General features: G+C 38.4%; 1 protein-coding gene and 1 pseudogene across 1 annotated transcript; one reads left to right on the forward strand and one right to left on the reverse strand.

The window, feature by feature from the left end:
• Positions 1-6,836: 6,836 nt before the first annotated feature.
• Positions 6,837-38,713, reverse strand: LOC131848797 (protein transport protein Sec31A). Its single transcript, XM_059198734.1, has 25 exons — positions 38,645-38,713; positions 38,226-38,446; positions 36,207-36,343; positions 33,728-33,897; positions 32,806-32,888; positions 32,567-32,683; positions 32,149-32,293; positions 31,785-31,928; positions 31,388-31,641; positions 30,810-31,016; positions 29,025-29,137; positions 28,092-28,168; positions 26,638-26,728; positions 25,592-25,702; positions 22,215-22,412; positions 21,537-21,733; positions 20,876-21,274; positions 20,435-20,528; positions 19,252-19,392; positions 17,448-17,956; positions 13,035-13,259; positions 11,840-11,950; positions 10,588-10,659; positions 7,173-7,357; positions 6,837-7,038 (listed from the first exon to the last, which is right to left on the reverse strand). Exons 2-25 carry the CDS (start codon positions 38,426-38,428, stop codon positions 6,837-6,839), a joined length of 4,185 nt encoding a protein of 1,394 aa, XP_059054717.1. The 5' UTR covers positions 38,429-38,446; positions 38,645-38,713.
• A 1,706-nt stretch (positions 38,714-40,419) lies between these two features.
• On the forward strand, positions 40,420-56,538 carry LOC131848799 (golgin subfamily A member 6-like protein 22; annotated as a pseudogene).
• The last annotated feature ends 339 nt before the right edge of the window (positions 56,539-56,877 follow it).

Here is a 56,877-nt window from a genome sequence, read left to right on the forward strand (position 1 = left end):
CAAGCATTCTCTAAATATAATGAAAAAATTACATATATCTGCCTTAAATGGTGCCCCGCCAGCGTAAGACAAGGGGAGAGGAGCATCATTCCATGTTCATTCACTAAAAAAAAACCTATTTAATAGAAATATTATCTTAGTTTTATATAAATCTATTGTTATATTTTTCAATATATCTGCTTTTAATGCTAGTGCATTAAAGCATTATAAATAAATAGAATATATATTTGTCCAAAAAAAAACATCTATTAAAAAGAGCAACACACAAGTTTCTTGCTCATTCTTCTTGTGATGAATCTGCATTGGTTAATAGTAGTTATGAATTTCAAAATATGACTATTCAAAAGTGCTTGTAATGAGTTTATTTGAATAAAGATTATTTCTATTTCTATTTCCAAACACTCATGTTATTTTGTCAGCATACCACAGTTGCCATTGTTTGTATGGACAGGTTCTTGTAAATATACAAAATATTATACTGCCATAATTATAAAAGGGTCATGCGAGGGTCAAGGGTCATTGGAGGGGGGAAGACGAGATTGGTAATGGTGACTAGAGAACTTATTACTAGTTAATAAGATTCCGTGTCGTAGAGTTGGCGCAGATGGATGTAATCATTACATAGTATAAAACAAAGTTGCTGTCGCTGTCTGTCCGTCTCTATGTTTAAATCTTTATAACTACGCAACGGATTTTGAAGCAGTTAACTTAATAGATAGAGTGATTCAAGAGGAAGTTTTATATGTATAATACATGTACCGTGCGAAGCCGAGGTTGGTAGCTAGTCAATCAATAAAAAAAAATTGTCACATTAATAAATCCACATACAAACTGACATACACATAAGATGTGGAATGGGGAAAACGTAATTAAATACTTACGTACTTTTTATTTTACAATCAATCTGCAGTCCTAAACGAATTAATATTAAGTATTAAATAATTTGTCTTTCATTTTTCTCCAATACGCCGGTAGGAATTGACTTGATTGGAGAATGCACAATTCTGTCGGCGTTTGAGTTAATTAAAAGTGAGACGATGGATAGCTTTGTAGCTGGATAATAATTAATGAAATCAATAACCTACCTGACCAATACAGAAATGCACAAACTCAAAAGTACCCGCTGGAAATTTGAACAAAAAAACGAAAACTGATTGACTGACAGAAAATCAAATTAAAATGTCACAATGACAGAAGGGACACAAAACATTGACATTTCTAAACATTTAAACTGCCATCTTTATTTCATTTCCTAAAACAAAAAAAACAACACGTAATGAAATATTATTAATCGATTTGTTAAATAAATAACATGTTGATTCTAATAGTAGTAGTAGTAATACAGTAAATACTGTTCTTTATTTTATGGCATACCTAAATAATATAAAAGTATTATATTAATTTTAAGTTTTTAACGGACCTAATATACTGTCTATAAAAATCTATTGAACGAAAAATATCACGTATCATATTCTTGTTTACAATATAAATGTTTTATGATGACATAAAATAGAAAATATTGTAAGTATACGTCAGAAATATAAGTATTTACAATTTTTTGGGTCAATATGGAAAAATTGGGAACAATCACTTGATTTTAGCGGTTGATACTGCAAAAATATTGGTATATTAATTAAAAAAATTATGATAAGATCTCATGATTGTTCAAAATACAGAGGGCGCTGTTACGACTTGAATTAAACTTTAATTTAAAGATATCACTTATCTGAATTTCAAATTTTGATTGATAATTTAAATAAACCTGTTTGGTGTCCGTAAGCTCAATTTTGCTGAAACTTAAGCATATTATCACTACGTCTAATCTGTACATATAAATAAAATTGAAGTGTCTGTTTGTAATATTGAAATAACCGTTTTTTACTACATACATATGAATATAAATACGGTACATACACCAAAATAACATTTTTTACTATTTTTGTCTATCTGTTTTATTGTTCCGACTAGCACGATGTGCTAACTGGATCATGTTCATCTTACCATCCACTGGTGCCCCGCCAGCGTAAGTGAACCTGGTGTTTAGCGCAAGCGGTAGCCGTTTACCATTCCGTATGCTTGTCATCAATGTATAAAAAAAAAAAAGTACATACACCAAAATCATTTTTTTCTATTTTTGTCTATCGTTCCGACTAGCACACATCTGATTATGTTCATCTTAGCTGGTGCCCCGCCAGCGTTAAGTCGTCATCGATGAAAAAAATTTCCTCAGGCACATCTGTTCTTTAGTCGTTCATTTCAGTTTTCTTTAGGTCGTTATTGGTAAAGGACTGTAAAATAAGTCTTCCTGTAACCTAGTGTAACTGATAATCTTATACCTATATAAAATTCTCGTGTCACAGTTTTCGTTCCCATACTGCTCCGAAACGGCTTGACCGATTCTCATGAAATTTTGTGAGCGTATTGAGTAGGTCTGAGAATCGGCCAACATCTATTTTTCATCCCCCTAAATGTTAAGGGTAGTCCACCCCTAAATTTTTATTTTTTATTTTAAGCCAAAACAACGTTTGACGGGTCCGCTAGTCATATATAAAATTCTCGTGTTACAATGTTAGTTACCATACTCCTATGATGCTGCTTGATCGATTTTTATGAAATTTTATATACATATTCAGTAGGTCTGAAAATCGGCTATTTATTTTTCATACCCCTAAGTAATAAGTGATATCCACCCCTAAATATATTTTTTTATTTTTTCGACATAATATATTATTTTCATTGTATTATTATTTAGGATTGAAAAATACATACAACGCTAAATTTTCACCCTTCCATCACCAACCCCTATTTTTTATAGCGTTATTATTTTACATAGCATAACAACATTTGCCGTGACATCTTGTAATAAAATAAAAATCCAAAATACAAGTTTTTATAAATTTATTCCATAATAATCATAATATATTATTCTATAATACATTGTTCATTATCATATTAATTCAAAATATATTAATGTATAGTATATTTCAGCGAGTGAACATCAAACTACAAGACATGTTAAAATATTATTTATAGTACTGATTACTTCACTGCGACAGTAAAATATACAGCATCCTATGTTTATATCAATCGAGTTATCTGTCTGTACCTATCCACCTCATCTTTGGAATTTAATAATAAAAAAATCATAAGATAACCAGAGGTATGATTATGTAAAAGTGATAGATACAATATGATATTTGGGATCGTTTCCTGTAATTCCTTCCTTTGAAGGTATCTATGTGTAAAATATGTTCATTTGTGTTGTTGTATTATTATACGTAGGATCGTAAAGGCCCAATTCCTCATAGTAACATTCCCCCACCCTCCTCTTAACAACTGCATCAATATTGCCCCTTATTAGAGTCGTATATGCCATTTAATTTGGTAAATATAAAACTTAATATATTTATTCTTGATTCATTTGAGTTGACTATCAAAAAGATGATTAGAACTATCATTTCTGTTATAAATTTATAACAGGCAACAGACAACGTTACATAATCAGGCCCCTGATAGCAGTCAGACAATTTAGAAAATAAACTATTTAAAATACAGAGTTTTAATCATACTTCAATTCGGTTTTACTGTCCCGGCCGAATACAAGAAGGCACTCCATTCTATCTAAGAACCCGACCCGTCAATTCATATCACTCAACCACCTCTGATCGATCCCCGGTCCAATTCAAACGGGAATCGAACTTACGACGGCCTGAGTTGAGACCTCAGACTAAAGTCATATCCGTCAGGCAGGTGTTGGCCTTCAGCCGCTCCATAAGTCCTTCCGCGAGTTTGTAGTGCCATCTGCACTCGTCGCCTAACGTTCAGTGAAGCTATAAAGTCCAGCTGCGGCCAACAGTGAGAATAGTTCGAAAAAAGTCACTCAGTACGGATGTGCGGACCCTGACATATAGCAAAATCGTATTTGTAGGGCATATATAATGTAGTAGGAATGAATTTTCCCCCGATTGCTAGCAGTATATAACATCAGCTGACCTCCACACGATCACCTTTTAAAACCATCGTCAGTAATTCCTGATGAATTCATCACAATGTACAAACTGATTGCTGATCCTATCATCTTCCAGTGGTGCCAGCGTATACTGCAAGCATACAAAAGATGGAAGTACCAATTCCAGCCTTCTTTTTTTATGGCTCTTTCATGAAAAAAAAAGAAGCAGGATAAATAAGCTGATAACATTGTGCAACCCCCTCCCCCTGCCCCTGTACGTCTGTCTCCCAGGAGTGGACCGGAATTGACGGGTTATAACTTATGACAATTTATATATTAAATAATACCGCACAATGCATACATGCAAAAAAACTCAACTTGAGAAAAATTTAAATTAAATTAAAACTCAAAACAATTTTTATTTCATCATTGTGCGGCAAAATACGTGTAGGTAAGTACTGATATGTTACCAACTTAGTACTTTGCCACATTATAGAAAATAAAAAAAAATACATTAATTATACAAGTATGCACTCAGAACAAGGGCATATAGAGATGGTATAGGAGCAAATATCCTTGCAACTGCACTGCGTGAGCCAAAGAACTACCCAAGGGGGCCGTTCAAGTATTACGTAAGCAGATTTATTACAATTATCCCCCCCTCCCCCAACCCCCTTAACAGCAAAAGTGAGCAAAGCTCTTACCCCCTCCCCCAATGCTTACGTAAACATATTACAATTAACGTATTGGTATTTTCAGCTAATATAACGTGAAGGTTGCAATTCGTGTAAACTAGTAAATAACTACGATGACGTAATCATCATGTAGACTCCCTCACCCCCCTGCCCCCCCTTAGTGCTGATGTAATACTTGAACGGTCCCAAGGCTTAAAAGTCGGTCAACGTACAGCCGTCAGCATTTTACATGGCTCCGCATCCATACAACGTCCACACATACCATTTCCCCTTAAGTACACCAGATACTCACGAGCAAGCATCAGTCCACACTCACGCATCGTGTACTCAATAAATAAAGTTGGAAAGCAGTCCAGAACTTATCTTTTTTACAGCATAACATCCAGATTGTGTGGGTCACAGAGTCACAGCAGACTCATACACGTGAGATTTTGTTCACTAATGAGAAAAAACCTAGTTATATATAATAATACAGTTTCCTCACTGGATGTACAGTTCTCCCGTCAACAGATTACTACAACAAATCTGCTAAAGGTTTGGTGAGTCGATTGCAAGATATGGATATGAAAAACTAGTAGGTACTTGTATAATTAAAGTATTTTTACGTTATACAAGTAAATTATATTATACAAGTACTTATGTCATCAGAATGTTTACATTGTATTACAAACTAATGTACTTACGACCTATGATATTTATAATGGCGTGAATATATTTAAGAGGTATATATATAGTACAAACATTTATAGGACTAGCTGTTAGCCGCGACTCGTCTGTCTTTTTAGATAGAAGACAGCCTACGTCTGTCCTAGTAATACAATATATATATTCACGTTAAACGTTAGGATCCGTTCAGTTGTTTAGTCGTTGGAAAGATAAAAAATCATTATTTAATGGATTGAGCACCGCGGAATTAAACAAAATAATATAAATACATACATAAACTTCCGCAAGATAACGCATAATTCCATAAAATAGCTAACAAAAAATAGAGGCAAAGGCGTTGTTGCTTTTATAATTTTAGTACTGATTAAATAAATATATAAAATAATTGTATGTATTGGTCTGGGTGTTTTCTAAGTATATTATGTATTTACAAAACATGTATTTCAGTTGTCTAGTACTCATATTACAAGCTCTGCTTAGCTTGGGACTAGATGGCGCTGTGTGAATTGTATAGGGTCATAATTATATTAATTTTCTAAACTTAATTCCTAAATGTCAATTTTGTAAAGCCTCTATTGACAAATGATTAATATAATTTTTTATCATATTTTTAAATATTAGCATAAAAACTGTTTTCATTAATATTATACTCAAATCAGTGTTAAATATATTAAGTCAACATAATTTCATTACAGTAATTCACACGTTAAACAATAATAAAATAAACAAATCTATATTAAATTTTATTGATTAAAAAAAACATAACTTCGACTATAATCATAGATGACACAGTCAGAGGCAATTGCTGTTTATGTTTTTTTATAACAATTTACACTTGCAAATAAAACAATTTATATAATTAAACTAATAGTATGATACGAAATTATTTCTTTATTAATTGCAATGTAAGTATGAAATGGAATTATTTATTGCATTAGTAATGTAACTAAAAAAAATTACTCAACTGAGTTATTTCTTTCATTTATGGAAAGCTACAGTTTCAGTGAGTAAATGAAAAACCCCATTTTAAAAATGACATTTTCTATTCGCGTGCGCTGTGAGGTCACGAGAGAGATTGTTGTCGAGCCCCGCTCCGGTTATTCTAGTTACAAATTTATGAAAAAATCACGCGCCGGCGCTCAACACCAACACGCTCAGTGAGGTCACGGTGACCTACGCGGCGCAAAGATTTAGACAATACGAGGTCACCGGTGACCTACATGGCGTTTAATGTGTTAATTGCAGATTCCTATAATATTATTCGCTAGATTAATCTCGACAGAAAGTCGAATTTGGTTTAGGTTGTTGCAAAAATAACCGAGTTTCATGTATAGAAAAGTACAGTTTCAACGAGTGCACGAGCTGTATTTTTTTTTAAATTGGAGTTCCCAACAACAATGCAGAGTACCTCATATGTCTCCCATACTACAATGCACCCGTGTAGGTACAAGCGCGTTCAGGCCACGTAGAGGTGTAAGAGGCGGGGCGCGGGGCGCGGGGCGCGGGGCGCGGGGCGCGGGGCGCACTCAGCTGGGCGGGGCGCGGGCGTGGCGGTGCGCGGCGAGCTGCAGCAGCGCCTTGAGCCCGGGCAGGAACGAGGCCACGGCCGCGAAGTCGGGCCCGGTGGCCAGCGCCGCGGCCTGCTGCAGCGCGGGGCGCGGGGCGCGGGGCGCGGGGCGCGGGGCGCACTCAGCTGGGCGGGGCGCGGGCGTGGCGGTGCGCGGCGAGCTGCAGCAGCGCCTTGAGCCCGGGCAGGAACGAGGCCACGGCCGCGAAGTCGGGCCCGGTGGCCAGCGCCGCGGCCTGCTGCAGCGCGGGGCGCGGGGCGCGGGGCGCGGGGCGCGGGGCGCACTCAGCTGGGCGGGGCGCGGGCGTGGCGGTGCGCGGCGAGCTGCAGCAGCGCCTTGAGCCCGGGCAGGAACGAGGCCACGGCCGCGAAGTCGGGCCCGGTGGCCAGCGCCGCGGCCTGCTGCAGCGCGGCGCCGTACTGCTGCGCGGCCGCCTCCTCCGCGCACTGCTGCAGCGAGCCCAGCGCGCTCGCAGACAGCTGCGCGTCACATACGACCAATATTAGCGGTACTCGATAATCGTCACGCGTCTCACCTACTTGCAAGCTGCGTATGTTAAACATACTGACAAACGTGCATGGCAATAGTTGTTCACGCACGTGATTTTCAATTAGTGTTAGACATAGACATAAACTGGAGTCTAAAAAAGAGACTTTCAGTTAAATTTTGTTTTTTTTTTATAACACAGGGGACAAACGAGCATGCGGCTCACCTGATGGTAAGTGATTACCGCCGCCCATGAGCACCCGCAACACCAGGGGAATTGCAAGTACGTCGTCGGCCTTTTAAAAAGGAATAACTCGATTTTCGTGAAGGTTTCAACATCGTATCGCGTATGTTAAAATACCATTGCTGGAAGGTGTTCACAATGTGGTTTTCGAAAAGTGTTCATAGAAAAACGTAAAAAGAGACTTTGTTGGATCTTGCCAATACACTTGGACAGTAGAGATATATATTAATATAAAATAAATTTAAATATACATTTCATGGTGTTTTCATTTAATTTAAACATAAATAACAAACATTTTATTTGATTTATATGATCAAAAAAAATACAGATTTGATAACAAATTTACGACTTATGTGAGAAATTATTCAAAAATTTTCAAGCAAGTTTGTATTGCAGCTAAATCTAATTATATAAATAAACAAATTAATCAGTCTTCTGACAAAATTAAGACCATCTGGGGAATTATAAACAAAGAAACTGGAAGGTCTGAAAAAGCCAGCAATCAATTCTCAATAATTATGACAATAAGTTAATATCAGCAACAAAAGATATAGTTCATATTTTCCAAGATTTTTTTGCTAATATTCCGATTGATATTACATCGTCTCTCGACCCATCTCCAATTCGAGCAAAAACATTACTAGAGGCTAATGTCAGCCCTTGCTCTTTAACATTTATATTTTCACATGTCAGCCCTTTTCATGTCATAAAAATATTCAAACAGTTAAATTTAAAAAATACGGAAGATCTCTGGGACAGTTAAAGTAGTTAGTTCATTCATAGATATTGTTGCTCCTTATCTAGCTACTATTTTCAATAAATGTGTTGATAATGGCGTGTTTCCTCAATTAATGAAATTTAGCAAATTAATTCCCCTGTTTAAATCAGGAGATAGATTTGAGCTATTACACATATACCATATACCAATTTCTATTTTGCCAGTTCTAAGTAAAGTATTTGATAAGATTATGTTTAACCAAATGTTAAAATACTTCAGGGATAACGGACTGCTTCACAGTCAGCAATATGGTTTCGCTGCCGGCACGTCTACTACTGATGCAGGTGTAGCGCTTTTTTCACATATATTCGAATCATGGGAAAACTCACAGGATGCTCTCGGCGTTTTTTGTGACTTATCGAAGGCGTTTGATTGCGTAGATCATAAAACACTTAAAAATTTGTATAAGCTCGAACATTATGGTATTAGAGATAATGACCTAAGTCTAATGAAAATATATATCTAGAGGATAGTGGTGCAAACTGTAGATATTGATGGTGTAAAGTCTAAGGAACTAATATAAAAATGGGCGTTCCTCAAGGTTAAATCTTAGGGCCATTTCTCGGATATATTTTAATTTATATAAATGACCTTAACTACATGGTAGAGAAAGTTGCAGATATAGTATTATTTGTGGATGATACTTCGTTAGTGTTTAAAATAGGTCACCAATGTAGACGATGTAAATTATGCTATCTCTGCTATATTAAATTGGTTCACATGTAATAATGTATTATTAAACTCCAACAAAACTAAGTGTATTAAATTCACGCTTCCTAATGTAAGACAGATAAATACGCAGCTATTGCTTAATGATGAAATAGTAAATTTTGTTAATGATACAGTTTTTTTAGGAATAATAGTGGACTCGAAGTTACAATTAGGGCCCCATATTTCAAAATTAGCCAGTAGACTTAGTTCTGCTGCTTATGCAATTAGAAGGATAAGGCAATTAACAGACGTGGCGACGGCAAAACTTGTATATTTTAGTTATTTCCATAGCATTATGTCATATGGCATACTGCTGTGGGGTAAAGCTGCCGATGTAAATACTATATTTATTTTACGAAAGAGAGAGTCAATGCTTTAAACAATCAAATATCCTCACCGTTGCCTCTCAGTATATTTATGAAAATATTATGTATACATGGAAAAACTTAGATAGTTTCAAGAAATTTAAAGACTGTACAAGTAGAAACCTACGCAATAAAAATAAGTTAATTTTACCTAAATGCCGTCTACACAAAGTTAGTAATTCATTTTATGGTAATTGCGTAAGATTCTATAATAAACTGCCAGAATCTACGCTAAATCTGACAGAGAGGCAATTCAAACTTTATATTAAACAAATGTTATGTAAAAAAGCCTATTATAGGATAGATGAATTTATAGATGATAGCAATATATAGCAAGTATAAGTTTATTTGCGGACAACGTTATAATTTATTTTTCATACTGCTTTCTGATATATGATAGCGTAGTGGCTTTTGTATTGATTGCCGCATGCATCCTCATGTAAAGTGCGAATACTGTAACTACCATATAGTACTTTTTGTAGCTGTGACGTGGTCGAGTGGAATGAGTAGTCATGCTCACTAAAATGTCCAGATATGTGGCGGCGTGGTGGGCCGGGTCATTGGGCTCCATAAAATATGGTCGAGCGCAGTGATGGCTGGCACATCCGTCATACTCGTGAACGAGTGCTGCTTGTAGGGACTGGTCTGCTCTTATCACTACGACTGATTTAATCTTATTGTGTTTTTATATTTGAGCCTAAATAAATTAGTGCTGGTTGGTAGTTTGTATTCACACATTTCGACTTGTAAAATGTGAACTTACAAGGATTGTTTAAAAGAGCAACACACAAGTTTCTTGCTTATTCTTCTTGTGATGACACAGCTTTCCGAATAAGCGGTAGATTTAAAAAAAATGTTGACTATTCAAAAGTGCTTAAATTAAGTTTATTTGAATAAATGATTTATTGTATTATTCTAAATAAAAACTATGAAATAACATTCTGACATCGTCATGCCGTACGTACTTCTCCTAATGAAAGAATTACATATTGTGTAACTAAACCTTCAACAGTTTAATTCCGAAAAAGATTATATTTCCATTATTTTTTTCTCGAATTCTTATACATATTGGATCTATATTTATTTTAAGATAACATATTTGAAAACTAAACTATAAAAACTCACCCTATTTTCACGTAACATGTCGTATAAGGTTTCTAATCGCCTTTGTACATCTTCTAACTTTCTCTTCACTTGCTGCAAACAAATAAATAATATTTAAGATCTCATACACACTGAAAATGTTATACACCAAAAGCTACTTTTAGGTACAACGAAAAAAAGTAAAAATCACAGAGTATAGTACACAGAGATAAATACTAGTTTAAAATAAAAATCAAATTAAATTAAGACTCTAAGAGAAAGCTACAAAGAAATAACAAACAAACAAATTAACTTTTCTATATTACATTATATTACTTGTGTATATGTGTGTGTCATATATTGCGTAGAAATAGAGAAATACTGTTATGTTTCTAAGAAATTACTAGAAGTCGTGGTCGTACATCATCATCATCATCATCATCGCAGCCCGGAGGACGTTCATTGCTGGACATAGGCCTCCCCCAAAGATCTTCACGACGATCGGTCCTGCGCTGCTCGCATCCAATGACTTCCAGCGATTTTGACCAGATCGTCGGTACATCTTGCTGGAGGCCTTCCCACGCTGCGTCTTCCGGTTCGTGGTCGCCACTCGAGGACTTTACTGCCCTAACGTCCATCTGTCCTACGAGCTATGTGCCCTGCCCATTGCCACTTCAGAGTCGCAATTCTTCGGGCTATGTTTGTCACTCTGGTTCTTCTGCGGATCTTCTCATTTCTGATTCGATCACGCAGTGTAACTCCGAGCATAGCCCTCTCCATTGATGCTTGTGGGGCCCATAGTTAGCGACCACGTCTCTGTTCCGTAAGTTATCACTGGCAACACACATTGGTCGTAAACCTTCGTCTTGAGACGTGGTCGTACACTGTTCGAAATTTGACGATTTTTATTTAACACTCAGTAAGACTATAGCCAAATAATATTAATTTATTCTAAATTTGACCAAAGACCAATAAACAAGAGAGTATATATTCGCGTGTGTCAAATAGTGTGTGTAATATTTTTTATTTATGTAATGTTTTTTTTATGGATATATTAAAAAAAAATAGCATTCTGATCGTCTTCTCATTATCTCTTCTCGCACAAGTTTGTCGGTCGTTCTTCTTGTGATGAGTCTACGTTCCGAATGAGTGGTAGAATAAAAAAAATATGTGACTACTCAAAAGGGCTCCATCTATATCAATTGAAATATATATCTATAGTATCATCGTAATGACAAAAAATGTTATCAACAGACAGATAGAGTGTGTAATGAATATAAGTGCGTATAGTTACCGGTGTGGGCGCGGCGGCGGCGCAGTCGGCCCGCAGTGCGTCGAGCCCGGCCTGCAGCCGCGCCTGCCACCCCGACAGCGGGGGCTTCACGCCCGCCGCGGGGGGCTCCGCCTGCACACACACGCACACGCACCGTGCTCTACGTCATCACTACTCATACATTTGGCGGGGATTGACATTACGACGGCCCGAGCTGAGGTCGAACCCCTAGCGGTGCCCTCAAACTAAAGTCGTATCCGTCAGGCGGGAGTCGGCCTTCAGCCGCTCCATAAGTCCCTCCGCGGGTTTGAAGTGCCATCTGCACTCGCCCCCTAATTACTCGTCGTATTGTATGCCACCATTGTAGTATTAAAAGAAAACATGCTTTGTTAGTATGTACACAAAGTATTTTTTTCATGTAAGTAGAATAGTTCTTCTCTAGTAAAGAACCGCTCGTACCCTTAGGTCGTTCGTCTGAACGACCTAAGGGTAAGAATGACCTAATTATCATATGTCACTACGGGATACCACGCATGTGTTGCCATACTAACGAATTTATTATATTCATTAACGAAGATGTCATGCTTCTTAACCCAATAATATCACTGCTTAACTATATCCTACAACAGATATAGAGCTTACTTAAAGCAAGCTACTTGTCGCCTAAAACAAAATAGAGGAAGAGAATGGTAAATCGTAAATACACGAAGACTACTCATTACAATTTCCCACTAGTAAATCTACCACAAATAATTATATAAAAATATATTTATTCCCAACAATAATACTATTACTTAAATATACAAAGGTTATATAAAAAACTTCACATCTCCACTCGTAATGTCGGTAAATTATTTTATTTATTTATTTTAATTTTAATTCGGATTCATCCATATTGTGTTAGTAAAAAAATGTAACTTATAATATACAGATACGTAGATATATTTAATTCATATATCTGTGTCCACGTCTAGAAGCACTGGGTCCACAAGGCAATGCCTCTGGAGCGTACCAGGTATATTCGCAATAGTTTTTAGGATGCTGTTTGAGCTCAATGATGCAGCTCTTCTACGCATTATGGCTTCAAATTATGGATTTCCGAGTAGATTATTTTATTTTATTTTATTTATTTATTAAAGGAAAACCAAGGCTTAATTATAAACCAAGAAAGATCCATAAGATGTCAAGTGAAATATAAGTAAGTTTTTAAACTAACCGGTTGAGAGAACCCGGGCGGCGGATTCACGTATTGTTCTGGTTGGCGCGCGTACTGGTCGGGATACTGCGCGTACTGCTGCTCGGGGTACTGTCCGTACTGTTGATGCTGCTGGTGCTGGTGCTGCGACTGAGCAGGCCCGGCCAGCGGCACGTGCTGTGGCTGCTCCACGCCGAATATCGGGTGCGTTATTGGCGCTTGGGGCGCTGATACCTCTGGCTTTGGCTGGGGATATTTACCATACGTGATAATATTATTTTATTGAGTATTTTAGTTTAGGCTATTCTTTTTTATGGACGATAATGAAATGGTGCACCCGACTGCGCTACCAGTTTACGCTGGCGGGGCACCAGTGGAGGATGCTAAGATGAGTATGAAGTAAGGTCAGTTAGCCCATCGTGGCAATTTCACCAGGAATTTATCACGAAGGTTTCCAGGGGGAACCGCGTGGAGGTCAACCTAACATGGTATATTGCTAGCAATAAGATCAACAGACCATATTATTAACAATCCCTTTCCCTCTATTTTACCGTACTGTGGGTTCAACTGAAAATCAGCCCTGGAAACTATGTTTCCAGCATTATGCTGAGTTGTGGTCCACATTGACTCTGTTAAAGTGTAAAGTGTTCCTTGTATTTCTTAAGTTGTTACTGTATAAAATGAGTTAATAAATTATATTCTATTCTATTTTAGACTATTCTTAGGTGCTAAGACATGTAGCACTGCGACCTACATAAATTGTGATCGCCCTATTTCAAAGTTCGCTATATAGACCCGCCAGAATTGAAGGATATTAGGAGGAGCCTAGGAGCGATGGTTTGTTATCTCCTCATGATAATTAAGGAAATATTTCGTTTATGCATGAATGGGTTACGAATATTTCGTCTATACGAGACAGTATTATTTTGCAATCCTAACATTTCACTTAAATTTCTGGATCGTGTAATGTAATGAATTATTGTATAGAAATAAAAAATAGTTGTATGTTTATCGCACAAAAATTATATTAAGGATATTTATAGTCCCAATTGCGGTAGTCTATCGAGTGTAATGTGTGTGTGGATTATGTTTGTGTATTTAAACGGTTGTCTTAATTTTGAATAATAAAACAAGAGAAAATATAATATTTGTAACATTTCTCAAACATTACAAAAATTAGTTCAAATACAAAAAAAAACACTCAACAAAGGTTAGATATAACGGATAGAATTCTGAATATCAAATATAAGGAATCAATCCATATAACACACACATTGTAAAACATAAGGTCGAAATTCCAAACTCAATGAAAGCATATAAAATAGGTATGTCTTTATGTAACACGAACATAAGACTAAGTGTTTTGACCAACTTTAGCATGCTAAAATGTGTTTAAGAACATTCACATAGAGTTCTCATAACGTTTGTATTAAATGCCAAGTTATTAAAAATATTGAATGATTTATAATGACGTTTGCAGAAGCACGGATTGATGGGCCGGGACAATGTGCTCCATCTAATATGATTGAGTGCAATGATGGCTCGCTCAACCATCATACTCGTGAACGGTTGCTGCTAGTGGGGACTGGTTTAGAATATCTCCCCACAAATCGTATTGTCTAAGCTCATATAATAGTTTATTCCTTATGTTTTAATTTTTATGTTATGTATTCAATTCATTATAAAAATGTATTCGACTGAAGGACTTGTATCCATGGTCATGAATAAAGCATTATTAAAAAAAAATTGTCTCACAAAAAAAAAGAAATATAGTTTGGAATGCATGATTGTTTTTAAAACTTGACAGATAATGCATACGTTACAGATTTGTTTATGAATGCTCTGACAGAGTATGCGTGCATGCTACCTCGTCCACGTGCCGCCTATGGTCAATGATACCGCCCCATTGTCGGGTGCCCGCGTGTAAAGCCGACATCTCGCACTGCGTTATGTGCTACACATACACACAAACATTTTTATAAACTACCCTCCGATCGATCCCCCACCCAATTCAAATGAGGATCGAAATTACGACGGCCTGAGCCGAGGTTCGAACCAGGGATGTTGCGGATGGAATTTTATTTACATCCGCGGATGCGGATTTTTTACGTTCACATCTGCAGATGCGGGTGCGGATTTAGATTTTGTTTACAAAAAAATATACAGGTGCAGAAATAAAGTAACGTAAAAATAGAATGGTTTTTCATACACGATACATCAATAACATCAATAACAAACGCGTCGAAACTTCGCTCCTATTGGTCAATGAGCATGCGCTGATTGGCCCCACGCAATTTCTTTCTTGTAGCAACTTGTGCAACATCCGCATCCGCATGCAATTCCGCATCGATTATTGCGGTTGTCTAAATTGATGCGGAAGTTCCGCATTTGCGAATGCAGATGCGAATATTAGATATCCCTGGTTCAGAACCCTAGCGATGCCCTCAGACTAAAGTCGTAACCGTCAGGCGGGAGTTGGCTTTCAGCCGCTCCATAAGTCCTTCCGCGGGTTTGTAGTGATATCTGCACTCGCCCCCTGTTGTTCTAGCTATAAAGGCCAGCTGCAGCCAACAGCATTAGAACAGCTCGAAAGAAAAAATATAACTATTACCAATAATTGTCAAAATTTTACCTCCACATACATTAAGTAGTTTAAGCAATCAGTTGAATCATTTAGCCGTCATTCAATAATGAACTCAATCTATTATAGCTTGAGTTCAGTATTGAATGACTAATCATATTTGATGTAACATCTTTATTATATCTTCTTTAGGCATATAGAAGAAACATTCCTAAAAAAACTTGATTTTTACTACAACAAAAACGTAGTACAACCTTCGGTTGAGTTATATTTTTTTATCGAATTAGTTGATATTATGCGGAAGTTCATTTCGTTACTTAATGCATTAATATAAAAATATTTATTATAGTTTTTATTATAAATGTCATACAAATATACATAATTCCTCAATATCAATTTTCCTAGTTGATGAATTAGGACACCATGGTCTCTCTTGTATGAGAAGTGCTGGTCGAATACCTCGTCATGCCATGATCAACACTATTATACATAGAGCATTGGCGACGGCACAAATACAGGCAGTACTAGAGCCTAGTGGCATTGTCTGCGAAGACGGGAAACGGCCTGATGGTATGACCCTGGTCCCGTGGAAACTCGGAAAATGTTTAGTATGGGATGCCACGTGTGTGGATACATTGGCACCAAGTCATGTGTCTGGATCGTCCTCTCGTCCTGGCACGGCAGCAACACAGGCGGCAATTTTAAAAGACGAAAATATACGAATCTGGAGGGGTCGTATTGGTTTTTACCATTTGCCGTGGAGACGTTGGGCCCATGGAGCCCGGAAGCCAAATTGTTTTTGACATATATTTCAGCGCGGCTCCTTGAGGTTACTTGTGACCCGAGAGCTGGTAGCTATTTTGCCCAAAGGCTAAGTATGGCCATTCAAAGAGGCAACGCTGCCAGTATCTTGGGTACGCTGCCTCGATGTGCCGCGTTGGATTACAATGATTGTTTTTTGTAATTGTTTATATAGAAAATTGATATTGAGGAATTATGTATATTTGTATGACATGCATTAATATTATTTTGTTTAATTCCGCTATCATTAGCATGTGTGGGATCACAAATAATTTCAGTGCGGATGTCTGACCACCGCTACGAAGCGATACAACCTTCTCAATCAAATTGTGACCGTTATTAAATCTACTTTTATAGCAAGACGTGTTTCACCTCTCTCTTCTTACTATACAACTACCATATGGTAATTATTAGTAGTTATGACGTGTCGAGTGGATTGAGTAGTCATGCTCACTACAATGTCCAGACATGTGGCGGCGTTATGGGCCGGGTCATTGGGCTCCCTAATATATGGTCGAGCGCAGTGATGGCTGGCTCATACGTCATACTCGTGAACGAGTGCTGCTTGTAAGGACTGATCTGCTCTAATCACTACGACTGTTTTAATCCTATTGTGTATTTAATATCTGAAGCTAATAAATTGGTGCTAGTTGGTGATTTATATTCACTCGTTTCGAATTGAAAATGCAAAATTACAATGATTATTTAAAAGAGCAACATGCAAGTTTTTTGCTCGTTCTTCTTGTGATGAGACAGCTTTCCGAATGAGCGGTAGATTAAAAAAATTATAACTATGACTATTCAAAAATGTTTAAATTATGTTTATTTGAATAAATGATTTTGTATTCTATTCTATTCTACTTCCATATAGCAAAACGTGCTTCGCCTCTGAATAGGCATCATCAGTTATTGAATAGACTTCCGATATAACTTGAAAGCCTAGTGTTGACTGTTCGGCGGTCTGTTTGGTCGTCCATGCTAATGGTAGCGAAATTAAACAAAATAATATAAATTCATTAAGTTGGTAATACGGATTAATTAAATTAACTGACCTTAGGTTTAGCCGACAACATCGGTGGGTCGTTCCATCCAGGCGCTACGGGTTTTTGCACTGCTTGTTCCTGGTTGTTGTAATACCCGCCGTTTATAGCTGGATTAACCTGGTTAATTGGATTCGCTGGATTTAATTGGTTAACCTGATTATATGGGTTAACCGGGTTTAATGGGTTAACCGGGTTCAATGGGTTAACCGGGTTTAATGAGTTAACCGGGTTTAATGGGTTAACCGGGTTTAATGGGTTAACCGGGTTTAATGGGTTAACCGGGTTTAATGGAGTCATCGGGTTTGAGGGGTTTGTAATATTGGGTGGATTTATGGAGTTGGCAGGATTTACAGGTGCAAAACTGGATGGCACGCTAGCGGAGCTGTACTGGTCGGGCAGGGGAGTGTTGTAGTTGCCGAACGAGGACTGCGCGGGGTTGTTGAAGCTGTACTGGTTGTACAGCGGCGCCGACTGTACCGATGGGTCCACTTTGTATTTCGACCGAGATGTTATGCCACCTGTAAAATATATTATATATTATTTGTATCAATCTGGGAGTTTATTATGTATTAATATACATATGTGTGTATTTACAAATACTATACGATACTGCAGGTGGGTTACAAGTGAATTGGAATATGCTTGGTAGATTTAGAATCCTAAATACAAAACCCGGTAACTAGTCGGAGTTTCCCTCTCTGCTAAACGATGGACCCGGTATACAACCTCTGACCTAATACACTTGTCAACCATTTCGCAATCTGTTAAGATTGGCAATACCAGTGGCGTGGCGACAGCCTTTTACCACTGGTTAAGGTTGGCAATACTGGTGCGCATATGCAATCCGTGAGAGAGATATTGCATCATCCCGCTGTACGCGCATTATTTTTTTGTAATTTAAATTTGTACTGCCATATAAAGTAATAATAATAATAAAGCGAATGAGAGGTTGCCGTACTATAAATACGAGCCCCATCCGGTCCTCGAAAGCGACAGCGTCAAGCTCTACTGGGCCGATCCATCATCACGGACAGGACCGTTCTTGCGAACAAACCTGATATCGTGGTGATGGATCGGGCACTTACGAGGGTGTTTTTGGTGGACATCACCATACCGCATGACGGGAACCTCATGAAAGCCGAAACTGAGAAAAAGAGAAAGTATCTCGACCTGGCTCACGAGGTGACCGAAATGTGGGGGGTGATGTCCACCGAAATCATTCCAATCGTTATGTCGGTGAACGGTCTTATCCCAACCAGTCTGGAACAACATCTCAGACGGTTGGGATTCCGGGGCGGTTCACTCCCGGGAAAGATGCAGAAAGCGGTGCTGTTAGATTCTGCCCGCATTGTACGCCGGTTTCTCTCCCCGGGGCCCTGAATCCCGGCCGACTGTGCTTCTGCCGGGGGTATGTTGCCATCTCCTCTCCTTAAGAGGGGAGATGAGAATTTTTGGGAAAAAAAAAATGAATAATAATAATTCAGCATTACAGTATTCTTATTTAATATACAACTTAAAAGTTAAAACATACTAGTAACGCTGAATGTGACTCCCACTCAGCATTTATACTGTAGTATAAATATCACAGCGCTGATTTTCAGTGGGGCCACCACACACAGAGAACGTAAAAATAACAAAAGAAAATAAAACGTTAAGATTAAAACCATTTTATAAATTGTTAATATCCTATTGTAAACTTGTGCATAAAGACAATATACCTGTCTTATTCAGTCTACGCAACGATCCCACTCTGCACATTAAAACTGCAAATTTAAAAAGAATTGATAGTAATGTAATTAAAATAGAATCGAACCGGACTGCGGGCCCACGCTGCCCGGACGCGGCGGCTGAGTCGGTTGGTACTGCGAGTGTAGCGGCTGCGGCTGCGGCGGCGGCGCGCTGTGTGGAGAGTAGGCGGCCACGGACGCCTGCTGCCACGGCTGCGGCTCGTACCCTGAGATCCAACTCTCCATCAATTACCCTGCCTACATACTAGCCGTGCATATATATACGCTATTTGTATGTATATGTATTTAGTATTCATATAACATCTAATTCGCTTTTTATAGTGCGCCACCTACCTTTCTCTTAACCAATATTTCTATCTCCCTGGTTGTCTGTAAGAGATTGCTTTGAGCGATTAGGCCGACTTTTGTTTGCACATTTTTCTTTTTTCTTTTTTTGTAATTATCTGTTTCTTTTATTCACAGCTTAAACTGGTGTTTAGTACCGAGGACGGGACATGCCAAGTCTGTCGTTACTTTATTATTATTATTTGTAAATTTACTGCCATAGCTCAGCTTTGGCTTTAAGCCAAGAGACTTCTAGATTTTGTATAAGTAAAAAAAAGGAAATGATCTCTAACTAATGCTAATTCATAAGAGGCAAAATATTTAATACTCAACTATCGAATTATATATATCCATTCCATAATCATAATCCAACCATTAAATTAACAAGGATTAGGCAAGCAACGATCACCATAGAAACCGTTACGCACTCAATCTTTGTGCAATCAGATAATCAGCGAAATTTTAAGTTTTTTTCTACTAATATCTCAACTGAGGCACATGTTTTATGTAATTACTAGCTGTACCAGCGACTTCGTCTTTAAGTTAACAAATAAATTAGAGAATAGAGAATTTAACTAAAATAGCCTAAGTTAATTACATCATGTTTTTCTAACCTGCCAATAAAAATCCTATCAAAATCGGTCCAACCATTTTATAGATTAGCTGGAACAAACTGACATAACAGACTTGTTTAAACAGACAGACAAACAAATTGACGTTAAAAAAATGTAAAAATGTTATTATATAAATATATGTATATACGTTTTTCAAATTATCATTATTTCAATATTACAAACAGACACTCCAATTTTATGTATGTATCGATTATTTAGAAAGCAAAATCTCTTTATATTAAACTTTGAAATGAGGGCTGGCTTCCGGATATGAACATTAGTACGTACGTAATGGGTGCGCGATACTGACCTTGTGCGTGCGAGTACGCGTGCGTGACGTCACGGTGCGGCAGCGAGCCGCGCTTGTGCAGCCCCCGCGCCCCCGCACCCGCCCCCACCCCCAACTATTATGTATCTGTGGTAAGTTAACCGAGGGCCCCCGCATTTTTCTTTCGCCGCGCGCGCGATATTTACCCGCATCCCGCCCTATACTCCAGTTTTTTTGAATATTCCTCATGTTGCTGCGGGGGACGAATGTACACTATGAGTTTTTCAAATTCATGATATCTTTATTCATGTAGGTCTATTACAGACTCTTATGATATGTTAAATCTACCATTACTTCGTTCATATACTATACTGCTGGTAGACTACTGGTAAGCATCTACCAGTAAAGTTTTTAAAACTGTTTTTAAATCCGCCCCTGGTATCTGGTATCTGGTATCTGGTATCTGGTATCTGTGGGCAGTACCTGCGCGAGCCCGAGCGCGGTCCGCAGGCGCCCCCGCAGCGGCGCCGCGCGCGCGCCGGCCAGCGCCCGCAGCGCGGCCTCCAGCTGCCCCTGGTATCTGGTATCTGGTATCTGGTATCTGGTATCTGGTATCTGTGGGCAGTACCTGCGCGAGCCCGAGCGCGGTCCGCAGGCGCCCCCGCAGCGGCCAGCTGCCCCTGGTATCTGGTATCTGGTATCTGGTATCTGGTATCTGGTATCTGTGGGCAGTACCTGCGCGAGCCCGAGCGCGGTCCGCAGGCGCCCCCGCAGCGGCGCCGCGCGCGCGCCGGCCAGCGCCCGCAGCGCGGCCTCCAGCTGCCCCTGGCTGGCGAGCCGCAGCGCGTACTCGTTCAGCACCGACTCCAGCTTGCCGCCCTCCTGCACGGTATCACGTTCATATCTCGGATGTACTTTTGTAATTAAAAACTCATTTAGATCACTATTTAGCAACATACGCGAGTTATGTGATATTGACAGATAAATGCTTCAATCGACAATTACAATTGTATGTATTGTATGTATTGAAAATAAGATAATCATCTATTATAGGACTTAGGGACTGGCACAAAATATCTGTTATATACACAAATCAAATTATGTTTGACACGAATAATGAATAATAAAGAGAATAAATAATGACCTGCACGGGGCGGCCCCTGACGGCGGCGGCCCGCTGCACGAGCCGCGCCAACTCCGGCAGATTGTCCGCACCGGCAGCGCCAGCTCGCGCCCAGCGAGCAGCTAGCGCGTCCGCACTCATTCCGCACAGGTAGCACACCGTCGCAGCCTCCGCCAGCGCCGGGTCCTGCTCCGCCGACAACTTGTCACCTAACATTTCTGTGTACACATTCAAACATTTAGTTCCCTTATTCCACCAAATTCATTTTTATACTACAGAATGGTAATGATAATTTAAAGGGTTTAATTTAAATAGTGTATTACATATGAATGTGGATGGTTAGAGCACCGAAAAAGAATTGAATGGACTGTGTTAAAGAAAATATCACAAAAAAGAGGGAATAAATATGAGATGAATGCGAACACTTATTAAAGAAAAAGTTAAACATTCAAACTCAAAAGAATGCGATAAGATAGGAGCAGGTGATGATGAAATAGCAATAGTGGCATATATTATTAAGGTAATTTAGACATCTGCGTATGTAGGGAACCTGCAGAGATGGGGTCCAGTAGTCGGAGTAGCGGTGGACCAACATCGATCGCGTGACTCCGGGTCATGGCGTTCGACGAGGGACATTTTGGATTTTATGTGAGTAGGAGTCTCACAGTATCCGCTATCGCTAAGTAAAGAAAAGGATACCTGCGTAAGTAGCGAGGTCGTCTGGGTCGCAGTGCGTGAGCAGCGCGGCGAGGGTGGCGCGCCAGCAGGCGGGCGCGGCGCCGCGCACCAGCCGCGCCCAGCGCCCGCGCAGCACGCCGCCCGCCACCGCCGACACCGCGCACCGCGCGCCGCGCCGCACGTACGCCGCCTGCACCGCCGCCACCAGCCGCGGGCTGCCTGCGCACCACAGTGTACACGGGCGTGACCACGACGGCGCTCCCGATATTAGGGGGGAATTGATATGGACTCAAAAGTTATCCGTGCTACTAGAGCCGGAGTTGGAGCGAAATGTAGAGTTTGCAGTAGTCAGGGAATTGTGACTACTACGTCGGCCGATAGTCCGGCTAGTAGGAGTAGGCAAATCTTTCTCTTCGACTTTGTCTGTCTTCGTCTTTTCTTTTCTTTGTCTTCTTCTTCACTGTCTTTCTGTTTTGTTTCCTTTCTCTTCTTTGCCTACTGGAAGCCAAGTCCGGTGGGTGCTTAACTGCGCAGCCGGACCGCACTTCGGTGCAACTGGCTTCAAACCATAAACCTGCACTGGGTGTCGGTGATCACGTCTATCGACCCGATGTAGGAGCGGGGGCTTGGCTTAATCGCCCGGGGGTGCGAGGAGCTAACCTCTATAAAAAACCTCTTGTTTAAGCTCGGTGCCCGGCGAGGGACAGGTCGTCCTGTAAAGCACGCTGCTGGAATTCATTTCGGCTAGCGTATTCCCCAGGGCGTTTGGGTCGGAGGAGTAACTTCGGCTGCGAGGGCACCACTTTCTGAGAACTAGCCGCACTCAGTCGTATGAGGCCGCAGTTAGGTATAGAAGCTCTGCCTACTGTGCAACTTTCTCCACAAGTCGTGGCATCAAGAATGGAATGTGAAAAAACAAAAACTTATGATGAGGTGTCCGAAAAGGACGTAGCGAAGATGGTGTCCTAGAAGGACGGCGTTCAGAGTTTCCGAGAAGGACGTCATTCAGAGTGTCCGAGAAGGACGGTGTTACTATGAAGGAGTGCGCGGTCGTGTTGACACGGACGAACGGAATGAATTAGGGGAGGCAGGCCCCAGCCGGGAAGAAATCTCGGATTTGGAACTATGGGCCAGAACGGACTTAGCGGCAGACCAACTTGGCCGTAGGGCAAGATCTAAGGCTCTTCGTGGGATCGACTGCGGTTCTTCGCGGGCGAGCTCGTGCACAGGCCTGTCAGATATGGATCTAGACGAGACATTGCCACCGAGGCGCAAAAGGTGCCTCTCGGAGGCCAACTCGGATGAGACATCGGCGTCGGAAAATCGCCCACTGAAGGAAGAGAGAAAGAAGGCAGCCGGTCCCAAGTCGTGGATGTCGGAGCAGAAAAGAAAGGAACTCGAAGCCTTCCGCCACGAGTTCTTCGACGGCGGAAAAGATGCGCGGAAGGAGGAGGCTGATAAGGTAATCGGCTTGCGGTTCTCGACCATACGGCGGACATTGAAGATGTAATCCGGAGCTCCGGAAACTTGAAAGTCCTTTAAAGTCCATGAAGGAGGGACTAACAGCAAGAGGTGGCTTCGCAAGCTTCGCACCGCAAAAGCGGCCGGGCCGGCGAAAATGGCGGATGCACCCCAGACCGAGGAGGTGGGCACTTTTAGAGCCCAAATTATGAGGGACGTCGGCGGCACTGTCCGCACAATGATTGGGAATATGATGACCCGATTTATGGAAGAGGTGAGGAAAATGATAGACAGATCCCCCCTTCCTAGCGTAGTCCAAACCGCACCAGCGGCACCAATCTTGGCACAGTCCCAAGACGCAGTGGCCTCTCAGCCCGCTCCAGAAGTAGGAGGCCGTGATTCTGACCCCCAAGACCAAAAAAGCGGACCCAAGGCCCAGACCAAGAGGGTGCGCAAAACTGTGCCCCAGGGACAATCCCTCGCGGTGGATTCCCCGGCTATTCCAGCCACATAACCCGCAGCCGGGAGCTTATCATGGGCTAAGGTGGTGAGGGGAAATAGGGGGAAGATAATCACGGTCCCCCAAAATCAGGAGACGGCCACCGCCACTCAGGCGGCAAAGAAGGCTAAGGAGACGCTCAGGAAGAAGGTAAGTCCGCCGCTCCCTGCAAAGTTACGGCTACCCCGCTCTGCGGCGGTAGTCATAACCATCGGGGAAGCGGCTGAAAAAGAAGGCGTCACTTACGCCAACATCCTTCGAGATGCCAAAGACAAAATTGATCTCCGCCCCCTCGGAATAGACGGCTTGCGGATTCGACCTGCGATAACTGGGGGGCGGATACTGGAAGTTTCCGGCACCGCCAACGCTGAGAAGGCTGACGCTCTGGCGTCTAAACTCCGGGCTCTAATCCCGGAGGATGTGGCCAAGGTCTCAAGGCCCTCAAAGACCGCAGAAATGCGGCTCATGAGCCTGAATGACTCAGTGATGCCGGGGGACGTCGCCGCCGCCATTGCGCGTGACGGTGACGGGGCCGAGGATATAAGGGTCGGCGAATTGATAAAGAGCAGTCCTCAAGCCCTGGGGTCTTGTTGGATCCGCGGCCCAGTGGCGGTCATTAAGGTGACCACGGAGCGGCAAAGACCGCTGCGGTGTTTCCGGTGCCTGCAGAGTGGGCACCCTAGGAGCCAGTGCACGCAGGTGGAGGACCGAAGCGATCTTTGCTACCGATGCGGCGAAATGGGCCATAAAGTCGCGGTGTGCGCCGCAGCCCCAAAATGCGCTATTTGCGCGTCGCAGGCCCGCCCGGCCGAGCACTGGGCGCGAGCAACAACTGCACCCCGACACAAGGGAAGGGAGGGAAACGGCCCGCCTCACAGGCTCCAGGCCGTAGGAGTGGCGCAGAGGAGGTTTCCCTCCTAGCGAGCAAGGAGGCAGCTCGCTACCGGGCCGGGTGACCCCCGCGGGGGAGGTCCCACCCCACCGCACTAGGCCCGAAGTCGCGCGCATGTCCCCGCGCGCCCTCCCCAGGGAAGACGGGATAAGTGGTGGGTTCCATAGGGAACCCGCAGAGATGGGGCCCGCTATACAGTGGGCCACCGCTGTCGGAGTCGCGGTGGACTAAATTCGATCCCGCGACTCCGGCATATGACGTCGAATGAGGAACATCTTGGAGTTTTTAGTGAGTAGGAGACTCACAGTACCCGCTTGCCGACAGATGTTGGCCGATTCTCAGACCTACTCAATACGCTCACAAAATTTCATGAAAATCGGTCAAGCCGTTTCGGAGGAGTATGGGAACGAAAACTGTGACACGAGAATTTTATATATAAAAAGATTAAGATATATAAGACTGTTTAAATAAGAATGTAGAAACTTGTATTTTTAAACGTACAAGTCTGTAAATCAATTGTAAACACATAATTGTAATACAGCTTACCCAAAGAAGCGATTATGAGAGCATCGGCCATTCTGTCAGCTTCCAGACACAATTCCGCTGCTTCCTCCAAATTACCGCAGATGAGAGCACGACAAATTAAACTAGTAGAATCTGTAACAACGGGTATAATAAATAGAGATTACGTATGCGAAAGAGACATCGAAAAACTCTCTTTTTTAAAGAATATTTAGATAAGATAGAGAGAGAAATAATAAATACGAAAGTGTCTAATGAAACCTCGCACGTTTAAATTTTGCGTCTCATTGCGATCATATGTACGTGCCTACGAAGTAGTTTTGTAAGTACGAAACGAAGTAGAAATATTCTCAATTGGATAATTCAAATAAAAAGCTACTGTCGTCCAAACGCAATACAATACAATTTAACTTGCGTCTTAGATCGACGTTTTCGTCATTACAAAGATATAGGTCATATGTGTCGTATCATTTCATGTCTAAAGCATTTTACTACAAAAGAAAAAACTTCAAATTATTAACAAAAAATTATTAACACTTCTTATGTTTTTGAATCTAACTATAATATATTGTGCTTAATCTAATGGTAAGTGATTGTTGCTACTTATGAGCCTAAGAGAACTACAGGTTTACTGGCCTTCTACGAAGAAAGGTAGGTAGAGGAGGATAACAAAGATTAAGACCCTATTTTTCCTTCTACGGTACACTTAAAGTGCTATCACTTAGCGTAGGTATTCTGTGGAAGTGTGGTATACCCTGTATTTTTTTATGTTTTTATGATAATAGAACGCCTGCGCTAACGGTTTACGCTGGTAGGGGGCACCAGTGAAGGATGATAAAATAAGCATGAGGTTAAGTCCATCCCATCCCCATCGTGACAAATTCACTAGGAATTTATCACGATGGTCTCCAGGAGAAACCGTGTGAAGGTCAACCTACCATGGTACTTTGGCAATGAGATATCCTGCATTGAATCGGCCTATTCCATAGATATAATAAATGTTATTCTATTCATCTTATATAGAGTAGTTCTAGCACAGTTTATTAATTCTACAAATTGAGATAACATACCTTCACCATTTGGTATAACAACATTCTCAACAGTGGGTTCGTCATCCAGATCCACGTTCGAAAGTTTCCTCTCCAGAAGTGTCTCATTATCCTGCAAATATATTTTGTAGTACATATATTCACTACATATGTACATACTTCATAGTACATATATTTTAATATAAGAGAATTCATTTAACGTATCGTATATTGTCAAAAAATAAATTCAAATAATTTATTCGACGACCTCGGTGGTCTAGCGGTCTAGCACACCGCTTTACGTCCGATGGTCGCGGGTTCGATTCCTTGCACGGCACAAACATTTGTATTTATGAGTATGATTGTTTGTGTCGGTCTGGGTGTTTTATATGTATGATATGTATGTATTTAAGAAAAAAAAATGCTATGTATTTGTATCAGTTATCTAGTACCCATAACACAAGCTTTAGCTAGCTTAACTTGGGTCTAGATGGCGCTGTGTGAATTGTCCTGAGATTGTTATTATTATTATTATTCATACATGAGTGTGCCTGCGCTTTCACCCACTTTCAATTTATAGACTATATCAGCGGTTCCCAAACTTTTTTGTGTCGTAGACCCCTTGCCATATTTTTCGGTTTTGGGTAGATCCCCCATTCTTACCTAGTATTGATTTTTTATAAATTTCTACCTGTAGTAAAGTTTAGTGTTAAAAACATAAAGTAAAAGCAACAAAGTGACCACTGTCTAGACCACTTGCAGTTTGTCATAGACCCTGGGGGTCGATATAGACCACTTTGGGAATCACTGGTCTATATGTTATTCTGATCCATACAGTAGTTTTTGCATGAAAGAGCAACATCCATCCATCCATCCATACTCCATATTCATTCATAATTTAAGAGCCACGCTCTTGTCGGTGGAGCTCTTGCCACTTTCCACCATCTTCCATCATGCTCTTTAAATGTCGACACGACACGAATACAATTTTGTCTTTCATTTGCTTGATGTATACCTTGGTTTGCCCCTCCCTCTCTTTCCTTCTATTTTTTCCTCAATAATACTTTCATAAATTAATTTCGTGACGTATCAAGTGTCCTATCTGCCTTTTGTATTCAATGCCTTTTATTCACCTTGTGTAATACAATTCAATATGTTTCTACGTCTTCTTTACAAGTCGATAGGTTTATATTTACTACTAGCCCTTCCCGCGACTTCGTCCGAGTGAAATTTAACTTTATTTTTCTAAAATAGAAGTAGCCTAAGTTACTCCTTACTATATCAGATACCTGCCAAAAAAAAGTCCCGTCAAAATTGGTCCAGCCATTTCAGAGATTAGCCGGAACAAACAGACAGACAGACAAAAATTGAAAAAAATGTTATTTTGGTGTATGTATCGTAATTATGTTCATATGCATGTAGTAAAAAATTTTATTTCAATATTACAAACAGACACTCCAATTTTATTTATATGTATAGATTTGATCACCACCCACCTGACTGGAGTCGAGGTCCTGCGTGGAGTCAGGCTCTGCGCTCTTGAACTTTGAAGGTATCTCATCTTGTCTGTAACCTGTATGGTAAAAACGAAATATTTATTTATTATTCACTAGCTACACCGACGGTTTTACCTGGACGAATATTATAGCCAATGTGGCATCCTTATCTATAATCTACATTACTGTAATGCGACTTCAATTAAACCTTTAATAGCAGTTTGTCCGTCGGTGCAACTGGAGCCTAGCGAGTGTGGGTGTTATACCAATTTAAATTGGATTATTCCTACTTCATATTCAATATTATGGATGGAGTTGAACAATTGATTCGATGAACTTTTCTTTTCGGACTACTCTAATGCTGTTGGCCGCAGCTGGACTTTACAGCTTCACCGGACGATAGGGGGCGAGTGCAGATGGCACTCCAAACCAAGGAAGGACTTATGGAGCGGCTGAAGGCCAACTCCCGCCTGACGGATACGACTTTAGCCTGAGGGCACCGCTAGGGGTTCGAACCTCGGCTCAGGCCGTCGTAATTTCGATCCCCGTTTGAATTGGACGGGGGATCGATCGGAGGGGGGTTGTTAGAGTTTCAGTAGATAGTTATCTATATTATTATTTGCGTACAACATCAAATAGGGGATTGTTAGTAATGTGGGATAACCCCTGTAACGCGAAACCATCGTGATAAATTCCTGGTGAATTTGTCACGATGTTCTCGCTCATCTTATTCTAGAAACCGTTAGCGCAGGCGGGTGCACCATATATATATATAGTTTTTATGTTTCGTTTTTGAAACTTCATATATATTTTATCACTTTATTTTTTTGTACCTAAAATTGAAACCGATCAGTAAACCTAAAATACACGAGTGTAATTTTGGTTTATAGTTAGTTAAATTAGTTGTGATTTTATAAGCGTTGCAATACTTACCTAACAAATTGAGTGCTTCAGTGCGGAAGGTGGGAAGGAAGTTGGCGCGCAGGAAGAACCACGTGTAGCGCTCGTGCTGGTCCGTCGCCGCGTCACCCTGCTGACGGCAGTACCTGCAGGGAGGGGGACATGTAACATCCGTGGAAAATCCAGAAAAGTAAGATATCATGCCTCTATTTTGTAATTTCACTGATCACTGCACCCTACAAGCGAATACAGCTTACAAAGCAAGCTGTTTGGTGGCTGAAGTAGGTACAACTGAGATACCTACGAAGTTTTTAATATATATTAAAAACTTTTGTGTTATATAATATATATTCTTATAAACGAATAATTTTAATGCAAATGAAGTTTTTACCTCTTTGACGTTTTGACTCGTGACTACGACTAGTGTAACTTAGTTGTGGCAAATACCTTATTAGCCATAAAATTATTTGTGTTAAGACCCGGTTAATTATGTAAATAATATACATAAATTGCATAAATAACTATGTTTGTAAATAGCCTTGGTTTTCCGAAAATAAATAAAAAATAAATAAATAAAAAAATTATAATATACTTTTGTATACAAATTTCGTATAGTGCGAAGAACTGAATCCGTCACCATCCGAAGCCGTTAGCCCACTGAACTGTCTGTACGCAAAAGTGACTGACATAGTGATCTATCAACGCACAACCACTGGACGGATCGGGTTGAAATTTGGCATGCAGGTAGACATTATGACGTAGGCGTCCGCTAAGAAAAGATTTTGATTAATTCTACCCCCAAAGGGATTTATCCCTTTGGGGGTAAAATCAAAGGGGATGAACTTTCATCCCCTATTTTAATAGGGGATGAAAGTTCGTATGAAACTTTGTCAATTTCAAACCGATCGGGCTGAGACTTCACACGCATAAACTACTACGCATACGCTACTATGACGTGAGCATCCCGTAAGAAAGGATTTTGATAAATTCCACCCCTAAGGGGATAAATTAATGCGAGCGAAGCCGCAGGCAAAAGTGAGTATGTAAATATTTAGATAGAGTGCTCACTCAGCGAGCGCGTGGTGCGCGGTGTCGGCGGCCAGCAGCGCGGTGAGTATGTAAATATTTAGATAGAGTGCTCACTCAGCGAGCGCGTGGTGCGCGGTGTCGGCGGCCAGCAGCGCGGTGAGTATGTAAATATTTAGATAGAGTGCTCACTCAGCGAGCGCGTGGTGCGCGGTGTCGGCGGCCAGCAGCGCGGTGAGTATGTAAATATTTAGATAGAGTGCTCACTCAGCGAGCGCGTGGTGCGCGGTGTCGGCGGCCAGCAGCGCGGTGAGTATGTAAATATTTAGATAGAGTGCTCACTCAGCGAGCGCGTGGTGCGCGGTGTCGGCGGCCAGCAGCGCGGTGAGTATGTAAATATTTAGATAGAGTGCTCACTCAGCGAGCGCGTGGTGCGCGGTGTCGGCGGCCAGCAGCGCGGTGAGTATGTAAATATTTAGATAGAGTGCTCACTCAGCGAGCGCGTGGTGCGCGGTGTCGGCGGCCAGCAGCGCGGTGAGTATGTAAATATTTAGATAGAGTGCTCACTCAGCGAGCGCGTGGTGCGCGGTGTCGGCGGCCAGCAGCGCGGTGAGTATGTAAATATTTAGATAGAGTGCTCACTCAGCGAGCGCGTGGTGCGCGGTGTCGGCGGCCAGCAACTCCGGGAGTATGTAAATATTTAGATAGAGTGCTCACTCAGCGAGCGCGTGGTGCGCGGTGTCGGCGGCCAGCAGCGCGGTGAGTATGTAAATATTTAGATAGAGTGCTCACTCAGCGAGCGCGTGGTGCGCGGTGTCGGCGGCCAGCAGCGCGGTGAGTATGTAAATATTTAGATAGAGTGCTCTCTCAGCGAGCGCGTGGTGCGCGGTGTCGGCGGCCAGCAGCGCGTCGAGCATGGCGCGGCGCGCGCGGCGCAGCGGGCGCGCGCGCACGCCGCGACGCAGCACGCGCACCGCACGCACGCGCGCGCGCCGCCGCCTCCGGCCCGCTCGCACAGAACGTCACCAGCTTGCCGCCGAACTGTTGACAACATATTGTTTTATTTATTTATTTAATTCAGCCTACGTGGCCCATCGTATCGGTCGGCGGTGAAGACGCTGACGCGACAGTCGCAGCGGGCGCGCGCGAGGCATGCTCGGGGGCACGACATTGGACACCTTGGATTCATACTAGGGTTCATTCGAAATCGTTGGGTTTTGTTCGCGCGCGGCGCGGCGCGGGGGGGCGGGGGGCGGGCGTACTCACCGCGAAGCGCGCCGCGACCGGCCGCCGCAGCCAGGCGGGCGCGCGCGGGGGCAGCGCGGCGCGGGCGGGGGGCGCGGCGGGGGGCGGGGGGCGGGGGTACTCACCGCGAAGCGCGCCGCGACCGGCCGCCGCAGCCAGGCGGGCGCGCGCGGGGGCAGCGCGGCGCGGGCGGGGGGCGCGGCGGGGGGCGGGGGGCGGGGGTACTCACCGCGAAGCGCGCCGCGACCGGCCGCCGCAGCCAGGCGGGCGCGCGCGGGGGCAGCGCGGCGCGGGCGGGGGGCGCGGCGGCCAGCGCCGGCAGCGAGCCCAACTGCGCGCCGCCGAATGACTCTAGGATGCTGCTCTGTGCCGCGCTACTCTGTACAAACAAAACACTCACGTCACAAAGAGTCTTAAAATATTTGCGTCACTAGTTGCAACTGAAAAGATCGCTCTCCAATTGCAACGAGTGACGTAAACATCTACCGAGCCTCCGTACGTACGACACAGGAAGGTACCGACCGTGGCGGGTGCCCGTCCGCCCAGCAGCTCCAGCACGGTGAGGTCAGCGCCGCCGGCGGCCAGCAGTGCGGGCGAGCGCGGGCTCCAGGCCGCCTCCAGCGCCCACTGCTGCTGCTGCCACACCTCCGTCGGCTGCGCGCCGCCCTGCACCCACAAGTTTACTTACACCATCAACATTACAACAATCCGCTAACTTTATAGTCTGCGAGCCAGAAGTCAAGACTTCTAATAGGGTTAAAAGTTGTATTATGGAACGAAACCAACAGAAATAGACTTTAAACAGCAATTTAAAATCTATTTCTGTTCTTCTGTTGGCAAATCACAAATGTAAGAGCGTGGTATATGAATGAACGAGGTATCTCACGGCTTGCGTGTCGTTGGGGTCCCAGAGCAGCAGGCGGCCGTCCTTGGCGGCGGACAGCAGCAGCGCGGGGTCCTGGCGGCACCAGGACAGCGCCAGCACGCCCTTGTGGTGCCCCTCCAGCGTCGCCAGCGGGGACGCCGCCAGCCTGCCCCCACACAATCACACTTCTAAACACAACCCACACAGCATCATCTAATCAATAACACCTATCAGAAACTTTTATAGTTTCGGTACAACACGAACATTGATCCTTCGAGCCGGATCTGAACCAACGACTTATGAATTTACAGTTTCGGTACAACTCGAAGGATATTACATTACATATATAAGTTGCAAAATATTGCACGGTAAGTGACATGAGGTACAGGTAGTGCATATATAGAGGAGAATGAGATGAGTAGGTAGTAGAGTATATTACCTCAAGTCCCAGAGCTGTATGACGGGCGCGTGGTCGTCCTCGGAGGCGATGCAGAGCTGCGTGGCGACGGACGGGTGCCACGCCAACGTGCGCCAGCGGCTTCGGGACTGGGTGTCACTGTAACATCCTCACTCATTACCTACCTAACTTTCCTTTACTTAAAAAAAAATAACTTCCCTACAATAATTATGTCATGTACTAATACAACAAGTATTGATATATAGTAAACACACACATACCTCAATTTCATGATTGGTTCATTCTTCCGTAAGTCCCATACGACGCATCGTGTTGTGAATGTCGAACCAAGAATGTGTTGAACCTAAAATGTATGAATAATCAATTAGTATGCATTACTATAGACATTATAGAAACGATGTATTTACAACAATACGACTAGGTTTGAAACAGCGTCAAAATATCGGGAGATATTCACGCATTTCAACTTAAAAATGTAAAATTACATGCAAGTTTCGTGCTCGTTCCTCTAGTGTTGCGACTTTTCAAATGAGCCGTAGATTAAAAAAAAAAGGACGATTATTCAAAAGCGCTTCGATGTAAGTTTATTTGAATAAGTGATTCTCTTTTTCTATTTGTTCTTGAATAATATTGTCACGGTACATATCCCGTTTACAATAATAATTGTTATTATTATACGACTCGAACGAGTATCCCTGGACAATTCACACAGCGCCATCAAATCTCAAGATAAGTATAGTGTTATAGGCACTAGACATCTGGTACATAAGCGAAGTGACCGTTAATTATATACATAAAGTATATAATTAACGGTCACTTCGCCGGGCCGTCAAATACTTCACCATTATAATTACATAAAAAAACGTCAGTACAAATTTGAATTCTAATGGATTTTTTTTTGTTTTCCATGACTTGACATGACTTTACAACAGTTTAGCACAGCATTAGATTCCCTCGAGAAGGCTGGTCAGGCATCTTGAAACAATTTATGAATAAATAATTAGCTTCGTACTCAGAAATTAAGAGGTTTAAATTAATTAATTATTGAGTGTGCGGATTAATGAATGAGTTAGTGAATGAGTGTGTGGATTAATGAATGAGTTAGTGAGTGAGTATGTGGATTAATGAATGATTTAGTGAATGAGTGTGTGAATGAATGAATGAATAAATAAATTGACATACCTGTTGATTCCATGCGAGCCCCTGCACATGATCATACGGCTGGCTTCTGTTGCCCGGCGGCATTGGCTGACTGATGTGGTTTAGGTCCCACACAAAGATCTCACTCTCAGACGCTCCAGATGCGAGCAGGTTCTTCTGGTATGGATTGATATCCAGTGCTGATACATTGCCTGTTAAATTACATTCAAGAACTATAATAATATATCAAGACAATTCACACAACGCCATCTAGTTCAAAGCTAAGCAGAGCTTGTGATATGAGTACTTGAAGACAACTGACAGAAGCACATAGATTCAGTTTTTTTGTAAATATGTACATAATATTTCCAAAAAAAACTATTACTGGTTACTAAAAAACTGATATAAAAACGTATTTTTTTTTTTACATACATAATATACTTTGGAAGCACACAAACCAATACAAAGAACCAAACTCATGAATATAAAATGTTTGTACTATTTGAGGAATCGAATCTGCAACCATCGAAAAGTAAGGTAGTGTGCTAAACCGCTAGAACACAGAGGCCATCAGCTCATATAAAAGCAGCATTTTCTAATTTCCCACTTTATAATGCTAAAAAATACTTATTCAGGTTTCTTGCATTATAAGATATTCAAATACAAATAGCATTTATTCATGTAGGACATTTTAACCGCTTATGAACGTAATTTTTTTTATATTTTAATTTTTTCCCTACCGTCCAGTTCAGTCCAGACCCAATTGAGAAGAACTGGCTAGAAACTCAATTGAATTTTTTTAAAAGCCAGTTCATTTACAATTTCTCTATATAGGTAGTCTATGTCTAATTAATTGAAAATCCCGTGCATGAACAACTATTGCCATGCACGCTCGTCATTACGATACTGATCATTTCTAGTAAAAACAAACTATAGAAACACATTCATAAAAAAATAGTACAATGTGGGAGATAAGGGGTTATCAGTAACTGGTAACTGAATAAGTTATTGTACATACATAATAGAAATAGAAATCATCTTTACGCAAATGAAATTAATATAAACATTTTTGAATTTAAAGTCATATTTTTTTATTCTATCACTCATTATGAACGTAAGACTCATTGGAAGAAGAATATGCAAGAATAATAATCTAACTAACCAGCAACCAATTGGTAACTGAATGAGTTAATGTACATTCATAATAGAAATAGAAATCATCTTTATTCAAATAAACTTTACATAAATACTTTTGAATTGAAATAGTCATATTTTTTTTTATTCTATTACTCATTCTTTGTTTTTTTTAATATGATTTATTTATTTCTCCTCACAAACATAATGGCAACAATACATGTAGTATTTTTTATAGTAAAATACTTAAATTTATTATTTTAATTGAATTAATAAATCATATTAAAAAAAAAATTCTGAAAGACTCATCACGAGAAGAATGTGCAAAAATAGTAAACTAACTGACCAGCAACCAATTATCATTTATATATATGTATAAGTAAATAAAATTGATGTCTTTTTGTAATTTACCGCTTTTAAATGAATGCTAATGAAATTATATTATTATATCTGCATTTGGATAGTGCTTATATTAAGTTTTTATTTCAATAAAGATTATATTTATTTATATGTCTAGGGTTAATTAAAAAAAAAAATATATATTTGTCTATATATAATCTCTGAAGCAGCTAGATTCTTCTGACAAGACTTGCACTATATAATGCAATATATTTATTTTTCTCCACAAAAACATAGATAATATAAAATGATGCAGAGCCTTATAAAAAAATTTAATAAGCTTTCAAACTAGCCATATTTAGCATAGTACACCCATATACCGCTAAGACCGTCTATGCTGAGCCAGTAAGTCAATCAACAAATGTTATCCTTTATGCGGGTAGTTGCCGCTTACATTTTGCTACTCCACTGTGTGCATTATATGTATACCTTCTTTTATATTTTCACTACTGTTTAATTTTGTATACGTTTATATTTTTATTTTCTGACGTTAAGTGAATTATTTGTAATTCTTAATGAGAATAAATATCTAAAACCTAAAACTTCTAAGGATAGAGAGCAGTATAAGGAGTAACTTAGGCTACTTTTATTTTAGTTATGTTATATAGCAATGGTCATGAGCTGACTCTGTCAGGTATATCAGTCATTCATGTTAAAACATTTTTATCTGTATTAATAACTAGCTGTGCCCACGACTCCGTTCATGTGGTTACCCCGTTTTTGCTTCCACAACATTTTTCACCGATGCTTCTCTTCCATTGGTTGTAGCATAATGTTAAATAATGATATATAATGCTTAAAACCTTCCTCAACAAATGGACTATCCAACACAAAAAAAATTCAATTCGAACCACTAATTCCTAAAATTAGCGCATTCAAACAAAAAACAAACAAACAAACTCTTCAGTTTTATAATATTAGTATAGATGTGTATATATGAGGTGCATATATATGATATGGTAAATATAATACAATGAAAATGTCTCACCATTGTGTTTTGTGATACTGCCGAGTAAGGCATCACTGCTATTTTTAAGTAGTTTCTCCGCATTGTAGAACTCGAGCAAACCACCATCACAACCCCCCACTATGACCCCTGCACCGGACCATACAATCTTCTGGAATCTAGAAAATAAGTTATTATATTATAGCTTTAACATCCACATAACACATATTTTTCAAAAATATAATTATTATATAAGCAAAGCCTTAAAGAGAGTTAGACTCTCTAATAACTCACTAAATGATTACTTGAATGACGAGCGTGCATGGCAATAGTTGTTCATGCACGGGATTTTCATTTAATGTTAGACATAGACACCTTGTACATTGTAAAGAACTGGCTTATGAAAAAAAAGTAATTCAATTGAGTTTCTTGCCAGTTCTTCTCAATTGTATCTCTATACTAAACTGTATGGTAGGGGAAAACTTATAATGTAAAAAATTTGACAATCCTAAGCGGTAAATATACATAGTGTCCTACATGAATAAACGATTTTAATATTTAATTTTAATATTTATTTATAAGTATATATATTTATTTTCCATATTTTAAGTTCCATTTTTATTTAAATGAATTATTATTGTATAAAATGTGGTACATTGAGAGTGTTATATTAATTCTTAATAATTCCTTCATTAATTAATGTATTTATAAATAACTAGCTAACCATGGGAACTCCATTCCACCTAAAATTAAATATGTCAAAGGTTTTTTAAGTTTATGCAATAAATTTCTGAATGCAGGGTGCATTCAGAAATTTATTGCATGCAGTTTGATAGGTATGAGCAGTTTGTATGGGAAAATAAAATTGTTCTTTTTTCTATTTTACATATAATTTTCTAATCAATTCCCTGGACTTCCATGAATATTGTAAGACTAAAATTAGCCAAATCGGTTGAGCCATTCTGAGTTTTAGCGACAACAAACAGCAATACATTTTCATATATATAGATTAATTGGTCAGAGATGTCTAAATGTGTGGAACATTTAGTCATTTCTGATATGGAACAAATTCACTTACTTAAGTTTTATTTTTCCATATAATTTCAAGTATGTTTCAAATTTAATTTTATTTCTATATGGTCCCATTTGGATAAATAAATTCCTTAAACAATTTTAATAGTATTGTGGTGGGTACAAAGACCATAAAATGTAAATAAATAAAAAAATAAATAATAAAAAAACTTATACACAATGTATAAAATATTCTGGAAAACCACAAATTACAATATATCCACTCTAAACCATTAATTAATAATTCACATAGCACCATCTCATCACTAGTTAAGCAGTGCTTGTGTTATTGGTATTGACAACTGATTATCTATCTGTTGTTTAATACCTTTTTTTTCTAAATACTTAAATACATTATTTTTGTAAATATGTAATATACACAGAAAACATCCAGACCAATACAAACAATACATACTCATGTATATAAATGTTTGTACCATGTGAGGAATCAAACTTATACCCTTTAGAAGTAAGGCAGTGTGATTAACTGCTAGACCACCAAAGCAAAGTCAGATAAATTAAGTACATTTCATTATAATTAATTCCTGAAAAATCCTGCTAAGAATAAATAATTCTTCAAGACATTATATGGAATAAAAATAAGTAAAATCATCTACAAAACTTCTATTATAGGACACTAGTTTTGTTTATCTACATTCCAGACTCACAGACCTAGAGTCTGAGTTGGGAAGTAATATTTTATTACAGCATCATCAAATAAGAAACGGTACAATAGTAATGTTAATAATAATTAGTATGTAATTAAAATAACATTAAGAACTGTCTTTTAAAATAACATATACAGATGATAAAAAAATAGTATTAGATTAATATTAAAATTTTAATCTTCTATAATTTTCTGTCCAAAAACAGGAATAGATGTATATCACAAAGTGTATCACTACATTTATTCTCATTGTTTTAGAAAATAACTAAGAAATTACAAGCATCAATGACATGTAATATTCTTAAATAGAACAAACAACTTACTTGTTTTGTGTCTGTAAACTGGACTTCAGTTCCAAATCAAGTCCAGGATCGTCCAGATTCAAGGAGTACAGCTCCAAACAAGAATTGGAACTAAAAGAAACATCAACCTGCTGTGCCGCTGAGCCGGCCGCCAACAATATGGGATAGTGTTCCGCTGGCGACCAGCTAATGTTCACTGCTTTCTTCAACTCTTTCAACTTCATCTTAGAGCCACTATTTCACTGTAACAAGTTTAATAACCAAGAAAAACTCACTAAATCGGAGTATTTACCAAATTATGTCACACTTTTCTTACGAGTACAACTAGCAAACTATGTCGAGTTCCGTTTGAGTATATTAACTTTACGATAGAGGAAATTTTGAATTTTTATTTTTACACTCAATAAACAGCATTTTAATTAGAAAAATGCAATATTTACCATAAAAACACCGAGTTGGCACTTCCAACGTGGCTGACGTCAAAACTGGTGAAAAACATACAATGTGACACTTCACATTTTGACATTGACAGTTATGAACATTGTTCATGTATATAATGACATTAGGATATTTAAGATGTAATCTTATGTAATGAATTATTGGTAAATTTGTTTGAATTTTCATGTTATTTATATGCATTAAAATGTTTAATTGAAGTTCTTGTGTCCGTGGTCATGAATAAAGAATTATTAAAAAAATATATATTGAATTTCTATTCAATATTTTTCTTAAGTAGTTTTTAATAGTTATGAATTCAATTGTATCGTACTTAAATAATTAATTATAATGCTAACATAATAACTCTCGAGTATAGAATAATGTCAAGTATGAGACGTCTTCAAGCACATTAGGGATTCTGTGGCAAGAACTGTTTTTATATTATTATTTGAACATGAAATAGGTGCCTACATCGAAAGCATTTTGTTTCCATGCCAACAACAATGCAAATCAATGCACTGCTTGCAATGCAACATCTTTAAGAGACTATAAAGCATAAATACTTATTTATTTACTGATTTCAAAATTATTCTTTTATGTACCTATAACATAAACGACCATCTACTTTAGAACAAGAGCAGCATAAAAAGCAAAAATAGTAAGTTATACAGCCTAAATAATCAGGTAGTTAGGTACTTATGCTCTAATAATTAACATAGGTTGGATAGAATTATAACAAGGACTCTTAAACAATGTCAGTGAATATCATAAAGAAAGAAAAAAAGCAAAACAGTGTCAACTATTATTAGAAAACCCTTTATTTGCTAACAATATTAAATATTAATAATAGATTTTATGAAATATAACATCAAACAGCAATTTTTCATAATTATTTATTGTTTGACAGACACGGTAAAATTATATGAACAATATCTCTTACTTATATCAAAAACTATTATATTTAGGAGTTTAATATTAAGGTAAAAAGTACAACGCCTGCCGTTTACCTTCACGCAAATGTATTACGTACTTTTTTAGTGTTTTATGTTCATTCTTTAATGAGCATAAATGTAATAATTAATAATATTGACAAAATAGAACTTATGTACAAAGATGTAATGGTGTCCATAATACCCCATCAATTAATGACAAATCGGTAGTTTAGAGGTATAACACAACACATTACTTCGATGTTGCCGTGTTCTATTACTCGCACGGTGCAAATATTTCTATTCATTAGCATGATTTTGTTCCGAATCAGCGATACATTAAAAAAATAAGTATGACTATTCAAAAGAGCTTATTTACTTATTATTCTGGTTAAAAGAATCATATCATTATTCTATGTAATTTGTATTTATTTAATAATACTTAAATAATTGTTATGGCCCGACCGGACACAGTCTAATCACTCCTCTCCATCCTAATGATACGTTTACATTCAGCCGCTTCCCCTGCCACTCGCGCTGCCAGTCCTTTGACTCGCGCACGAAAAACCGGGCAGCGCAAAGGGCAGCGCCAATAGTATGGGAAGTATCGTGTTTAAACTCTTGCGCTGCTCACATCCCTGCCCACTCGGGCTGAGTGTAAACGTAGCATAAGGTTGCCTAGAAGGAATCTCTATTTAGCGATAAGGCCGCCCATTGTTACTTCTATAATGTTATTGTTGTTTTTTTTATGTACTATATTAATGTATGTAATTGTTATTTTCTTTCTATGAGAGGAACAATAAAGAGTTTTTCATTCATTCACACATTCATCTTTGTCATTAACAGCAATGCCTATAGCGCTAAGTAAAGAGGAGTGGGGCCGCATCACCCGCTGCAGCGAGCTGGATCGGGAGGATCCAGATACTGTCAGGCGGCGAGAGTATGTTAGATACCTCGACACCACCTCCAGGGAGATGACTAAATCATGGCCCAACTCCGTTGAGGTACGTAAGATGGTAGAAAGAACATATTTGAACTAGTGGTGTACATACAGACACTCATTTGACGGCCTCGGTAGTCTAGCGGTTTTTTTAGGGTTGATAATGGAATGGTGCACCCGCCTGCGCTAACGGTTTACGCTGGCGGGGCACCAGTGGAGGATGATAGGATGAGCATGAGGTCAGGTCAGTTAGCCCATCGTGCAAATTCAGTTTCCAGGGGGAACCGCGTGGAGGTCGACCTGACATTGTACATTGCTAGCAATGGGGTTTTTTTTTTTTTTTTATATTTAAATACATTTTTCCACAGACATATTCGTCCGTGCCTTTTTTAATTTACTTTAATATTATAATATTTATTTAATTTCCATTTTTGTACAACTCCAGCCGAGATGTTACAATTTGCCTAACAGTGACACCTAGGCAGACCTTATCCGTCTGGCCCAGAACCACCGCTGGCCGGCCGGGTGAGTTGACAACATGCAGTGTCACCCATCTTTATTTGAAAGATTAGATTTATCAATATGCATATACAATTATATAAATCTTACACTACTACTAATTTCACTAATGTAAGAATTCATAATGTAACAATACACATTATGAATTCTTACACTGCTTATACAATTATATGAATTCTTATTTTAACACTATTTTCAAAGTTCACTATTTGTTATAGTCCAGGTTTTGTTTAATTATTGATTGTTTAATTTCACAGTTCACTTTTTGTCGTAATTCGGCAATTTTTTTTTTTCCCTTTTTCACTTCCCTTTCCCCTTTTTTCCTTTCTTCCTTCTTTTTTCCTTTCCTTTCTTTTTTTTTTTTTTTTTTATTTATACTTTTAGCGAGCATGTTCCGGCCTTTCCAGTCCAAAGCGCCCCGACGATGCATCAGCTGTTCTGGTTTTCTATGTGCTGATTATTTTAGCGCAATCAGCGCATCAACAATCGCCCTGTCTCTATTTTTAATCGCCATCTGCAGTGAGTACTCACGAATGTCCGAGTGAGTCGCGCCTTCGGCCTCTTGTATAAAACGAGCAACTGCGTCTTCTCGATTTCTCGTATAATATACGCAGTCGCCTGTGTGCCTGGTGATGGCTACCACGGCATGAGAGTAGCTGCCATGCACTTCCAAGGGTTTACTTCTAGTATTGATGATAATAACCCTCTCCGATGTCAGTCCCTGGGCCTCATGAATCGTACTTTAACTCCTCGTCCATTCCATATCCCTCGGATATTAGCTTTGCTTTCTCCGCTTGGGTATGAACCAGGTATAGAGTCCTGCTTTGGTCCGATGGTATGACTTTGCTGTCGTATTCCATGAGCCTCAGCGACCTAATCCGGAGGTTGGTCGAGTATATCCCGTTGTATATATACATCCAAGGGGTTTCTGTGAGTACATAGAAACTCCCTAGTAATACCTGCTGATTTGTTAGGTCGCTCATAGGTAATTTCAAATAGGTTATGCCTATCTTGGCTAGCAATGGGGTTATCAATCCACATTACTAACAATCCCCTTCCCCCTTTTAGCACACCGATTTACTTCCGATCGTAAAAAGTATATATATATATATATTCACTAATATGATTTGGGTTTGCATATAGCATCGGTTTGGGTGTTATCTATGTATATGCTTATTTACAAAAAAAGAGTATATAATAATAATAAGTTTATTGTGCAAAAAAAAAACAGTTACGAAAATAGACTTAGCTAAGGTTCTATATCTACTATATATACATATAACTTCACCTTATATACTAATTTAAAATTTTTATGTAAACAAATCGATTGTATATTAAAAAGTATATATATATATTAGTTGTTTATCTAACAACTGATATCCCATCAAAAACATAAATGTGAAATGATAGCCGAGTTTAATATTATGATATATGGCTTGATTGTTGACTTCTACGACAAAAGAGATGAGATCTAAATGGGTGCCAAGTTCAATGGTCTGTCCTGAAATGTATTTATAACAATATAAAATATCATTTCTTCTTATAACTTACGATAATATACTGTAGCCTAAGGTCTAACTTGGCCATATACCAATTATTACTTTCGATTGCTAGTTACTATTAATATTAAAATAGGAACCGACAAGTAACATGTTTAGAACTTGCGAAGGCTACAGTATATTTCGTATATGAAAACTAGCAAAGTTAGACCTTAGGCTACAGTATATTATCCTAAGTTATAAGAAGAAATGATATTTTATATTGTTATAAATACATTTCAGGACAGACCATTGAACTTGGCACCCATTTAGATCTCATCTCTTTTGTCGTAGAAGTCAACAATCAAGCCATATATCATAATATTAAACTCGGCTATCATTTCACATTTATGTTTTTGATGGGATATCATTACTTTTTGTACATAAATTATACGAGGTACTTATTTATAACTAAATTAATACCAAATTATTTTTGATAAATTACTGTATTTTCGTATATTTACGGGATATAATTGTCTTTTTTTTGTGTTATTTTCTATATTTTCTTGTAACTTTTAAATGTTCAAGTGCAATGCCAATTCAGTATCAGGAATTTTTGGGCAAATCGGGGCGGTATAACGTCCACAGATGGTTGTACTCTACAATAGAGCTCTCGTGACTTTGATCAAAATTGTTAAGACGTACTCCATCTAAGGTTTTAACTCTGAAGAGTCCAACGTAAACCTGCCCTTTATTAAATATAGAGGAGGCAATGTTCAGGACTGGCAAAACTAAGGCCTTGTGATTTGTGGATAGTAATAGCATATGTTAAGCAAATACGGAATTGTTCTCTATCAACATATACATTATTTAATATCTGAAACTTCGTATTGACACGTTATAGTTCGTAAAGACGATTATGTAACAAATTGACTGTTATCGTATACGTATTTACTAAAATAATGTAATAATAATATAATCACAAATATATAAGTATAATTTAGAAAGCTAAAAATTTCGTAGCATACATCGCAACCGTATAGGTTAGATATCCAGAAACAAAATATTGAGTTTTATCGCACCGCTCCCCACGGCGCCACGCGGCCTATACCGAAATGCCTATTATTTAATAATTATTTATAAAAATAATGATTTTACACTATCGATGTGCGCTAAATATTGAAACAATAATTAATACCAAATCTCAGTTAATAACATAATAAATACGAAATTCGACTATACTCCTAGTTATAAGTACGAGTATATTTTAGACAGAATCTAAATTATAGCAACTAGTGTTTACCGCTCAATGCAATATTTGAAGTTTGCTAGTTATCGACACTGATGTGAAGGGGTCAACGTAAATTGGTAATGATCGACGTTTTCATACAATATTACTTTCGGTCCAGTACAAGATGAGATTTTTCGCCAGGGATCAATGTCAATTGGTGGCTATCGACGTTTTCATAGAATTTTAGTATTCGTCCAGTATAAGTTGAAATAGAATCAATTAAAGTGAAAAATTGTAGTAAAATGATAACAATTTACCAGTTTCAGATTTTTTCCTTTATATTCACCTAATTACCTATCTGCATACCAAATTTGAACTTCCTAGGTCATCTGGAAGTGGGTTATAATTTTGATCTATAGTTGATCAGTGATAAAAATGACGATTTTTGGACATTAATATCTAAATAACCGTTTGAGATATGTTTATGAAATTTGGAACACATATTTATCTCGCAAGTCTCAATATATGAACCAAATTTGACAGGTTTGTGTGAAAGAGTTTTTGAGTTATGAGGGGGTCAAAAGTGGCTCCAAATGGTTCGTGTAAATATACACACGGTGCTGCAAGCCAGTTTACTTGAAACTCGGCTTGACACGCGGCAGCGTGTCTAGATATACCTATAACGCAAGCTTTGCTTCGCTTAGACTTATATTATATATAGCCTTTAATTTCTCTTCTCAACCAAAACATATTTTCAAAACCTATAGTTACATAATAATTACGTGATGATATATCCGAACCGATACTATACTGAAACCGTCAAGAAAAGAGCTTATTTAGTCTGCACTTGCAATTCCTCTGGTTTTGCGAGTGCTCATGCGCAATCACCAAATGAGCTGCAAGCTCGTTTGTCCCTTATATTATAAAAAAGCTTTCTCAATTCTTTTATTAAATAATAATAAAAAATCTCAAAATAATTCACACAGCGCCATCTAGACCCAAGTTAAGCTAGCTAAAGCTTGTGTTATGGGTGCTATATAGTTAACTGATACAGATATATTAGATTTCAACTTACCACCAGGTGAGCAGCAAGCTCGTTTGTCTCCAATACTATAAAAAATAGTGCAACTTTGTTGACAGAATGTAAACAAGCGCAATGAAGAGTTACGCTGCGCTCGGATTGAAGCTGCAGAGCAAGCGAACACCAAGTTCTACAAGCGCTACATAAAGCGCAAGAAGGATGAACAGCAGAGACTCATGTACAACGCTAGGGACACTGTGTTTAAGAATAAGGATGCGCCGAAACTATTGCTCAGGTAGATGATCTTTTTATATGTAACTAGCTACTCTTCTTCTACTGGCCTTTAATTGGCTTTTTGGATCTAATCGTTGATCGCAAGATAGGTACGTTGAAACCCTACTAAAAATAAACTTTATGGATGCGTGCGTGAGAAGGCTTCGAATAACTGAAATGGCACAGAATGGGGTTCGGCTTCGCTCGGGTGACGATGTATTATATAGAAATAGAAATAGAAATAATCTTTATTCAAATAAACTCATTACAAGCACTTTTGAATAGTCATATATATAAACTTTCCTCTTGACTCACTCTATCTATTAAATAAAAAAACCGCTTCAAAACCCGTTGCGTACTTTTAAAGATTTAAGCATACATAGGGACGGACAGACAGCAACAGCGACTTTTTTTTCAAATTATAATTCAAAAATCATTTATTCATGTAGGACATTTTAGCCACTTATGAACGTCAAGTTTTTACATTATAATTTTTTTTCCCTATGTTCCTGTACTTTGTTTTATACTACGTAATGATAATGATGTGAAATGAGAAACAGTCTGATAGTCTACCATGGAAAGTGGAAATCGACATCTAAATAGAGGATCCCATAGAAAGGAGAAGTAACTTACTTTTCTGTTTTGTGCATGTACCGCATCATGGAAATCTAAATATATATAACTCAAAGGTGACTGACTGACATAGTGATCTACCAACGCACAGCCTAAACCACTGGACGGATCGGGGTGAAATTTGGCATGCAGGTAGATGTTATGACGTAGGCATCCGCTAAGAAAGTATTTTGATTAATTCTACCTCCAAGGGGATAAAATAGGGGATGAAAGTTTGTATGAAACTTTGTCAATTTTAAACCGATCGGACTGAGACTTTGAATGCATAAAGCTACTATGACGTAGGCATCCCCTAAGAAAGGATTTTGATAAATTCCACCCTTAAGGGAGTAAATTAACGCTAGCGAAGCCGCGGACAAAAGCTAGTTTATTATATATTTTAAGCCACGGCGTAACAGTTTGAGCTGCATAATGACGTCTTTATGGATGGCAAATAAGCTTATTGTCAACCACGGAATGTGTAACACCACAGAACGGAGTAGTCATTACCTTCACTATCACATGGATATCACAAACAATAAAATGAAAAGTGACTCCCATTTTGTCTTTAATTTGCTTGATGCCTTGGTTTTCCCCTCGCCCTCTTTCCTTCTATTTTTCCCTCAATAGTAATTTTCATAAAATCATCGCGCTGTATCAAGTGTTCCAACATTTTTCCTCGTCTATTTTCTACTATATTCAATATCTGCCTTTTTTCTTTTACCTTTTGTAGTACTTCTTCGTTTCTTGCTTTATCTTTTCAGCTAATTCTTTCCATCACGTTATATAAATAAAAAAAACATATTTGTCTGTCTGTTTGTTCTTGTTAATCTCTGAAACAGCCGGACTGATTTTCTCGGGACTTTCATTCGCAGATATTTTGTTTATTTCAATTCCATGCGGACAAAGTCGCGGGTGACTGCTAGTCAATTTTAAGACCAGCCATTTCGTGTGAATATGCAGTATATTTGGTACTTACAAATTGTAGCGCAGTCATCGAGACAGTCATCCAGAAGGAACGTCAAGAGCAGCTGAAGTTTAATGCGGAACAACGACGGATGGAGGCAGAACAGAAGAGAAAGGATGACGAGGATATAATAAAGAAGGCGAAAGAGTGGAACGAGCTGATGGAACTTAAGAAGAAGCGTAGGTTTGAAGCCAATAAGCAGCACCAGAAGGAAATATTGGAGCAGTAAGATATTTATATTGTGTATCATTAATTTTGTTTGCGTTGCCATAAGGAGTCTCAAGGTATAACGTAATTTCTTCTTACAGTCCTTAATAACTTTGCAATGTCATACAACAGGGCACACGAAATTGCAGAGCGGAATAGAATTGAATACGAAACTGAGTTGAACATGCAGAAGATAGACAACATGAGGGCCGACCAGGAGATGGCTAATCTTAAGGATTTCGAAGAGAATTTCGTGAGTAAAATTTGAATATTCTAATAAACTTTTGAATACCCGCCTTTTTGACTCTATCGCCATTTTCACAATATATACTTAGTCAAGAAGAATGGGTAAGAAACTTTGCTGGTATTCTTATTAACCAAAGCAGAAAGAGTGGTTAAGCAGCTTAAGAGGGGTGGTATATGTTTGACTTTTCTATGTTAACTTGACTTAACCAACGAATTTTGTACCTAAAAACTAAAATACCTTTATTTAATTCGTGGTTTGAGAATTAAAATTTTGTAATTAAGAACAAATGTAAATTTTTGCTATATTTCAAAATGTTTTCAAGTAATATATTACATTTGCTGAAGAACAAACAAATCATGACCTCTAACGATTACAGAAGACTAGTGCCAACGAGCGGCATTCATACAAAATCTTTAATAATTTATTCACGACTTAAATTATGAGCATTAGATATTTAAACTTTGGTGCTTAAGCTAGCTGAATTATGAAACTCTGATGTATTGGATGTAACAGAAAGCTGAGGAGATGGCCCGCATCTGGTGGGACATGGAACGTTCGCGGGCGGAGAACGAGCAGCGAGCACGTGAGCGAGCAGCGCGCGGACAACTCGACGACCGGCTGCTGGAAGTTCTGCAGCGAGAACGAACGCGTGTGAATGACAAACGACAAAGGACCGAGAGGGAGGTACTGTGACTATTCGCGACACGGCACTACACATCCTATATGGTTGTAAGCCAAGCATTAACGGAATATCTCCTTTGGAAGGTACACACTCTATCCTGAGGAGATAAACCATCACTTTTAAGAATATCTTTCAATTTTGGTCTCTGATAGACCTAGACAGAACTCTAAAATAAAGCGAGTATCATAGATCTTTGCAGGTCGTAGTGCTACAGGTCTCTTTAGCATCTGGCCTATCCTGAGGAAATAAACCATCGCTCCTAAGAATATCCTTTAATTCTTGTCCCTAATGGGCCTAGGCAGCGGAATCTAAAAAAGGGTGAGCATCATAGATCTATGCAGGTCAGTGCTAAAGGTCTCTTTAGCACCCTCTCTATCCTATATATATATATAGTAGAATAAATATTTTACACTACTCTGTGTGATAAACATCGCAAATCTAATTTACAGTTAAAGGAAGAGAAACTACGAGTGCTGGAACAGATCAGTCAGAAGTTGGAGACGGGTGACGCAGCCCGCGAGGCTAAGGAACAGGCCATCCTTGAGAAGGCCATCAAGGAGAAAGAGGCCGCGTGAGAATTCTATTAAATATACCTACGGCACCGAAAATACTTGTTTTTTATACATTTTTCACATTTTCCCAGAGAGTTAAGAAGTACGGACAACAAGTGACAAGTTACTAAATACTACATAATTACTCAGTTCGGCTAGCTCCCTCAGTTGAGAAGTACTAGCAAGTCACTCTACAAGTGACAAGTTAAGTTACTAAATACGAAATGCTTTACCTTGAACAGAGCTGAGGCACGTCGCGAGGCTCAGGAACGTAAGAAGGCGCAATTCCAACAAGACAGGATAGACACCAGAAAAAAATACCTACGCGACGAGGAACAACGGCTGCACGAGTTCAACACGATGCGACAGTGGGAGATTATGAACAGGTACACTTTGGCAAAAAATCATGATATCAAAAAATCTAAATTTTGGAGTGAGATCATGATTTTTTTTTTACCCTATTGCTAACTGACTGTTTTTTATCTTCGATATATAGATTTAACTTTAACTAACTTAATGATTTGATAGAAATTTGAACCTGGAGGATATGACTGAATTCTTTTTATATCTTTGCCCGACATCTGCTACTCCTCAACCCACTCTCAAAACAGCAGGTGACATTCAATAAATTTTATACATAACTTTCATAATCATCTTAGAAGTTTTCAACCGGAAGGATATAGCTGACGGATAACGCCCCTACCTTGATGATGGTTGTGTTGTGATGATGTGAACTATGATGTCCATAAGTTGGAAAAAAGTGGTGACTCATTAAATTCGACCTACGTTGTTATACGTAGAACGAAATTATGTGAACAAGTGTGACATTAAAACTAATACAATATAATATTACATTCGGGCAAAAATTTTACTAAAGTGGTTTTATTAATACAGGAAATGTGTTTATCTCTTATCTGTTTGAACAGTTGCTATTTGCTTCATTAATTTATTTAACTAGCAACCAGACAGCTAATAAGTTTTTTATGTAATTGGACTGACAAACATACTGACTGCCCACCTGATGGTAAGTGGTAATAATAATGGTGGTATTGAGTATTGGTAACAATCACTGTTAAATAAAAGAGTGTTAAATGGTTTTGTAGAAATATCTATTTATTCACCTTTCACATGTTTTGACTTTTATTGAAATTAAAAAAATCAATGTTGAATATTTTAGAAGTGAATATTTTGTCTTAATATTTTTTTTCAAACGTATGTCGTTTAATTGCTACAATATTGTAATTAAAATTGAATATCAAATGGTTTTAGGTTCAAGAATGCGGAACTGTACGAAGAGTTCTCATATACCAATTATTACTTTCTATTGCTAGTTACTATTAATATTAAAATAGGAAACAAGTAACATGTTTAGAACTTGCGAAGGCACAGTATATTTCGTATAAAAGTTAGACAGGCTACAGTATATTATCAAGTTATAAGAAGAAATGATATTTTATATTGTTATAAATACATTTGAAAGACCATTGAACTTGGTATTTCGATCTCATCTCTTTTGAGAAGTCAACAATCAAGGCATATATCATAATATTAAACTCGGCTATCATTTCACATTTATGTTTTTGATGGGATATCATTACTTTTTGTACATAAATTATACTAGGTACATATTTATAACTAAATTAATACCAAATTATTTTTGATAAATTACTGTATTTTCGTAGGTATAATTGTCTTTTTTTTTTGTGTTATTTTCTATATTTTCTTGTAACTTTTAAATGTTCGAGTGCATTGCCAATTCAGTATCAGGAATTTTTGGGCAAATCGGGGCGTATAACGTCCACAGATGGTTTCTACAATAGAGCTCTCGTGAAGATCTAAATTGTTAAGATGGTACCCCATCTAAGGTTTTAACAATGGAGAGTCCAACGTAAACCTGCCCTTTATTAAATATGGAGGAGCCTATGTTGAGAAAGGACTGCTAAAACTAAGGCCTTGTGATTTGTGGATAGTAATAGCATATGTTAAGCAAATACGGAATTGTTCTCTTTCAACATATACATTATTTAATATCTGAAACTTCGTATTGACTGTTATCTATTGAATTCTCAAGAAAACAATTTGTTACCAATGAGTTCTCATTCTCGAGTTAACTATACATTCCTACTTATAACTGTACTAAATTGTTATTAAGATTGTCTATACCATACGTATTTACTAAAATAATAATAATAATATAACCACAAATATATAAGTATAATTTAAGAAAGCTATAAATTTCGTAGCATCTTATAGGTTAGATATCGAGTGAGACATATGAGGGCGGTCGCTGACGTTCGCGTCAACGTTTTATGACGGCGCCGCCGCGGCGCCCTATACCGAAATGTCTATTATTTAATAATTATTTATAAAAATAATGATGTTAATATATTATATAATAATAATTAATACCAAATCTCAGTTAATAATAATATATATTACTCCTAGTTAAAGTACGAGTATATTTTAGACAGAATCTAAATTATAGCAACTAGTGTTTATCGCTCAATGCAATATTTGAAGTTTAGTTATCGACACTGATTGAAGGGGTCACGTAAATTGGTAATGATCGACGTTTTCATACAATATTACTTTCCGTCCAGTATAAGATGAGATATTTCGCCAGGGATCCATGTCAATTGGTGGCTATCGACGTTTTCAACAAATATTTATCTCGCAAGTCTCAATATATGAACCATTTGGAGCCACTTTTGACCCCCTCATAACTCAAAAACTCTATCACACAAACCTGTCAAATTTGGTTCATATATTGAGACTTGCGAGATAAATATGTGTTCCAAATTTCATAAACATATCTCAAACGGTTATTTAGATATTAATGTCCAAAAATCGTCATTTTTATCACTGATCAACTATAGATCAAAATTATAACCCACTTCCAGATGACCTAGGAAGTTCAAATTTGGCATGCAGATAGGTAATTAGGTGAATATAAAGGAAAAAATCTGAAACTGGTAAATTGTTATCATTTTACTACAATTTTTCACTTTAATTGATTATATTTCAACTTATACTGGACGAATACTAAAATTCTATGAAAACGTCGATAGCCACCAATTGACGTTGATCCCTGGCGAAAAATTTCATCTTGTACTGGACGGAAAGTAATATTGTATGAAAACGTCGATCATTACCAATTTACGTTGACCCCTTCACATCAGTGTCGATAACTAGCAAACTTCAAATATTGCATTGAGCGATAAACACTAGTTGCTATAATTTAGATTCTGTCTAAAATATACTCGTACTTATAACTAGGAGTATAGTCGAATTTCGTATTTATTATGTTATTAACTGAGATTTGGTATTAATTATTATTTCAATATTTAGCGCACATCGATAGTGTAAAATCATTATTTTTATAAATAATTATTAAATAATAGACATTTCGGTATAGGGCGCCGCGGCGGCGCCGTGTGGGAGCGGTGCGATAAAACGTTGACGCGAACCTGTCCGAGCGAATGGCAGCCGCCCTCATATGTCTCAATGTTTTGTTTCTCGATATCTAACCTATAAGGTTGCGATTTATGCTACGAAATTTATAGCTTTCTTAAATTATACTTATATATTTGTGGTTATATTATTATTACATTATTTTAGTAAATACGTATGGTATAGACAATAGTTTAAACCAAAAATTAATAACAATTTTAGTATAGTTATAAGTAGGAATGTATAGTTAACTCGAGAATGAGAACTCATTGGTAACAAATTGTTTTCTTGAGAATTCAATAGATAACAGTCAATTTGTTACATAATCGTCTTTACGAACTATAACGTGTCAATACGAAGTTTCAGATATTAAATAATGTATATGTTGAAAGAGAACAATTCCGTATTTGCTTAACATATGCTATTACTATCCACAAATCACAAGGCCTTAGTTTTGGCAGTCCTCTTCTCAACATAGGCTCCTCCATATTTAATAAAGGGCAGGTTTACGTTGGACTCTCCAGAGTTAAAACCTTAGATGGGGTACGTCTTAACAATTTAGATCCAAGTCACGAGAGCTCTATTGTAGAGTACAACCATCTGTGGACGTTATACCGCCCCGATTTGCCCAAAAATTCCTGATACTGAATTGGCTTTGGACTTCAACATTTAAAAGTTACAAGAAAATATAGAAAATAACACAAAAAAAAGACAATTATACCCCGTAAATATACGAAAATACAGTAATTTATCAAAAATAATTTGGTATTAATTTAGTTATAAATATGTACCTAGTATAATTTATGTACAAAAAGTAATGATATCCCATCAAAAACATAAATGTGAAATGATAGCCGAGTTTAATATTATGATATATGCCTTGATTGTTGACTTCTACGACAAAAGAGATGAGATCTAAATGGGTGCCAAGTTCAATGGTCTGTCCTGAAATGTATTTATAACAATATAAAATATCATTTCTTCTTATAACAGGATAATATACTGTAGCCTAAGGTCTAACTTGGCTAGTTTTCATATACGAAATATACTGTAGCCTTCGCAAGTTCTAAACATGTTACTTGTCGGTTCCTATTTTAATATTAATAGTAACTAGCAATAGAAAGTAATAATTGGTATATGAGAACTGCCCAAGTTAGACCTTAGGCTACAGTATATTATCCTAAGTTATAAGAAGAAATGATATTTTATATTGTTATAAATACATTTCAGGACAGACCATTGAACTTGGCACCCATTTAGATCTCATCTCTTTTGTCGTAGAAGTCAACAATCAAGGCATATATCATAATATTAAACTCGGCTATCATTTCACATTTATGTTTTTGATGGGATTCAATTTTAATTATTTTAGTATTCGTCCAGTATAAGTTGAAATATAATCAATTAAAGTGAAAAATTGTAGTAAAATGATAACAATTTACCAGTTTCAGATTTTTTCCTTTATATTCACCTAATTACCTATCTGCATGCCAAATTTGAACTTCCTAGGTCATCTGGAAGTGGGTTATAATTTTGATCTATAGTTGATCAGTGATAAAAATGACGATTTTTGGACATTAATATCTAAATAACCGTTTGAGATATGTTTATGAAATTTGGAACACATATTTATCTCGCAAGTCTCAATATATGAACCAAATTTGACAGGTTTGTGTGATAGAGTTTTTGAGTTATGAGGGGGTCAAAAGTGGCTCCAAATGGTTCGTGTAAATATACACACGGTGCTGCAAGCCAGTTTACTTGAAACTCGGCTTACGCTGCCGCGTGTCTAGATATCAAATGGTTTCAGGTTCAAGAATGCGGAGCTGTACGAAGACTTCCAACAGAAGTTCAAACAAGACCGTGACAGCAAAATAAAAGTGTACAGGGAAGATATTCTCAAGTTGTGGGTATGTTGAAAGTTTAGGTATTTTTTTTTTTTTTGTGGATGATAATGGAATGGTGCACCCGCCTGCGCTAACGGTTTACGCTGGCAGGGCACCAGTGGAGGATGATATGGTCATGTCAGTTAGTCCATCGTGACAAATTCATCAGGAATTTATCACGATGGTTTCCAGGGGGAACCGCGTGGAGGTCAACCTGACATGGTACATTGCTAGCAATGGGGTTATTAGTAGTAATATTATAAAAACTCTCCTACTCGAAGAATCTGGCGGCGCACCAGTGGAGGATGATAAGATGTACATGAGGTAAGGTCCATTCGCCCATCGTGGCAAATTCCTCAGGAACTTCTCACGATGGTTTCCAGAACAATACTTAACATGGTACATTGCTAACAATGGTGTCATCAGTCCACATTACTAACAATCTATGTTGATAACCGCATGCCTTCTACTTGTTACTGTGTTAATTTATTAAACAATTATTATAAAGAGCAACACATAAGTTTCTTGCTCGTTCTTGTTGTGATTAGTCTGCGTTCCGAATGAGTGGTAGAAGCAAAAAGATATGCATTATAAAAGAGAATATATGCTATAAAAAGATATGCCATATAAAAGATATATTCTAAAGTACTTATATTGTTTTTGATACCCTTCCCCACGGTAATTCTGTTGTAAAAATTCGCAGCGTGAGCGTAACGAGCGTGAAGCTAAGTCTCTAGCAGAGACGCGGCAGTTCTACGGGGCAGACGCAGAGCAGAAAATTCGTGACGCAGACAACGAGCTGCTGACGCATGCCGACTATCTGTACAAGAAGCGCGTCGTCATCAGCGACGATGACTGCGCAGAACCATCGATGTTCGTACACTACCGTATTTTATTTATGTAACTGAAATTGGGAATGATTTCCCATGGCCTCCTCAGTGGTAAGCGGCTTCAGTGGTCTTATTATCGAACTGAAATGAGGAGTAATTTGACTGCCTACTTGGTCAACTGCCTCGGAGGTGGTATGTATAGTATATTACTTGAAGTTAGTAAATTCTTTGCCATACATTAATATAAACAAATTAATATTATAGTTCAGTTATTTATTGAGATAGAATTAGTTTATACAATTTTAAATTAAATTGTTGTACCTCAGGGTACATTATTGGGACCTGTGCTGTACTGAGTAGTTAAATTCTAACTTATGTATTGTTATTCAGCGTATTCTAAATGAAGTTTTGTGATTCAGCGTTACTGCAAGTTGTATCGACTATATCCAATGCCGGATCTACCAGCGTCTCTGCAGGAACACTTCAAGCCGTATGCTCCGCGGATGGCTCTAAGCCTGATCCTTCATATACCGCACCAGCTCCGCCACCTCCGGACCATGGATTAGATGCACTGGATCTAGAGGATCAACCGGATAGGATTGAAGGCAAAAGGGATGGTTTACAAAAGATTGAAAAGGTACGGTTTGAAGATAGCTTCATAATATTACGAATTTAAAATCTTTGAAAACTACAATAGACATCACAATCAGGTTTTAACCATTAGATTTTGGGTTTAAATATATGACTCTAGTGGTATTTTTGCGAGTAACGCATCAAGTGAAAAAAATATTATGAAGGTAATCAGTCGGATCGCTAACTTTTTAAAAATATTCTGTTGCCGATTTTCATGAGGGACAATATAGGAAACTAATAGTAAAATAGTTTCTGAGTCTATTCAATGCAAACAATAAAATTTTCCCTGTTTATAATATATTAATAGTTTTTTTTTATAATAACGTATTACAATATAGAAAAGGTACTTATCATTTGGGTCACGCAACGCTGCGGGGACGAGGTAATGGATAATAATGTATTAAAAATTCACGTATTAATTATTTGTAAACAGGGTGGACGTTCTAAGCAGGTCGAGAAGAAAGAGGTAAAATCTAACGATGACTACAAAAGGCAGGGTCGGGCTAATGGACTACAGAGGAGGAACGGTCAAGTAATTAGCTTTAATTTATATTCACATACTACAAAAGTACTTCAAAAAGTACCAGAATGGGTACTCTAAAAAGTATACCAAGTTGTGTTTTAATTTTGTATTGGCTATGAAATTACAGTTGTATAGTAACTATAAATTTACGGCCCGACTTATGGATGTGCAGCGGTTTAGAACTCCGCATTACTTTCAATGGGAATGGGTTGGATTCTCTAACAATACAAAGATTTGTATTCATTGGCAAGTATTAAAAAATATATTTAATATTTCTATCAGCTGTTTATCCAAATTAGACAAAACTTTGCATAAATGCAAGTTTTGCCTGATTTTGGATTTATTTTGTTTTGAAGTTATATTGTTAAAAAAAGACTTAAAGTATAGAAAAATAAGATATAAATTTGTTATTAAATAAGATGTACGTTCTAAATTTTATCCTATATGAGTGATTTACGTACAAAAATATATTTTTTTATCTGAAGCCATCTTGTATTGTTCGTACAAGTATCAATAACCTAACAAAATATGCTCATTAAAAGTATTACAGTATTCAATTTGCTATTGGATAATACTTAAATTATCTTAAAAATTTACAAGATGAGTCAATTTGTGTGTTAATTGAAGAGAATATGTCTATAATTTTCAAAAAAAAGAGCATTAATTGTCTGCGTCCAAGTTCTAACATTGTAATTTCTTAAGATTGTATGTATATAATAAACGGAGGAGACCTATGTCCAGCAGTGGACGTCTTCCGGGCTGCGATGATGGTGATGTCTCTATACAATTTTCTAAATAACTGGAAACCTTCACCGTTCAATTTCTAACATTTGTAATTTCAACAGCATGACCTTAATCTGCCGCCCATAACTGCGGTCCCATGTCCGGTCGAGAGCTGTCGCTGCGAACTCAAGTAGCAGTGATGAAATAAAACCAACAACATTTACAAAATAATATCTTTATTCATATCAACTTTAGAACGTGTTTGTCTATTCTTTTAAACATAGAGAGCGTTTGTTTATGGCACGAGTGTGATTTTTACGTTATCGTGTGACTAGAAACAATGGTGGATATCAAATTTATTGTGAAAACAGTAATAAATGTTTGAAATACGTCCTAATTCGGTGATTTTTCTTAACAATACAATAATTAAAGTCGAAATTAAACTAGCACTTACTAATATTATCAAATCTTTGGTCGTTTTGAGTGTAGATTATAATCAACGGTGGTTTTTACATAAAGAAAAACTTTCCAAC

This window comes from Achroia grisella, unplaced genomic scaffold (genome assembly GCF_030625045.1).
Source record: "Achroia grisella isolate CSIRO2021 unplaced genomic scaffold, CSIRO_AGI_Agris_v1 utg592, whole genome shotgun sequence".
In the NCBI taxonomy this organism is placed as follows: domain Eukaryota; kingdom Metazoa; phylum Arthropoda; class Insecta; order Lepidoptera; family Pyralidae; genus Achroia; species Achroia grisella.

Excerpts from the sequence above, each read along its gene's own strand:
- LOC131848797 (XM_059198734.1), bottom strand. The coding sequence starts at position 38,428 with ATGAAGTTGAAAGAGTTGAAGAAAGCAGTGAACATTAGCTGGTCGCCA. Across the intron at positions 32,294-32,566 it reads ATACAGCTCTGGGACTTGAG|GCTGGCGGCGTCCCCGCTGG; the intron begins GTAATATACTCT and ends GTGTGGGGGCAG. Across the intron at positions 10,660-11,839 it reads CCGCCGCCGCGCCCACACCG|CAAGTGAAGAGAAAGTTAGA; the intron begins GTAACTATACGC and ends ATTTGTTTGCAG.